The sequence below is a fragment of the Lemur catta genome, chromosome 18 (genome assembly GCF_020740605.2).
Source record: "Lemur catta isolate mLemCat1 chromosome 18, mLemCat1.pri, whole genome shotgun sequence".
Taxonomy (NCBI): Eukaryota; Metazoa; Chordata; class Mammalia; order Primates; family Lemuridae; genus Lemur; species Lemur catta.
The window spans coordinates 4,691,500-4,744,418 of NC_059145.1; the positions used below are offsets into that span (position 1 = coordinate 4,691,500).

General features: G+C 43.8%; 1 protein-coding gene and 1 pseudogene across 7 annotated transcripts; both read right to left on the bottom strand.

Annotated features, from left to right (window-relative positions):
- Positions 1–19,446: 19,446 nt before the first annotated feature.
- On the bottom strand, positions 19,447–20,307 carry LOC123623615 (annotated as a pseudogene).
- Positions 20,308–28,655: 8,348 nt separating this feature from the next.
- MGAT1 (alpha-1,3-mannosyl-glycoprotein 2-beta-N-acetylglucosaminyltransferase) lies at positions 28,656–47,674 on the bottom strand. Of its 7 annotated transcripts, none has more exons than XM_045529878.1 (3): positions 47,273–47,674; positions 45,940–46,370; positions 28,656–31,212 (listed from the first exon to the last, which is right to left on the bottom strand). In XM_045529878.1, the coding sequence occupies exon 3, from the start codon at positions 31,087–31,089 to the stop codon at positions 29,746–29,748; it is 1,344 nt and encodes a 447-aa protein (XP_045385834.1). In that variant the 5' UTR covers positions 31,090–31,212; positions 45,940–46,370; positions 47,273–47,674; the 3' UTR covers positions 28,656–29,745. The 7 variants fall into 7 exon arrangements, with proteins under 7 accessions (XP_045385834.1, XP_045385836.1, XP_045385835.1 ...); XM_045529880.1 differs by lacking the exon at positions 47,273–47,674 and adding an exon at positions 46,864–47,258; XM_045529879.1 differs by lacking the exon at positions 47,273–47,674 and adding an exon at positions 46,550–47,258.
- Positions 47,675–52,919: the final 5,245 nt, after the last annotated feature.

Sequence of the window (52,919 nt, forward strand, 5' to 3'; positions counted from 1 at the left end):
CTTGGATTCGATTTGCTAGGATTTTATTGAGAATTTTTTCATCTATATTCATGAGGGATATTGGTCTGTAGTTTTCTTTTTTTGTTTCATCCTTTCCTGGTTTTGGTATCAATGTTATATTGGCTTGGTAAAGTGTGTTGGGGAGAATTCCATCCTTCTCGATATTGGAGAATAGTATATGTAGGATGGGCACCAGTTCTTCTTTGTAGGTGTGGTAAAATTCAGGTGTGAACCCATCTGGACCAGAGCTTTTCTTTTTGGGAAGATTTTTTATTGTTTTGATTTCAGTTCTTGATATTGGTCTATTCAGGATTTCTCTTTCTTCCTGGCTGAGCCTGGGAAGGCTGTGTATTTCTAAAAATTTGTCCATTTCCTCCACATTTTCCAGTTTGTGTGCATAAAGATTTTTGTAGAATTCATAAATGATATCATGTATCTCTGTGGCATCGGTTGTGATTTCTCCTTTCATGTTCCTGATGGAGGTTATTAGAGATTTTTCTTTTCTGCTCTTGGTTAGTCTAGCCAGAGGTGTGTCTATTTTGTTTATCTTTTCAAAGAAGCAACTTTTTGTTTCATTAATCTCTCTTATGGTTTTTTTTTTGTTGTCCTTTTCATTTAGTTATGATTTGATCTTAATAATTTCTCGCCTTCTGCTGGGTTTGGGGTCGGTCTGTTCTTCTTTCTCCAGCTCTTTGAGTCTATTCATTAGGTGAGACCTGGTACTTTTAATCAGAAATCTGGTATGCAAGGAGAGAGTCCCAACACTCTGTACCCTTGAGGTCAAAGTTTTTCTGTCTTTGTTCCATCATACTAACTTTCTTCTGCCTAACCAAGCCCTGACCCCTGCCAGCTCATTTGCATGTCCCTTCTTTGCAGGATATGTCCTGCTTCCTGATCCTCATGTCCCCAGGCCCTGCTGAGAATGGGCTGATCTCTAGAACCATGACACCCATGTCCACCTGAAGTGTTGCATCAAACCTCTAACAAGACTGAGGCCACTGATCCCCTGTGTTCAACTCAGCTTACCACATTCTCCCTGCATTGGCCATGTGTCTGAGCTCAGGAACTTATTGCATTTTATCAACCCCTCTTAGAGCTTCTTTCCACTTTTCCCCTGAGCTCAGTTTTGGGGTCTGCTTCATGCTGAAATCTGGTAATAATGGAAAGAAAAGTTCTTCTTACCCACAAACTCCCTGGGGGCCTTTTCATTTTTCAATAGCAGTTACAAGTTACTTCTCACAGGAACCCAATTCTGGTAGATCCCACACATATTCCTAGTCCTACATCTCAGAACCCCAGAGAATTTCACCAGAAGGAAAGCCCTGCCCTTGTCAAACTGCCTCAGGAGTTGGGTGCACTGATCCTTCCTGTGAGGGTCCCAGTGCATATAGCAAAGAAGGGTGAGGAAGGTCTCTTTTGGGGGACACTCAATGAACACAAACTTCATTCCAACTGGCAGTACTCCAAATATTGAAGGAAACAATCATGATACACAATTTTTACTGGATTCCATAGTCCTCAAGTGAAAGTGATAGCTTCAAAATGTCCATATCCTTTCATGTTTCCCAAATCTATCTTTCCAAGAAAGGAATAAATAATGTTAGGCTGATGTTAGGCTGATGTATGTGGCTCCAAATGACTTGTTTTCATCTCAGCCATCTCTAGATGTTCAACAATGGTCCCTCCACCACTTCATATTTAAATAAAAGTGCAGTACCCACACTCTGCACTGGTCAGAGAGAATTTTGATGGTTTTGTATGTTTTTGGCATTAGACTTGGATAAAACCTTGAAAAATATATAGAATCAAAGAACAATAAAACTAATAAGGCATCTGAAAACATCCTGAATGAGAAATAGGTGTTTATATTGTATTTTTAATTGACACAAAACAAGCGTGATATTTATGAGTTACAGAGAGATATTTCAATGTGCACAATGTGTAATGTTTAATTTAGGGTAACTAGCATTTGTATGACTTTGAGTGTTTTTAATTCTCAAGAATTTTAAATTAAAATTATTTAAGTGTTGTTTCCAACCACAATGATATGAAACCTGAAATTAGTAAGAGGAGGAACTTCAAAAACTGTACAAATACATGGAAAGTAAACAACATGCTGCTGAACAACTAATGGGTCAATAAAGAAATTAAAATGGAAATTTTAAAATTCTAGAGACAAATGAAATGAAAACATAACATGCCAAAACCTATGGGATATAGCAAAACCAGTACTCAGAGGGACATTTATAGCAATAAATACCTATATCAAAAATGAAGAAAGATATCAAATAAACAAACAGCCCAACATGCACTAGAAAAACAAGAACTAGAAAAACAAGAACTAGATGCAAAATTAATAGAAAGAAAGAAATAATAGGTATCAGAGCATAAATAAATGAAATAGAAACTTAAAATATTATAACAGATTAACAAAATGAAAGTTTTTTTGTTTTGTTTTGTTTTTTGAGGCAGAACCTCACTCTGTCACCTGGGCTAGAGTGCCATGGCATCATCCTAGCTCACAGCAACCTCAAACTTCTGGGCTCAAGAGATCCTCCTGCCTCAGCCTCATGAGTAGCTGGGACTACAGGCATGTGCCACCATGCCTGGCTCATTTCTTCTCTTTAGTAGAGACGGGGTCACACTCTTGCTCAGGCTGTTCTCAAACTCCTGAGCTCAAGTGATCCTCCCACTTTGGCCTCCCAGAGTTCTGGGATTACAGGCATGAGTAAAAGTTGGTTTTTAGAAAAGGTAAAAAAAAAAAATCAAACCTTTTAGCAAGACTTAAATAAATAAAATCAGAGATGAAAAAGGAGAAAATACAACAGATACCACAGAAATGCAAAAGAATAAAAGACTATTATGAACAGCTATGTGCCAACAAGTTAAGAAACCTAGAAGAAATTGATAAATTCTCAGACAGATATAACATACCAAAATTGAATCATAAAGAAATAGAATATCTTAATAAATCAATAGTCACAAGATTGAATAACTAATAAAAAATATCTCATCAAAAAAAAGTCCAGGAACTGATGACTTTAATGCTGGATTCTATCAAACATTTAAACAAGAATTAATACAAATTTTTACCAAAAAATTAAAGACAAGGGAATTCCTTGAAACTCGTTCTGTGAGGCCAGCATCACCCTGATACCAAAACCAGACAAGAACACACACACACACACTACAGGCCAATATTCTTGATGAACATAGATGCAAAAAATGTCAACTAATACAGGCAAACTGAAATCAACAGCATGTTAAAAAGAACATTCACCATATTCAAGTGGATTTCATCCTAGGGAGGCTTTCTGCTTTTGATCTCCTTTGTTAACTCTCTTTGAGATAAAGTATTTTCCATATAACTTTTTTCCATGTGCTGATTTAGAACCCATAGATTTTTAAAAATTACCATGGTAAAATACACATAATATAAAATGCACATTTTTAACTGTACAGTTCTGTGGTGTTAAGCACATTCACATTGTTGGGCAACCATCACCACCGTCCATTGCCAAAACTTTTTCATCTTCCCAAACTAAAGGTCTGTACTTATTAAACAATAACTCCCTATTCTCCCCTCTACCACCCCCTGAAAAGCAACATTCTACTTTCTGTCCATATGAATTTCACTATTATAGGTACCTCATACAAGTGAAATTATACAGTATTTGTCTTTTTGTATCTAGTTTGTTTCACTTAGCATAATGTTTTCAAGGTAGAACTCACAGATTTTATTTTTATTATGTTAATAGTGGTCTTGAGTTTATTTTTTTAAGATTATTATACCATAAAATTGCCTTTTTATGGTGTGCAGGTCCAGGAATTTTAATACGTATAGAAATTTATGTAACAATCACCACAATCAAGACAAATAATAGTTCCATACTACCACCCCCAAGTCCCTCATGCCTTCTCTTTATTGTGATACCTATCCCTGTAGGAGCAGGAGCTGGCTGTCTCCTTGATGCTGAGTGGGTGTGGAGGAAGGAAAGCCGAGTCCAACCTGGCAGAAAGCCATCTGGTCAGCAGCCCGAGAAGTTGAAGTAACCAGCCACGTCTCCAGTGACTGCAGTCACGTAGGAGGTCTGGGAATGTACTTTGAACAGCGCATTCTCAAAATATAGAGATTGGGGAGTAAACGGCCATTTGTTTCCTGCCCTTGAGTTCCCTCATTCCCTCTTGAGTTGTACAAATGAAAGCAATGTGCTGCTCACCAAGGACGGGGCTCTTTGCTCTTAGAGCATCGAGTCCCCCATGCCCATTTGTCCTGATAATTGGCTACTTTGTCTTCATTTCTGCGGAGCTGCTTGGTTTTGGGTTACCTGTGCTGAGCTGAACTCAGCGTATCCCCACTCCAACCTGTGGTAACCATTGATTTTTTTTTATCACTGTAATTTTATCTTTTCAAGGATATCATATAAATCAGAAATCCATTTAAGATTGATTTCTTTGACTCTAGATAATGTCATTGAGATTCAGTCAAATTTTTGCATGTATCAATAGTTTTATCCTTTTTATTGATAAGTGTTGGGAAAATAGGCTAAGAGACATGAACGGTTGCAGGAGTTTTGCAGGGCTTTGCCTTGAAGGAATCTGTGGACATCTTAGTTCACAGAATAGAAGCTGCTTCCAGCACAGGAGGCATTGTCAGAGGACATTTGCAAAGCAACATTTCTTCTTTGCTGCTGGCCATCACCTTAAGCTTTTTTGCAAGGCAGAAGCACAGTTTGGGTCTTTGGTGGAAAAGCTGATTAAAATGCCTGCCCAGCAGATAATGTGCAGCTGGAACTATCCTAGGCTTCAAGGCTATTCTTGCTTCACTCCTGACTACATGTCTCTGTGCTTAGAAGAAATAGATTAGAGTACTACATAGACTCAGTGTTCTCCTTTTATACATTTTATCTTTAATTTGTATGCTCAGCTAGGTCGGTTTCTAACTTAGGACTTAACATGCTTATCTTAGAAAAATTTCATAACCATCTATTCTTGTAGACAGAATTAGGTAAGGTTCCCCTGGAAACCAAAATATGATCTGTAGACATAATTCTTTAACAAAAGACAACAATTTTCTGTAACAATAAATACTGATGTGGGATTTCAGTCGGGGCATCACAGCTAACGGGAATGCTGGAGTATCCCTAACTCCCCCATCATTTAAACTGCACTTTGTCTCCGTCTCAATCACTTCTCCATCTATATTATTTCTTTATTTTGTATTATTTCCAAATCCCTTGCAATGATCCTGCCTTGGGGCCCATTTTGCTGGGAGAGTAGCTAACTCCCAGCAGATAAGTAGTATTTCATTGTGCGGGTGTGCCAAACTTGTTTATCCATTCACCACTGAAGGATATTTGGATTGTTTCCAATTTAGGGTGGCTATGAATGAAGCCACGATTGAGCAATTGTGTACAGGTTTTTGTGTCAAAATAACTTTTCACTTCTCTGCACAAATACCCAGGGATGTTATTTCTGGGTCATACAGTAAGCATATATTGAACTTTATAAAAAACTGCTAAAGTGTTTTCTGGGGTAGCCATACTATTTTACATTTCCATAAGCAATGTATGAGAGTTCCAGTTGATTTATAACCTGGCCAGCCTTGGTATTGTCAGTATTTTTTTTACTTTACCCATTATAATAGGTGTATAGTGGTAACTCATAATTTTATTTTGAATTTTATTAATGGGCTAAAGATGTTGAACATCTTTTCATGTGGTTTTTTTGCCATTGTTTGATTCATTCTAGTGAAGTGCCTATTTAAGGTTTTTCCCCATTTTTAATGAGATTATTTGTTTTCTAATTATTGAGTTATGAGAGCTATTTAAATACTCTGAACATAGGTCAGATATGGGACTTGCAAATATTTTCTACTAACATGTAGCTTACCTTTTCACCCTTTTAATAGGGCCTCTCACCAAGCAAAAGTTTTTTATTTTGATGAAGTCCAATATATTAATTTTTCTTTTTATGGATAGTTTATTTGGTGCCTTGTCAAATAATAATTTGGTACTCAAGGTCACAAAAATTTTTCCTTTGTTTTCTTCTCTAAGTTTTATAGTTTTACATTTTATATTTAGATCTATGAACCATTTTGAGATTATTGTCACATAAGGGATAAGGTATCGGACAGGATGCATATTTTTGCTTATCATGACTAATTGTTTCAATACTACTTGTTAAAAAGATCATCTTTTCTCCATTGAATTATCTTTCAACCTTGTCAGAAGTCAAATGTCCAAATTTGTATGTGTTTATTTCTGGAATCTATTTTATTCCATCGATCTGTGAATCTATGCCTTTGCCAATACCACATAATTGGTTACTTTGGCTGATAGCAAATCTTCAAATTAGTGAGTCCCCTCCACTTTCTTATTCTTTTTGAGAAACATTTTAATATTCTAGTTTCTTTGTCTGTTCATACAAATTTTAGTCAGCTTGTACATATCTATAGGAAATCTTTTTGGGATTTTGATTAGAATTGCATTAAACCTAGAGATCAATTTATGAAGAATTGACATCTTCACTGTGTTGAGTCTTCCAATCCTTGAACACCGTGCATCCCTTCATTTATTTAGGTCTTCTCTGATTTCTCCCGAGAACATTTTTTTTTTTTTTTTGTAGTTTCAGCACACACAGATCCTGGACATGTTTTCTTAGATTTATACCTAAATATTTCTTTTTTCTGAGCTATTGTAAGTAGCACTGTTCCTTAAATTTCTACTTTCCATTGTACATTGCAAATATATAGAAATATGACTAGTTTTATGTGTTGACCTCATATTCTGTGGCACTCATTACTAGACTCATTTACTAGGTTTTTTTTTTCAGGATATTATGGGGGTACAAACATTCTGGTTACAAGTAATGACCTTTTTTAGTATAGATTCTTTTAGATTTTCTATGGAGAAAATCATGTCCTCCATGGATAGGGACAGTTTTATTTCTTTATTTCCAATCTATATGCCTTTTATTTCTTTTTCATGATATGATGTCGTCTATAGTTTTGTGCAGAAACTTTTATGAGATTGAGGATGTTCCCTTCTATTATCAGCATGTTGAGAGTGTTTTTATCATGGATAGACTTTGAATTATGTCATGCTTTTTCTACATCAATTTCCATGATCATGTGGTTTTTCTTCTTTGCACTCTCAATACAGCAAACTTCATCGGTTGATTTTTTTTGTTTTGTTTTGAGACGGAGTCTCGCTCTGTTGCCTGGGCTAGAGTGAGTGCCGTGGCATCAGCCTAGCTCACAGCAACCTCAAACTCCTGGGCTTAAGTGATCCTACTGCCTCAGCCTCCCGAGTAGCTGGGACTACAGGCATGTGCCACCATGCCTGGCTAATTTTTTCTATATATATTTTTAGTTGGCCTGATAATTTCTTTCTATTTTTAGTAGAGACGGGGTCTCACTCTTGCTCAGGCTGGTCTTGAACTCCTGACCTCAAGCAATCTATCTGCCTCGGCCTCCCAGAGTGCTAGGATTACAGGAGTGAGCCACCGCGCCCGGCCCATTGGTTGATTTTTGAATATTTAACCAGCCTTGTATTCCTGGGATGAATCCACCTTAGTTGTGATGTATTCTTATTTTTATAATTTCTGAATTCAGTTTACTAATATTTTGTTGAGGTTTTTCTGTGCTCATAAGACATAATAATTAATTTTCTTGGGCTCTCTAGTTTTGGTATCAGTATAAACTGGCCTCATAAAATGAGTTGAGAAGTGTTCCCAACTCTTCTATTTTTGGGCAATGATTATGAAATTTGAAGCTCTTCATTAGGTACACACACATTTGAGATTATTATGCTTTGGTGAATTAACCCTTTTATGATTATGTTATATCCCTGCTTGTCCTGGGTAATTTCTTTTCTCTAAATTCTATTTTGTCTAATATTAAAATAGCCATTTCAGATTTTCTTGGCATATAATTTTTCATATTTTATTTTAACCTATTTATATGATTATATTTGAAATTAGTTTATTTGAATAAACTAATTTGAGTATACTTGGATCATGTTTTTTATTGGTTCTGACAATACCAATCTTTTAATTCATGGGTTTAGGTCATTTACATTTACTGTAATTATTCACATGTTTGGATTTGTAGCTACCATTTTATTATTGTTTTTTGTTTGTTCCATCTGTTTTGCATTCTCTGTTTCCCTTCTCTTGCCTTCTTTCAGGTTATTTGAACAATTTTAGTATGTCACTTTAAATTTATTGTGATTTTAACTATATCTCTTTGTATAGTTTTTTTGTGCGGTTATTCTATGGATTACAATATACATGCTTAAGTTTTCACAGTTTGTTTAGATCAATATTTTACCATTTCAAGTAGAATGTAGACGCTTTACCACCATAGAGCCAGTTGAACAGGATTTGAACCCCTACTCTGAAATCTGTCCATGGAGCAGCCTCAGGCAAGTCACTTAACATTCCTGAACATTTCCCTTTTTTGTAATATAAAGAAAATGAAATCTACCAATATAAGTTGTTTTTAAAATTTAAGATTATAATCTATGAGACATACATACACACATATATAATGTTGCGTGTGTGTATATATATTATATTATATATATAATATTGTCTTAGAGCAGTGGTTCAGTAGTCACTAATTTAGTGTTCACAGTGACTTAATAGAACATGACTATTGAGAATAATGAGAATCAATTGTACATTGAAAACTTCATCAAATAGTGTTATAATTTTTCTTTCAACTTTACATTTTAGGGAGCTCAAAAAGAGAGGATAATCTATTATATTTACCCAGATATTTACTATTTCTATTGCTCTTCCTTCATTCTTGAGGTTCCAAGTTTCCTTCTAGTATTATTTCCCTGCTTGGAAAACTTCCTTTAACAGTTCTTCTATAGCAGGCCTATTATAATAGCTATAAACTCTCTTAATTTTCCTTCAACTGAGTATTGTTTTATTTATCTTTTTTTTTTATTTCAGCTCATCATGAGGGTACAAAAGCTCAGGTTATATACATTGTCCATGTCTCGTCCATCCCCCTGAGTCAGAGCCTCAAGCGTGTCCATTCTCCAGACAGTGCACCTGGCACTCACCATGTAGTCATACCTCCATCCCCTCCCCCCACCCTCCACCTACCCGAGTCAGCACCTTCAAGCATGACCATTCCCCAGATGGTGCGCAACGCACTCATCATGTAGGCATACACCCATCCCCTCCCCCCACCCCCTGTCTCAGTCTGATATCCAATTGGTATCCTTCCCCAATGTGCATTTAGGTGATGATCAGGGAAACCAATTTTCTGGTGAGTATATGTGATGCTTGTTTTTCCATTCTTTGGTTACTTCACTTAATATAATGGGTTCCAACTCTCTTCAGGAGAACCAAAGAGATGTCGTATCACCATTATTTTTTAGCTGAGTAATACTCCATGGTATACATATACCACAGTTTACTAATCCATTCGTGGATTGATGGGCATTTGGGTTGTTTCCACATCTTTGCAATTGTGAATTGTGCTGCTATAAACATTCGGGTGCAGGTGTCTTTGTTATAGAATGACTTTTGTTCTTCTGGGTATATGCCCAATAATGGGATTGCTGGATCGAATGGTAGGTCTACTTGAATCTGTTTAAGGTATCTCCATAATGCTTTCCACAGGGCTTGCACTAGTTTGTAGTCCCACTAGCAGTGTATGAGTGTTCCTGTCTCTCCACATTCACGCCAACATGTATTGTTTTGGGACTTTTTGATAAAGGCCATTCTCACTGGAGTTAAGTGATATCTCATTGTGGTTTTGATTTGCATTTCCCTGATGATTAGGGATGTTGAGCATTTTTTCATATGTTTATTAGCCATTCTTATATCTTCTTTTGAAAAATTTGTATTCATGTCCTTTGCCCACTTTTTGATAAGGTTGTTTGATTTTTTCTTACTGATTTTCCTGAGTTCTAAATAGATTCTCGTTATCAGTCCTTTATCTGATGTGTAGTATGTGAAATTTTTTCCCATTCTGTAGGCTGTCTGTTTATTTTCGTGACTGTTTCTTTGGCTGTGCAGAAGCTTTTTAATTTAATCAGGTCCCATTCGTTTATTTTTGTTGTTGCTGTGATTGCCTGAGGGGTTTTCTTCATAAATTCTTTGCCTAGACCAATGTCTGTAAGAGTCTTTCCTACATTTTCTTCTAGAATTCTAATCGTTTCACACCTAAGGTTTAAGTCTGTTATCCACCGTGATTTGATTTTTGTGAGAGGTGAAAGCTGTGGGTCCTGTTATAGTCTTCTACATGTGGCTATCCAGTTTTCCCAGCACCATTTATTAAATAAGGAATATTTTCCCCAGAGTATGTTTTTGTCTGCTTTGTCAAAGATTAGATGGCTATATGAGGATGGTTTTATATTCAGATTTTCTGTTCTGTTCCATTGGTCTGTGTCCCTGCACTTGTGCCAATACCAAGAAGTTTTAATAATCACAGCTTTGTAGTATAGTTTGAAGTCTGGCAAATTAATACCTCCCATTTTGTTTTTCTTGCTTAAAATTCCTTTTGCTAAACGAGGTCTTCTCTGGTTCCACACAAAGTGTAAAATTATTCTTTCTATATCTGTGAAAAATGATGTTGGTAATTTAATAGGGATTGCATTGAATCTGTAGATAACTTTGGGCAGTATAGACATTTTAACAATGTTGATTCTTCCGATCCACGAGCATGGTATGGTTTTCCACCTATTTATATGTTCTGCGATTTCCTTCCTCAGTGTTTCATAGTTCTCCCTATAGAGGTCCTTTACCTCCTTAGTTAAATATATTCCTAGGTATTTTATTTTCTTTGTTGCTATTTTGAAGGCTACTGAGTCCTTAATTTCGTGCTCCGTTTGACTGTTATTGGCATATATTAATGCCTCTGATTTATGTGTATTGATTTTGTATCCTGAGACTTTACTGAATTCATTGATCAATTCCAGGAGTCTCTTGGTTGAATCCTTGGGGTTTTCTAGATATAACATCATATCATCAGCAAAGAGTGAGAGTTTTATCTCTTCTTTCCCTATTTGGACTCCCTTGATTCTGCTCTCTTGCCTGATAGCCTTCGCAAGGACTTCCAATACTATGTTGAAAAGTAAGGGGGACAGTGGGCAGCCTTGTCTGGTTCCAGTTCGAAGTGGGAATGCTTTCAATTTTCCCCATTCAGTATGATGGTTGCTGTGGGTTTGTCATATATGGCTTGTATCATTTTTAGATAGGCCCCATCTATGCCTATTTTGTTAAGTGTTCTTATCATAAAAGGGTGTTGAATTTTGTCAAATGCTTTTTCTGCATCTATTTAAAGGATCATATGATCTTTATTTTTGCTTCTATTTATGTGGTGAATTACATTTATAGATTTGCATATGTTAAACCATTCCTACATCTCTGGGATGAAGCCCACTTGGTCGTGATGGATTATTTTTTTGATAAGCACTTGGATTCAATTTGCTTGGATTTTATTGAGAATTTTTGCATCTATATTCATAAGAGATATTGGTCTGTAGTTTTCTTTTTTTGTTGCATCTTTGCCTGGTTTTGGTACTAAAATTATGTTGGCTTGGTAAAATGTGTTGGGGAGAATTCCACCCTTCTCGATATTGGAGAATAGTTTATGTAGGATGGGCACCAGTTCTTCTTTGTAGGTATGGTAAAATTCAGGTGTGAACCCATCTGGTCCAGGGCTTTTCTTTTTGGGAAGGTTTTTTATTGCTGTTTTGATTTCAGATCTAGATATTGGTCTATTCAGGAATTCTATTTCTTCCTGGTTGAGCTTGGGAAGGCTGTGTGTTTGTAAAAATTTGTCCATTTCCTCCTCATTTTCCAATTTGTGTGCATAAAGATTTTTGTAAAATTCATAGATGATGTCATGTATCTCTGTGGCATCGGTCGTGATTTCTCCTTTCATATTCCTGATGGAGGTTATTAGAGTTTTTTCTTTTCTGCTCTTGGTTAGCCTAGCCAGAGGTGTGTCAATCTTTTTTATGTTTTCAAAGAACCAACTTTTTGTTTTCTTAATCTCCTTTATGGTTTGTTTGTTGGCCTTTTCATTAAGTTCTGATTTGATCTTAGTAATTTCTCTCCTTCTGGTGGGTTGGGGGTCAGTCTATTCTTCCTTCTCTAGCTCTTTGAGTCTATTCATTAGATTGTCTATTTGTAAGTTTTCTGTCTTTTTGATATAGGCATTTATGGAAATAAATTTTCCTCTCAGGACTGCTTTAGCTGTGTCCCACAGATTTTGATAAATTGTGTCTCCATTGTCGTATAATTCAAAGAATCTTTTGATTTCCATCTTGATTTCTTCATTTATAAAATAATTGTTCAGGAGAAGGTTGTTTAGCTTCCATGACTTTGAGTAGGAATGAGAATTTCTGTTAGGGTTCATTATTACTTTTATTCCACTGTGATCTGAGAAGATGCATGGTATAATTTCTATTTTTTTTTTTAATTTTTTAAGACATGCTTTATATCCTAGGATATGGTCAATCTTGGAGAATGTTCCATGGGCTGATGAGAAGAAAGTATATTCAGTGGATTTTGGGTAGAATGTCCTGTAAATGTCAGTCAGGCCCATTTGTTCTAGCATTCTATTTAAGTCCATTATTTATTTGTTTATTTTTTCTTTGAAGGATATGTCCTGTACTGTCAGTGGCGTGTTAAAGTCTCCAACTATTAACATGCTGTTATCTATCATTTTGTTCAAATCAAGTAGGGTTTGCTTTATGAATCTGGGTGCACCTAAGTTGGGTGCATATATATTAAGTATAGTTATGTCTTCTTGTTGAATTGTACCCTTCACCAATATATAGTAACCATCTTTGTCTTTCATTACTTTTATTGATTTAAAAACTAAGTTATCGGAGATTAAAACTGCCATGCCAGCTTTCTTTTGGCTTCCATTTGCTTGAAATATCGACTTCCACCCTTTTATTTTCAGTCTAAATGCATCCTTGCAGGTTAGATGAGTTTCCTGAAGACAGCAGATACTTGGCTTGTATTTTTTTAACCATGGGGCCAGTCTATGTCTCTTGAGTGGGGAATTCAATCCATTCACATTTAATGAGAGAATTGATAAGTGAGACTGATTTCTGTTCCTCATGTTGGGTTGAATTTCATTATTCTGTTTTCTCACTTGAGCCATTGTGATAACTGAGTTTTTATCTTCTCTTGAGTAGTTTTATATTCATGGGTGTTTCTTGTGCTGGTCCGTGTGTAGCCCTGTTTTGAGTACTTCTTGGAGAGCTGGTCTTGTCTTGGTGAATTCTCTGAGTTTTTGTTTATCTGAGAATGTCTTAGTTTCACCTTCATATATAAAGCTGAGCTTAGCTGGGTATAAGATCCTAGGCTGGGCATTATTCTATTTCAGAAGAGTGAGAATGGGGCCCCAGTCTCTTCTTGCTTGTAAGGTTTCAGTTGAGAAATCTGGCATAATTCAGATGGATTTTCCTTTGTATGTAACTTGCTTCTTTCTCCTAACAGCTCGAAGGAGGGCCTCTTTAGTGGAAATTTTTGTCAGTATGATAACTGCATGAGGTGGTGTCTCCCTATTTTGTATGAATCTCCCAGGGGTTCTTTGAGCTTTTTGAACCTGTATATCTAGAGTTTTGGCAAGGCCTGGGAAATTTTCCTCAATTATGTCTTCAAATAGCTTATCCAACCCTTGCTTATTGTCTTCTTCACCCTCAGGAATGCCAATAACTCTCATGTTAGGCTTCTTCACATAATCCCACATTTCTTGTAGACTCTTATCTTTTTTCGTATTTCCTTGGTCTATCTCTGTGACTGACTTATTTAATTGGAAAGAGTTATCTTCAATCTCTGAGATTCTTTCTTCTGTTTGATCTACCCTGCTCTTGAGACTTTCCACTGTGTTTTGTAGGTCCCTGAATAAATTCTTCATTTCTAGGAGTTCAGTTTGATATTTCTTCAATATTTCGATTTCTTTAGTGAATTTTTCTTCCAAGTCCTGGATCTTTTTTGTGGTATCTTTGTGTTGGTTATCCATTTTTTCTTGCATAATATTCAGCTTATTTGTGATCCATGTTTGAAATTCTTCCTGTGACATATTGCTATTTCGAGTTTGGTTTGTGTCAATTGGTGGAGAACTAGTAATGCTCTTTGAAGGCAAGGTTTCATCTTGATTCTTTATACTCCCAGTGTTCTTTTGCTGAGGCCTTCCTATCTGGATTAATCCTTAGGTCCCTTCTTTCAGCTAGCTTTAGGCTGGACAGAGGCACACAGTGCGTGCTGATCTTGGGCTGTGCAGCAGCCCAGGTAAGCTGCCTCCTCTGTCACTAGGGGGAGCCCTTCACGTGTTGTTCAGGATTTTGCTACCTCAGCTGGGGGGCTGCTCCTGTTGGGTTCAGCCCCAGAGAATTAATTTGGCCTGAAACGGGTTTGAGAGTCCCGTCACTGGGCTGATTTAATTGCAGACGGAAAGCGACTTTTTCCTTGCCTCTTCCTGTCCCAAGGTGGTTTCTGCCTCTCTCTCCGTGAAAGACAGCGGCTAAGGGGGGGGGGGTGTCATTGTTCGCCCAGCACCCCAGCTGCGGCAGCTCCCAGGGGCGACGGTCCGCCCGCCCCAATGTCCGCAAGGTCCACGCTCTGCTCCCTCGCGACTGGGGAAGCGCTCAGTGTTCATGCAAAGGCGGAGCTCCTAGTGGGGGTCCACGGACTAGGGGATGGAGCCGCCTGGTTCCCAATCACTCTGCACCGGCTAGGCTGTGGACCCCAACAATGGCGGCTGCCCTCCTGCAGGTCGCTGGCGCTGAGGGCGAATGTTCAGGGTCCGGCAGGGGCCAGAGGAGCCGGGGATGCGGGAGCGCAGCTGCCCACGTAAAGGAGACAGTTCGGCGACCCCCAGGTGTCTTCGCTGCAGCCCAACACAAACCCTCTCCCGCCAGTTGCAGTCCACCCACAGGGCTCTGGGGTCCAAAATGCCCCCCGCTATTGTCTCCTCTCCACAGAGCCCCATGTCTCCCGTGGTGATTCTGCACCAGCTTCAGGCAGATCCCTAATTGAGTGGGACTGGAGGTCAGTGGGGGAACAGGCCACTTTCCTGTGGGGCTGAACCCCCCCTCACTCGCTGGTGAGGCAGGTACGGCCGTCCCACGCTCGCCTCTCTATTGTCCGTCCTGCACTCTCCAGATTTTGATGATCTGATTTCCCGTTCTCCTCAGTGTTTTCTTGCTCTCTGTGTCCCATGCTGATTCTCCGTGGGTTCACACCGCTGTTCTTGTAGGGGAGCGATCCTCTAGAGTTGTGGCAGACTGAGATCCATGCCTTCCTCTCCGGGAGCACGAATCCAGGAGGTCACCACCACTCCGCCATCTTTTCGAGGTTTTATTTATCTTAATTCCTGAGGCATATTTTTATTGGATATAGTATTCTGGGTCAATAGTTTCAAAGTTTGATTATTATATGTTCAGGGCATAGATTTGGGGGAGTTTACCCTGTATGGGGATCAAAAAGCCTCTTGAATCTGTAGGTTTATATCATTTGCCAAACTTAGGAAATTGTCAGCCATTATTTCCTCATGTTTTTTTTTTCAACATTATACTCTTTCTCTTCTTCTTCTGTGTTTCTGACATCATAAACAATAGATCTCTTATTATTATTCCACAGATCCTTCTGGCTTTATTTTAAAAATCTATTTTTTTCCTCTGTTGTTCAGATTAGATACTTTCTATTGATCTATTTTCAGTTCTTTTTCCTCTGTTATCTCCATGCTGCCATTGGGCCCATCCAGTGAGGTATTTTTGTTGTTGCTATAATTTTCAGTTCTAAAATTTCCATTTGGCTCACTATATCTTCTATATTTTTTCTGAGACATATTTTTCCACTTGTTTCAAAAGTGCTCATAATTACTTATTGGAGTATTTGTATAGAAGCTGCTTTAAACCCTTTGTCACATAATTCCAAATCTTGTCATTGGAATCTGTTGATTATCTTTCCCCATGTGAGTTGAGATGTTTCTGGTTCCTTGTATCTGAAGTAACTTTGAATTGTGTCTTGAATAATTTTAATATTATGTTGAGATTGTGGGTCTCATGAAGAATGTTAACAGTTTTGCCTTAGTAAGTAATTGATCTTGTTAGTTTCAAGCCACAAATTCCAACGTGTCTTCTGTGGTTTATGGTTCCAATGTCAATTTTCAAAGATTTTGTGTTACTGTTCTGGTCTGCTCCACTTGGATACCATCAAAGTGGTTAGCCTATGAATTAAGCAGTACTATCAGTTGAGTACTCAAGGTAGTTGCCGTGCTAGTTATGATCAAATCTATGAGTGTTCAGCTCAAGGTGAGTTCAGGAGTTCATGAAAAATTTATGGGGTCACCTCCCAGAATGTCTCTTTCTTTCTTTCTCTCTCTGTCTCCCTCCCTCTCCCTCTCCCTCCCTCTCCGTCTCCCTCTCCCTCCCTCCCTCCCTCCCTCTCTCTCTCTCTCTCTCTCTCTCTCTCTCTCTCTCTCTCCTCTCTCTGTCTCTCTCATTTCCCCAGTACTTTCTAGCTCCCTGGGGCTCCCCATTTTTGTCCTCCAGCTAGAAATGTAGTGCTTTGGTTTTCATACTCTACCATGCACTTCTGTAACTACACCCACGTCTGGGTCCAAGAGATGGGAAGACAGAGAAAGAGAGGGGAAAAAGCGAAAAACAAAGAAGCTTTGTGGATTGGAGAGGAAGGTTTCCCTCAGGGTATTGACTTTTGTCGCTCTCATTGTGGGTTTCCACTGAACCTCTACTTTCACATGTTTTAACGATGAAAGGATCCACCCTTCAAGGATATAATCTATTAGATAATATTAATAATATGATTTTTGCCTCTGTTCTATTAATGTAATATAGCATGTTTATTGATTTGTGTATGTTGAACTACCCTTGCATTCCTGAGATGAATCCCATTTGAGCATGGGCTCCTTCTTTGGAGTAAGGCAGCTTTGTGAACTCCAGGCAGCTCCCTAGACTGGGCTCAGGGCCTGTGAGGACTGCAGAGTTCTCCAACAATAAAGACTGTAGGTATTCACAGATTTAATGGGGCTACAGTCTGCCTTCTGCTTACCTTTTCCTCACAGGGAGAGTCCCTCCTGGTTTTGATCTGATCCCAACTGGGGAAATGGGGTGTCAAAGGCAGGGTTTTTAATTCCCTTTTTTATGCAGCCATCTGAGTCCCAGTGCTCCACAGCAGCAGTCCCCAACCTAATTGGCACCAGGGACTGTTTTCATGGAAGACAATGTTTCCATGCACCAGCAGTAGGTGGAGGGTGGTTTCAGGATGATTCAAGTGCATTACATTTATTGTGCACTTTATTTCTATTGTCATTACATTATAATATATAATGAAAAAATAACCATACAACTCACCATAGGTTGGGTACCCCTGCTCCACAGGGTCTCTGTCATTCCCCTGTTGTACTCTAGCACTCTCTTTCAGATACTCTGGTAGAAATGTGGTACTTGTTGTTTGGGTCCTTTTTTGAGGGTGGGTGGGAGGGACAACTGTTAGGCACCTCTAGCCAGCCATCTTCTTATTTATTCTTGTTAGCTTCACTCATTATTTAAACACAAAAAAATAATGATTTTTACATACATTAGTCAATTAAATTTACTCAATTTATTAATAACTGTGCTCACCATTTTTTATCCCATGCCTTCTCTCTGTAAGAAGGTATTTACCTTATGTCTTCTTGCTGAAGCACAACCTGCAATAATTCTTTTATTGAGAATATGTGGATGATAAACTCTCTTACATTTTATACAGCTGAAAATGTCTTTATTTTATCTTCGCTTACAAATGAAAATTTGGCTGAATATAAAATTTATTAATAGCTAATTCTCCCATCCAAGTACTAACCAGGCCCGACCCTGCTTAGCTTCCGAGATCAGATGAGATCAGGCGCATTCAGGGTGGGTGGTGATATAGAGTCTCTCATGTTCTCCTGGATAGAGTTGGAACCCATTCTACTAAGTGAAGTATCCCAAGAATGGAAAAATAAGCACCACATGTACTCACCATCAGATTGGTTTCCCTGATCATCACCTAAGTGCACATTTGGGAATAACACCAATTGGGTGTCGGGCAGATGTGGGGGGGGGGAATAAGTGTATACATACATAATGAGTGTACATACATAATGAGTGCGATGCACACTGTCTGGGGGATGGACACAGTTGAAGCTCTGACTCGGGTGGCGGGGCGGGGGGGGGGCATGGGCAATATACATAACCTAAACTTTTGTACCCCCATAATATGCTGAAATAAAAAAAAATAGCTAATTCTCCAAACTCCTTTTGTATTTTTTAAATCATGTTTTAGAGATAATTTCAAGTGGGTTACGAAGAAAACTTATTCATTGAGTTTGATGAGTTTTCAAAAAACTTTAATGAAGGTATGTTCACGAATAAATAATAAAACGTCAGCAGAGCTATCATATACTGGGCAGAGTCAGGCTGATACCAAAAGCAATATACAACATAAAAAGATACAGCATAAAGCAAAACAATGTGGTGAGTATTTAAAACTATCTCAATATGAACTCTTTGCAACCAGCACAGAACTAATTAACTATAAAAGCCAAGCCACACCAAGGTAAGTTTGACTGATGGAAGCCAGGAATCAATAATGCAGAGAAAAATAACTTCCTCAGGGCAAGAGAGTTGAATGGTGTTTTGGAGCATTCCCTGGTTGGTACAAGCAGTATTAGAAAATCTTTTTGTCAAGGAAGAGAAATGAACACATATGGAATGCTTCATTTTTTAAATCAGCAGACTGCCCCAGAAATGATAAATGTGTTAGTAAAGTAGCAAGGGGATAACTCTAAAACATTATTTGTTGTGGGCTCAAAGAAATTCAAAACAAAGTTATTTAAAGGTGTCAAATAGCTATGTCCAGGCATTTAGGCTTAAGGGAAGTAAAATTAAAAGAGGACACTTTTTTCTTGAGGAGAATTTCTTTAAAACCAAACATACTGTTGGCCAGGTATGGTGACTCACACCTATAATCCCAGCACTTAGGGAGGCCAAGGTGGGAGGATCGCTTGAAGCCAAGAGTTCAAGACCAGCCTGGGCAACATAACGAGACCCCCATCTCTACAAAAAATAAAAAGCATTAGCTGGGTGCAGTGGTCTCAGGAGGCTGGAGGCAGGAGGATCCCTTGAACCCGGGAGTTCTGGATTACAGTGAGCTGTGATCACACCACTGTACTCCAGCCTGGGTGAGAGAGTGAGAATGAGTCTCTAAAAAATAAACAAAGAAAAATCAAGCATATTGCTAAATAGCAACATTATACTTGGTAAGCAATAATGGGCAACAAAATAAGTTTAACTGCTATAATATTCTGCCCAAACCAGTTCCAGATACTGTTTAATAACCAAGACGCAAACTAATTTTGTCATAATAAGCCTGTACCAATTCTGTCAAACACATCCTTGGTTAGATATCTAGTTTCATTTAATATTTTGAAAGCTCATTTGACGACAAGTCGTGTCCCTCATACAGACCACTTCCTTGTGTAACACAAGTAAGTGGCTCGAACTTACCATGTTCTGTTACAAAGAAACCGAAAACCTTATTTACCTGTCATTTCATTGATGGCCACAGCATTCAGCAAATTCTGTCTGCGTGCAAAAACGCAGCAGCACTGCATCTCACAACTCATCTTCCTGAAGCATTTTCTGCAGCTCTTCTGCACCTTCCTGCAGTCTTGAATGATCATTGCCATCTACCACAGAAATAAGACTCTGAGTGTTCTGGAAGTAACGCCTCCAGAGAGGCCTAATTTTATCTTGACCACCAAAATCCCATACTGTGAAATAAATTTTCTTTCTTTTAAAAAATAATCAATTTTTAACTTAATTTTTTAAGTTTACAAATAGGAATTGTACATATTCGTAGGGTACAGAGTGATGTTTTGATATATATAACGTATGGTACACAGGGTAATCAGCACACCCATTATGTCAAACATTTGTCACTCCTTCGTACTGAGAATGAACGTTCAATATCCTCCTCCTAGGTATTTGAAACTATATATTATTGTTAACTTTAGTCATCCTACAGTGGTATCACTGGAACTTACACCTCCTATCTAGCTATAATTTTATATCCTTTAGCAAATCTCTCCCTGTTCCCCGCCCAGCCCTGCTCCCCTTCCCAGCCTCTAGTATCCTCTGACGAATGTTCTTATATTCCACTGTGTGCATGCTAGAAACCAAAGGCAGCAATGGTGGCGACTGTCTCCCCTAACTTCAGGTAGTACAGAATGGTCGTCTTGCCAGCAGCATCCAATCCAACCCTCCAAATGAGCATCTGTTTCTTGGCCAAGAGGCCAGAGAGAGGCAGCAAGGCCGGGGTGGGTGGGGAACAGGCATTTGCCACGGGCGGGAGCAGCGGGGTTTGGGCATCCCCGGCGTGTCGGCTCAGACTCTGGCGAACTGAGCAAGAGGGAGGAGAAAGGGCTGAGGAAGAAAGGGCGCGGCTGGGACAGCTCTCTGGCCGGGGCTTCCGGGGAAGGCGGGACGGGAGTCCCCGGCAGCACCTGCTCAGAGGCCACGCGGCTCAGCTCCCACGTGCGGGCTCCGGCTGTGTCGCCTGAGCACAGAATCGCCCTTCCAGGATTTTGAAGTTGTCAGGCCACTGTCTTCTGGAACCTGTGTCATTGATGCGAAGTCTACTATTAGTCGAACTGTCACATTTGTTTTTCTATAATTTGGGATATTTGCAAGGATTTTCTTTCTAAATTATTGCCTTTACTATTCCTTCAATTCCCTTCTTCTGGAGTGCCTGTTAGATGGCTGCTAGGCCCTCTCATCTAATCTGCATCTTATCTGCTGTTTTCCTTCCCAGGATTCCTTAATCTCTCTGTTCTGTGTTCTGGGAGCTCTCCTTATTAATCAACACAGCAGTTAATGTACTCTTAGAACTATCCCATCAGTGTTGTTTTTTTTCTTGTGTTGCATTTTTGTTTCAAAAAGAATATACCTTATTTCCAAGATTTTATATAGGTTCTTTTTAGCTAACTTATTCTTGTTTCATTTCTACTTGTTTAATAACTTCTTGTTCTATTTTGGCTTTATGGAAAAGAAGGCACTGTGGCTTCTTTTGTCTTTTTTTTTTTTTTTAATTGCGGTAAAATACACCTAACATAAAATTTACCATCCTAACCATTTAAGTGTACAGTTAAATAGTGTTAAGTATATTCACATGGTTGGGATCCCTTATCTTTCAAAAATATCTTTAATACACTTTTTAAAGTCTTTTTCTCTGGTTCAATAGTGAGCTCATGTTTTTATTTTTTTATTTGATTTGTTATCAATCTTAGCATTAGATATCTGTGTTTTGGAATATTGTTTGGCACACTCATTTTCATTTGGAACTTTCGGTTTTCTGTTTTCTTTCTCATACCTCTTTCCTCTTTCCTCTCTCTCTCCCTGCCTCCTCCCAGTTTATTCTTGGGCTCGCACCACTTTTCTATTAGGTCTTTTACTGCCTCCCCTCAGCCATCTAGGCTGGCAATCCAGAATCAGCATTTATGATGGATGTTACAAATTAATTATCTGAAGTAATGCTGGATATTTGGGACCTCTAATTATAGCATTTAGGACTATTTTACCATTCAGAAACTAATTTTATAATGACCAGTCCATACATGGGGAAAATAGGTGCCAGACAAATCAGCCATGGTCTCATTCACTATTTTTCTCTTCTTTTTCTGTTCCAGATATATTTATCTATATTTAATTAAAGATGTTTCTTTACATTTGTTTTATATTTAATATTTTGTTATCATGTGTTTGAAGGAGACAATACTTTCAGAGCATTATTCCACTTGCCATTTTGATCTAGAAGTGAGAATATTAATAATACTAATATAACTAAATATGGCAGATAAGAATCCAGCCCCATCTTACTGATAAAACTGCTCATATACCTCCACTAAACTTCCTATCATCTCAACACTATCCCATCATCATCCTAATGAAGTCCACTGAGCTCCACTACTGCATTTCAGTGTGAACTGGTCCTATTACTAATGTCACATCATGGTTCTCTGAATGTACCGAATGAAAAGAGGGTTTGAGGCTGTTTAACATTCCATGGCATGAGGTTCTGGAAGCTCTTTGAGAAGGAGCTGTCTGAGGTAAGAAAAAATGAGGCAAGGAGACAAAACTGTTGGCCAAAAAAGCTGAGAGCTACACAATTCCATCTCTTCATTGGACTTCAGCCCGCTCTAGATCGATGCTTCCACTTTTTGAAATGTGTTCAAACACCTCACTCCTCCTTCACGCTGGCTCCCCACATGCTTGCCTCAAAGCCAAACCATTTCCTCTTCCTTTCTCCTGACAGAAGGGGTGTAACAGTAAACCTTGAAGTTTTTAGACTACAATTACTCACTTAAGTGCAAAATCACTTCAGTTCCTGTCTGCCACCAAGTGGAGGCACCAAATTAACTCAGCATGAGCTCCATGTGTTCGCTCTCCAGCCCTCCTGAAGCAGCAGCCAGAATACAACGGGAGTGTCACTGCCCACCTCGAGTCCCGCCAAGTCACGGCCTCGGAGAGACACAAATGGGATCTTCCTCATCGCCCCTAATTTTGTGAGGCAAAGAAACAGAAAGAAATTACATCCTTTTTATATAAATTATAGAGGCTTCGTTTTACACATGTGCATACTTGGAAATGCTAATTTGTAATGAGGCATAAGTTGATAGCTTGCAAAAAGAGCCGGAGTGAAGTGAATTATGCCAGAGGCCCTAGGAGGTGGAAGGTACAAACAAGACAAGATGTGATTGGAGAAAAGGGAGAAGAAGGATGAACTGAAGGAAGAAAAAAACCTAGGAAAAATTAGGGACATCAATTCAGTTGGGGAAGAGACGTGTTGGAACCTCATGTGTGTGCCACCTACCTAGGGCACACACCTAACTGCTACAGATGGAGCTGAAGCCAGGAGTGCGTCACTGCTGGCTCCAGTTCAGGGAAGCAATATGCCAAGGACAGGGAAGTCAGACTAGCTGTTTCAGGTGAGGCCTCACCCAAGTCTTTGATAAAGAAACCTCAGGTGTGAGGCCCTCAGGCTCTATTCTGCAGTTACAAAACTCAGCCTTCTTGATTCATCCATCTGTAAGGAGTATGAGGAATCAATCCAGCCCAAATCCACAAGAGACGGTCAATGAAAAGCCCAGCACCTGACAATTCACACAGCAGTCAGTAGGGGACACCCCAGCCTAAGGAAGACTAAATCCAGATCTGAAACTTGCTCGGCAAGCGGAGAACCAGAGTTAGTTAATGGGGGCAGTGGAGTTAGGTATAAATTTTATTTTCTTTTCATTTTTCTATATTTTTAGGTAATTATACAATGATCACATATTATCTATATGAGTAAGAAAAAATTATTTTAAAATAAGATTAATTCTGCAACTTTCTATCAAATGGTACATACCATACACTATGCAGTTGCCATATGGCAAAATATTTTATCATGTCAGTGGAAGGAATATAGGTCTTCTTGCTACTAGTCTTTCAATTTCCCTGTGGGTTTGGAAATTTTCATAATAAAAATGAGGAGAATATTTAGAATATAAAATTGAAAAAAGTTTTGGGAAGTAAAAAGATATTGACATTCTTTAATTCAAGGACAAATTCTACCTAAATAATAGAACCAGCCTCCTAGATAACACTATCCTCACCCGAGGGGTACCGATGAGTAAATGTTTAAAAATTCTTATTCTCACAATGTTTGTTTAAACATTCCTTTCTGGTTACATAAAATCCTCCAACATTTCAATGACAAAACAGTATCCAAGAGTTTGGGTTACTATTGTTGGTTATCAAATTACCTCAGAACTTAATAGCTTAAAATAACCATTTCATTTTGGCCATCATTTGTGGGTCTGAGATTCAAGAAGGGCTTGGCTGGGCAATAGTTACTTGGATGTCCCACACAGTTGCCATCAGATGTTGGCTGGGTCTGCGGACACCCAAAGACTTCACAGGACTGGACATCCAAGGCAGCTCCTCACAGGGCCACAGAACATGCTGGCCTCCCCAGCAAGGCAGTCTTAGGACAGTTAGACTTTTCCATGGCAGCTCCGTGTAGCTCAAGGCCCCAGGTGGGAGTGCTTCAGCAGACGCGACAGAAGCTGTATCCCATTATGAACTTGCTTGGAGTTCACACACCTCCCTTCCGTTCATTCAGGGGCAAGGCAGCTGTTCCTACTGTGGGTGCTCTTGTTGCCTTCCTCAGGGAAGTCATCAGGGACCCTTGGTGAGGCCTGATCACCGCTCACCTATTCCTAGTCCTGATGGGATTTCCCTTTTTCTTAATAGAAACTTTGAAAAGTAAGCAAACATTATTTCTAAGGGAGCCTTCTGACAGATTTTGCCACACTACCCGTGCCCAGAGACAGCTTTATCTCACCAACCATCCTCCTCTTCTCATGGGTGCGCTGAGAGAAGTTTTAGCTGAACACATGGCTGCCAAATGAGGCTCCACTTCCCAATTCCCTCCTGAGCACGGGAACCAGACTGAGTCCTCGCGAGTGCAACGTGAGGGAAGACGATTTCTGTGTACACTGGTTTCATCCTCTAAATAAAGAGGCTTGCCTTCCCTTCCCTTTCCCCCTTCCTGGAGGCTGGAACCAGGGCACCATTTTGGCTAGGAGCTGGGAGCCCTGTGTTGAAGACGGTGGAAGACAAAAGAGACAAAAGAGGAGACTTAGTTCCTGGTCCATCTGTCCTTGTCAATCAGCATTTCTGGGGCTGTGGCCTTTAAGAACTTCTGTTGTCATGTGTGATCCTGCGAAAGCCTAGCCCCCTGGAGCACAGTACGATGGATTTCTCACACAACCCACTAGGGTTAGGGGCCCACCGGAAGTTTGATTCTTCCCCTCTCCAGGTCACGGTTCCTAATGTACTACCTGAAATTTTCCCATCATCCTGCCCTCTCCAAATCCTGCTTGCCATTGTCACATGCTTGGTCTTCCAGGCCCAATGTGTGGCAGAGCTTCCTGTAGTTGCCCACACAATCACTTCCTTCTTCTATTCTGTTGCTGAGGCAACAGAAATCCTAATTTAATTCAGCTGAAAAATGTCTTTCTCCCGGTTCTTTTGCTGACACTTGGGCCTGTCTGATCAGTCCTGGCCAGGGATCTGTGATTAGGAGCCTCTGTGGGCTTCCAGGAGAGGAGAAGACAGCTGGCATCTACCTTTTTCACTTCTTCCTTCTTCTTTCTTCCTGCCTAAAATGTGAGTGTGATGGCTGGAGCTCCTGCAGCCCAGAAGTGACACCTGCCATGAAATCCTCTCAAAAAGGAGGGTGAGGCGAGACATAAGAAGGTGTCAGGGGCCTGAGGGCATCGGGAACCACCATGCCAACCCTACACTATCTACTCTCATTCCTGCCAGGCCCTAGGATGCAGGTAGGCCCTAGGATCAAGGTAGCCAAGGGAGGCAGTAGGGGAAGTGTAACAGCCTCAAAACTGCCAGGTCTCCTCTCTAGCCACCTCCATGACCACCCCCCTATCCTTGGACATTTGTGCAGGGTGCATAAGTGTGGGGGAACCCAGGTGAACACTAGGGAAAGGAAAGCAATGGAGGTAAGGATCCCCATAGGATTTTGTTAATGTTGCTTCCACACATATTATTAGTAGTTAATCTTCACAACCAGCCCAGGAGGAGGTTCTGTTAGCCCCACCTCACAGGAAGGGGCTCTGGCAGGACGACTGAGTAGTCCTGAATCAGCCACACGGGTGGTGGCCCCAAAGCAGGAGCCAGCCCTCACACGGACTTCAACCTTCAGGACTGGTTTCCCTGCCTCGGGACAGATGTGGCCCCTGACCTTGGCCCCAAGTATAAACTCTCTGCGACTTGACCAGGCCTAGAAGGTGGGTGGGTGGGAGAACAGATGGAAGTTCAAGGACCCCTCTGGTGGCAAACCGGTGACCTCTATCTACAGAGATCCCATCAGGAAGTCTGAAATCCCACTCTTGTTAAAGATATTTAAAAAAGAGGGCAAGCTTATATATTATATAAATTTATATAAGTCCTATAAACTTGTGAGCAAAACAAGTATTTACATGTCTTTATGGGTTTTACTAATAAATATTTTATCTATTTATGCATATATATGAGGAAGAAGTCTGGCAGATACACAACCAAGGTGTAACACACAAGGGAGAGTGTGGAGTATGGATGTTATTGTGTTTTGGTTTCCTAAAATGAACATGTAATAAGAAAAACCAATACATTTTAAAAGGGGTGCTTTGTGTCTAACACTCCAAATGCCCTCCAATCCCACTTCCTGTCCTGCCCTGAGCTCTGCCTCAGTTCCCTCCACAACCCAAAACTCGTAGGGCCAGGGACTTCATCCAAGACATTTGTCTACATTGGGGGCAACTCATCCACAAATGAGATCCCACCAGAGTGACCCAGGTAAGAAAGGACTCAAAGGCCAAGGGACTGCGGAGGGAAGGCTGGAGGGAAGGCAGGATGGCTGTCCTGAGCTCTCGGGGCCATGAAGAGAGCAGGAACAAGAGCAAGAACGAGCAAGGACAGCAGGAGGTAGGGGAGGAAGGGGCGGGGGCACAAGTGGAGGCAGAAGCAGGGTGCAGCAGCAGAAGCATCAGGGTGGAAGGCCACCTTTTTGGAGTTATGTCTAAATCTCCAAACTCTGTTAGCCGACTTCTAGTGTTTAACGACATGGTGCTTTTCCCTTGGGCATTTCCATCGCTTTGTTATCCCCAGAAGCAACAGGTTTCCTGCGGTGGCAACCATGCACACATGGCCACCACCTGAGGATGCCTTGACAAAGCAAATACCAAGGGACCCCTGAAATGTTCCTCACTTCAGGAGGAACCTAAGAAACCAGGCTGTCTTGTGTCCTTCTGGCCCCCACAGCCTCAAGCCTTGCTCCTCCCCTTCTTCCTCCTCCCTCTCTCCTGGACCTCCCCCTCTCCTGGACCTCCCCCCACCCGCCCACCACACCCACCACACCCACCACCCCTGGCAGGAGACCGCCCACTGCCCTTGGGCCTGAGAATCCAAGAGAGGCCGGGGAGGGGACTCGGAGGAAGGCAGTAAAGGCTAGAATGAAACAGTCCAGTGTCACACGGTGGTAACAGCATAGTTCCATTCCGATCCTGGTGCTGCCCCCACCATCTGTGTGGCTTTGGGCAAGTTAACCTCTATGTTTACTGCCGTTTCCTCACCAGTAAAATAGCAGTAAGACAGTACTGACCACCCAGGATTGGTCTGAGGATTAAATAAATTAGTATTAACCATGGAGCACTCAGAACAATACACTTGGTTAGCAAATGTTAAATAAATCAAGTGCTAAGAACACAGAGTCTGGCAGCCAAACTCTTGGCTTGTCAGGCATCATGGGGCTACAAATGGATTATTTAACTTTATTTAACAAAAAAAATAAGGTTAAATAATCCATTTAAGAACAACAGGGGAAGGCAAAAGTAACTCCACCCAAATTTTCTGACAAACAAATTATCTGACACTGATTAAAATAAAACAAATATCTGACACTGGTTCACTTATTACAACTTGCAACCCTGAGCCCCTGAGAAGGGGGCTGGAGCCACACCCTCAGCGACCAGGCAGCCACCACCCTCAACACAGCTTACGGAGACACCTCTGCTACCATCTGGTTTGCTGCTCCCAAGTGGTTTCTGTCAACAAAGTCACGTAGCCCACGGTTTTCAAACCCACTGATGAAATCAAGTTGGTGGGTCACATTGTTTCTTTTTTGTTTTGTTTTTTTTCTGAGACAGAGTCTCGCTCTGTCACCTTGGCTAGAATGAGTGCTGTGGCGTCAGCCTAGCTCACAGCAACGTCAAACTCCTGGGCTCAAGCGATCCTCCTGCCTCAGCCTCCCGAGTAGCTGGGACTACAGGTATGTGCCACCATGCCCAGCTTATTTTTCTATTTTTAGTAAAAACGGGGTCTCACTCTTGCTCAGGCTGGTCGCGAACTCCTGAGCTCAAACAATCCTCCCGCCTCGGCCTCCCAGAGTGCTAGGATGACAGGCGTGAGCCACTGCATCCAGTCACAGTGCTATTTTTAAACAAAAAAATGCATTAGTAGAACATAGAAACTCTTAGGATGTGATATGGGCAAATGACATTTCAGGCAACATTTGGGGAATGTGTGTTCTGGGTGTTAGCGTGAAAGGCACTCTCACTGGGGTCACAGTCAGGAGTCTAAGTGCCACTGCAGAACCTGCCTTGTATCAGGGGCACCCCCTGGGGATCGCTGACTGGTTGTGAAGCTGCCCAGTAAATGCTGCCTGTGCCAGCAGAGGGCGCTGGCACAAAGCACCCACTCAGGGATGCCCTGGTTCTCCCCCAGAGCAGGTGGGCTCAGCTAGGGAGACAGGAACCGGAAGCGGGGTCACCAACCATCCTGCTGAGGGCCACAGCCTGGCTCCAGAGAAGAGTAGCAGAAGGAGTGCAGCCTCGGACGCCTGGCCTCCCTCAGCTGTCCCTGGGTTTCTCTTCTGCTCTTCTCTTCCTGTCATCTGTTTTCCTTCCTCAGCTTCTCCCCTTCCTCTCACTCAACAGCCCCCTCCCTTAGTCCTTGTTCTCCCTGCTTTTCCCGTCTTCCCCCACCCTTCACCAGGACCCATGCAGTCCAGGACACACGCACTCACACAAATACTTTTGAGACAATTCAGCCTTTATTTTTCAAAATAATTCTGTAGCTTCCACATTTTTCCATGAAACTGAGGTCAGGCAACAAACAAAAACACACAAATTCCCCTCCAACCTGCCATGTGTAACCTGGCCTGTGAAGACACGAAGATGCCCGAGGGCAGGCGGCAGCCAGGGCCAAGCCTTCCAGGTCTTGGCTGCTCCCCCTCACTATGAGAGGCCATCAGAGCCACAGCCCTCAGAGAGTAGCCTGTGCACTAAACCCCAGGGGAAAAAAAGGGGCACACGGAGCTAAATTCCATCTTCCACCAAGCCGGCACGGCACGGAACCCTCCTAAAGCAACAGGGAGGGGACCAATTTTCAGAAAGAAGGGGCTCAAGGGACAGTGTCTCTCTAAGCAAGATGAGGCAGGAGCTGTCCCAGCCTGAGGCCTTCCTTCCACCACCTCTCCCCCAACAGCTGAACATGAACTGAGGAGAGGTCTTGCTTTTCCCCTTCAACTTTCCATCTCAGAACCACAAATTGCTAGGCTGCAGGGAAAGAACGGCTAGGCAGAGGTCAAGGATAAGAAGACAACGCCACCCTCGCCCTGACAAGAAAGCCCTTTTGGTTAGTCTCATTTTGGCCACAAATATGCCCCTTTCTCCCATAACCCAGGGCCCCAACTGGGAGAAGGGGAGAAAGGGCACAGGTAGAGGAGAAGGGCTCATGCCCTGGCTCCAAGAGCCAGTCAGGGAGAGGGGCCTGGTCAAGAGAGCTGAAGTTGCCAATCTCTCTGCAGATGCCTCCAGAGAAAGCTCAGGACATGGACATTTCTGGCCCCAACAAGCTCAAGTGTCCCCTACCACACAGTGGTTTCTTGCTTAACACCCTCCAGTAGACTCCAAAATGGTTCCCCTGGTCTGACTCCCTTGAGAACGAGAGAATAACCCTCACATTATCATCTGTGCACTCAAATGCCACTCAAAAAAAAAAAAAAGATAAATGGGCCCAAGAGGGAAACACAGACAGGACAATGCAGCCCGAGGACTGTGGTCCCATCTCAGCTCATGATATGGCAAAGAACAGTCCCAGGAGGAGCAGTCAGGTGCTGCTAATTCCAGCTGGGATCGTAGCCATCCCAGGTCTGCGGAGGAGCCAAGTGGACACGGCGGCCCCGGAACTGGAAGGTGACGATGCCCCGGTAGCCAGCCCTGGGCACCCCTGACTTGAGGTCATCCATGACACCCAGGGCCTTGGCAAAGGCCTTGAAGCTGTCCCTGCCCGTGTACTGCACCCGCACCTCCCCCAGCTCCTTGCGATCATTGGTCTTCACTTTCTCCACCTGCAGCTGGGGAGCACCATAGACACGGGCCAGGAAATCCCGGTCGTAGGCCTCCCGCCGCAGGTACGACAGGTCCAGCTGGGAGAAGTGCACGAACTGCTGGTTCAGCTTGATGAACTTGAGGTGCTGGTCAAAGAACTGCCCGTGGCTCACACCCTTGCGGCCAAAGGTCATCGTTCTTGAGATTTCAGGGCGTATACAGGCCCGCCCCTTCCGCTGCTCGGGCCGGCGCATCCAGTCATCCCAGAAGGCCTTGGGCCACTTGGGCTCCAGCTCAGCCCAGAGCTCAGCCAACAGCAGCCAGCCCAGACCTGGGAAAAAGTCCGTGCGGTAGAGCAGCTCAGGCTTGCTCGAGTCCACCATCTGCTCCTTGCCATTGTCATTCCAGGCAGATACACACCAGAGGGAGGGATCAGCCCTCAGCAGTGGATAGGTGGCCTGGAAATACTCGAAGAAGTCCGGAGCCACCTCTAGATCATCCTCCACCACCACAGCTGCTGGGAACTTGAACTCACGGAAGACCTGGCCCAGCGCCCAGCGGTAGTGCCGGGCGATCTTGTAGTAGCCCTGGAACTTGCGGTGGTCAGGCGGCACCGCAATGCCGCTCAGGTCGGGCTGGCGGATGTGCGTGACTGCGCTGCCATAGGAAGCGATCACCTGCGCTGTCTCCTCGTGCCCGCAGTCCTGGCTGACGATGATGGGGAAGTGCTCAGCCGAGGGCCGATAGTGCAGCAGCTTGTCTAGGCAGCGCCGGACGGTGCTGCGGTCACAGGCGATGACCAGGATAGGGATCACTGCTGGCGGTGGGGTCACAGGCACACGCGGCTGGGCGGGAGGGGCCGCAGTGGGTACCCTCCAGCGCTGACTCCATAGAGCATGGTGCTCCCTGATCTGCTGCAACAGCCCCCGCTGGCGCTCCAACTCCACCTCAGCGTCTTGGGCCAGGCGAATTACTTCTCGCGTGAGGCTGGCAGGGTCGTCATCGAGAGCACTGTCCGAGGGCGGCCTGTCAGGCGCTGGGCGTGTCCAGAAGAAAAGGAGCAGCAGGGCATTCCAGGCCACGAACAGGACAGCGCCCCACAGCACAAGCCCTGCAGACTGCTTCTTCAGCATCCTGGCCCCCACAGGGGAGCGCAGGCAAGGGGAGGGCTCAGGCTGACCTTGGCTTGCCTAGCTCACTCACCCAGTCCTAGGGATGCTTCTTCTGGGCTACGGGATTAGGAAGCAGCCATGCACCTAAAGGGAGGAGAGAGAAAACCAAACATTACCACAAAGGCATATGGCTCCACACCCCCAGAGGGCTGAGGAACCTGGTGGAGGATATAGAAACAGGTTAAAAAAAAAAAAAAGGAAAAAAGAAAAAAAGAGGGAGAAGGAAGGCCAGGAGGTTGACTCCAGAGCACTCTTAAAAAGAGCTGTCTTTCCCCTAATCTAGCCAGTCAACCTGCATGGCAGAATAGGATTAGGACACCATGCTCCACCACTCCAAAATGAGCTGATGAGTCCCCAGAAAAGCACATGTGTTTGAGGGGGAGGTAGAGAGTGATATTGGTGGAAGGGAGAGAGCAAAATAACCCCAACTTCCCCTTCCCTGACAGATTTCATTTCTCATCTTCCATCCAGAGCTTAAGGGGAAGAGCAAGGGGCATGACCACATGCCTCCCATTCCTCAAATCAAACTGTCCCAAGATCACTGATTTTAAAAATCAAATATTATATATCAGCACTAAAGCTAGCAACTTACCTATTAAGGAAGCACCAGAGGCATTCCTACAATGTCAAAAGCAAAGCCAAGCTACCCATGATCTCCAGGGGTATTTAAAATTCTGTTGGCTATATCAGCCAATGCAAATGAACCACAAAAAACAATTAAAAACAGAAACGGAAAAGAAGCAAAAGTATCTCTATTTCCTGATGCTGTGAGAACATCCCTGGAAAACAAATCAATGATAAAAACTAAACCAAACAAAGAACTGAGCAAGGTTAGCAGGATATAAAAATCAACATACAAAAATCAGTAGCCTTCATATTCACAAATAGTAACTCATTATAAGGAATAATGGATGAGAAAACCCTATTTACAAAAGCCACGAAATGACAAAATATTTGGAAATAAACTTAACAAGAAACATTCAAAACCTGTATGAACAAAACTGTAATTCCTGGAAGACACAAAAAAATACTTGAACATCACTTATTCTTGGTTAGGACATCTCAACATCATCAAAAATCCCAATAAAATACTTTTTTTATAGAACTAGACAAACTGACACTAAAGTTTACATGAAAAACTAAACAACACAAGAATATCTAGAAAAATGAAAATGAGCTGTGAAGGGGGACTAGCCCTCTACAAGATACTAAAATACTCACGTACTACAAAGCCTCTGTAATTAAAACTGCATGGTACTGGTAGACAAACAAACAGGCCATCCAATGGAACGGAATTTAGACTCCAGAAATAAACTCACTACACACAGAAATCTCATGTATGATAAAGGTGATAATTAAAATTACTGGGGCAAAGATGGTCTTACAGGTCGTTACAATAACTATATAGCTATGCCATGGTTTGAATATGGTTTGTTCCTCGAAACTCATGTTGAAATTTGATCCCCAATGTGGCAGTGTTGGGAGGTAGGGCCTAGTGAGAGGTGTCTGGGCCATGGAGTGGATCCATCATAAATAGATTAACGCCCTCTCACAGGGGTCAGTGAGTTCCCAAGAGACAGCAGACTGTTACACGCAAGCCCAGTGTCTCCAGCATGACTCTTTAAATGTACCCATTGCCCTTTCCACTTTTTGCCTTGAGTTGAAGCAATACGAGACCCTCACCAGATGGGCTGCCTGATCTTGAACTTTCCAGCTACCAGAATCACTGGCCAAATAAACCTCTTTTCTTTATAAATTACTCAGTCTCAGGTATTGTTATACCAACACTAAATAGACTAAGAAAAGCTATTTGGAAAAAAATAAAATTAGATCCATACACAAGAATAACTTCCAACTGGATCAGAGATTTAAATATAAAAAATAAAACTACAAAAACGCTAGAGAAAAATATGGGTAAATTCCTCTAGAACCTGGGTGTAGGGAAAGGCATTCTAAGTATGAATCAAAATCCAGATGCAATGAAAGGGAAGACTAATATATTTCACAACTTGAAATACTTTTACATGGATAAAAACACCATAAACAAGTAAAAGACAAATGACAAACCATGAGAGAATTTTTGCTCATCACAAATAAAAAACCAATATCCTAAGAGACAACGACCTTTCAAAACCAGAGGGGAAAAAAAGGACAAAAATTCCACAGAAAATGGGACAAAGAAAAAGGTAACTCACACAAATGGTCCTTATAGGAAAAAATGTTCAACTTCACTCATAGTAAGAAAAATGCAAATTAAAACTATCCTGAGATGATATTTTTCACTCATTAGACTGGCAAAAGTTCAGAAACTTGTCCTTCTACTCTCTTACTGTCAACTGAAGAAGTTCTTAATTTTGCTAATGTCCAATTATCAGGGATTTTTTTTCTTTTATGGATCATATTTAGGTTTATGATTCATTTCAAGTTGATTTTTGTATATGATGTGAGGCATGGAACTAATATCTTTTTATAGTAGTTTGTCAAAATGCTAAACATAGAGTTGCCATATGACCCAACAAATGTACTCCTAGGTACACATCCAAGAGAAATGAAAACATTACGTCCACACAAAAAACCTACACAGGAATGTTTACAGCAGCTTCATTCATAATCACCCAAAACTAGAAATAACCCAAAGGCCCATCAGCAGGAGAATATGGATAAACAAATTATTCTATTTTATGCTATTATATAAGAAAAAGTGATTTCAGATTTTGTCAGATGTTAATACTATGGAGATAATTAAGGTTCCATAACACTGCTGTCACTTCCCTTTTCCTATATTCTCGTCACTGTTCTGTGTCTTGTTCCTGATGGTCTATGAGTTCTTTTCAGGCAAAGACTTTATTTCATCTATATATCATTGGTACTCATAGCAAGGTACTCATAGCAAAATAGAATAATATTCAGCAATAAAGTCAAATAAACTGATATACACAACACATGGATGAATCTCCAAGTAATTACAGAACATGTTAAAGACCAAAAAAGAACACATACACTATGATTCCACTTATATAAAACTTCGGAAAACAAAAACTGATCTATATTGATGGAAAGCAGATCACTGGTTGCCTGAGGATGGGGGAGAGGGCCAGTAGAGAAGGTATCAGGAAGGACATTAGGCAGCTTTTAGGAGGGTGTGTGTTTATTATCCTGACCATGGTGATACTTTTTTTACAGGTATATACAAATGTCAAAACTTATCAAATTGTACGTTTTAAATATGTGCACCTTACTGTATGCCAATTACACCTCAATAAAACTTTTTTTTAAAAAAAATACATCATTGGGTAGAATGACAAAATTGGAATACAGAGACTAGGTTAACTGATTAATAATAGCTATGGGTATGTAAGAGAATATCGCAATTCTTAGGTAATACATCCTGAAGTATTTAGAGGTAGAGGGACAACTTCTCAAATGGTTCAGAACAAAAATATAACGTAAATATATCTGGAAAGAGAGCAAATGGAGCAAAACGTTAACATATGAATCTGAGTCAAGGGAATATATATAGAGTATCTTTACACCATTTTTATTTTTTCAACTTCTTTGCAATTTGAAACTATTTCCAAACAAAGTTTCTTAAAAATCAAATATGTGGACACAGCACACAGCTCTAAATAGCTTTGTCCATCAATATGGCTCCACCTGGGCACATCAGTAAGGCGAACTGAGACCACCTGTTTACCCTGAATGCCTCGGTCACCGGACAACATGTATCACACACCTGCTGTCTGCCAGGCTCTGGAAAGGGACCAGGACACGCAGTCAACAAGAAAAAGGCAGGGCCTCATGCTCCGCCAGAGCCCATTACTGGAAAGGATCTGAAACACCATCCAGTTCCCAGACAGCTGCCATTCCAGACCACATGTCTCCCGGGCCCTCCTGCCTCTGGTCTCAACCCTGTGTACCCAAGGCTTCCGGCATATACCCTCTTACGCCAACTGCTGTACAGTTACCCTCTGCCTCACAGCCCACTTCTCTAATCCTAGCTAAAACCCTGGGTCCCAGATCTAATCTCTGGGGCCCTGGGCTCTCAAGCCAGCAAATCTGGTATGAAAGGGCTGATCCTAAAGGGTTTCTAAAGGGACCGGGATTCTGGAGAGACTTCTCCAGCCCCTGCCAGCATCCAGTACCACTTGTCTTCCTCCAAGAAACCAATTACCCCCACAACTCCAGAACCATCAGTCTTCTCAGAAACCTCAAGTACATTTCCATTTTAACTGTGTAATTAAATTCCTATTTTATCAGCGCTCATATACCTACCAATTAGAGTTTCCTGGAAGGAGAGTGTGATGCACAGAAGATTTCCAGTTTCTTTACTCTCCCCCAGGATGTGGTCAATGTTGGAACTTTCCCTCCAATTTCATGGCCAGGATTCCCTATCTCTCAGCTTCCTGCCTCCTAAGTGACTGGGCAGGAAAAAGTCTTTAGGTAAAAGGATGGGGGAAAGTGAAGAGACACTGAACTCCACTAGCTTAAGTGCTGTCCTCAAGGCCAGATGAAACAGCCTGTCCCTGATTTATCAATGAGCCACCTCAGACCTGCAAGCTCTGATGATGAAACCCCAAGGGACCACATCCTCTCTACCCTTCAGATGACTTCTGTACCCTTCAGGTAACTTTTTACTTTTCTCTAGACATTGGAATTAGGTGGCCCACTCACACTAAGGGAGGTTTAGGAGACCTCCTGTCCCACCCCCTCAAAGCCATGCAGATCTAAGCAATCTTCTGAGCACCAAGCTGCTGTGCTAGGACCCCTCAACATTCAGATTTGCCTGAGGCTGGGGCCGGTGGCTCACACCTGTAATCCTAGCACTCTGGGAGGGCAAGGCAGGAGGATAGCTTGAGGTCAGGAGACCAGCCTGAGCAAGAGTGAGACCCCATCTCTACTAGAAACAGAAAAAATTAGCGGGGTGTGGTGGCGCATGCCTGTAGTCCCAGCTACTTGGGAGGCTGAGGCAGGAGGATTGCTGGAACCCAGGAGTTGGAGGTTGCTGTGAACTAGGCTGATGATGCAGCACTCTATTCTGGGCAATAGAGTGAGACATTGTCTCAAAAAAAAAAGAGTTGCCTGGGACTAAAAACTGGCTTCTGTGTGGATACTATACCCACAAGCCCTCAACTACAACGCCCAAATCGAAAAAGCAATGAAAAGCATAAGTTTTCTAAACTTATTTGGCAGTAAAACCTCACTCAACCTCATTTGGTGAAATCTGATCTGATCTAACGTGAGGCTACCTCGCCTAGTGTGACTATTCATACATCTTGCTACAGAAATAAACATGGTGGCTTATGGTGTGCTGCTCCAGACCTTACACTACAGAGTAAATGCACCAGTTCATCTTTTCAAAATCCAAAACATTGTAAATTATGACACACATCTAGCCCCAAGAACTTCAAAGTTATGAAAATGGAAGAGACAAGGTTATTTATTTACTGCCGAAGTCCCATTTCAAACTCTCCAACCCTTTAACCTGAACACTTTCCTTATTATAATATTAAATATTGTTTAAACCTGAACTCTGGATGTATTAATAGTTTCCCAGCTGGTTTACCTGTCACTAATCTTGCTTCCCCCTAACAAACCTTCAATAGCAACAGAGCATCCTTCCTAAAGTGCATGCCCAGACACACATTAACCTGCCTTAAAAACTAGCAGAGGCTTCTGTTGCCCACAGAATAAAATTCAAGCTCGTTATTATGACACACAAGGGCCTTCCCAACAAAATGCCTCAGACATCCTTTTTCAACCTCTCCTCCAACCTGACCTCAGCAGGCTATTATTTCCCCAATAAGTGTGCCTGTACAGAGCTGTGTCTTTGCTCCAGCTGGTCCCTCATCCTGCAATGTTACCCACAGCCCCACCTGCAAGTCACCCACACATCCTTTAAGGCCCAGTTCAGGCGGCTCCTTCCATAACATACCAGACTGCCCTGTGACTACATACCCACAGCACTCTCTCCATACTGTAAAACAGAATCTGTGGCTGTCCCTTACCTGGCTCTTGCCTTTACTCCTTAGGGAAAAGGGCTCTATGATCTCTGTGCGCATCACAGTGCTTGGCACATGTACGAGGTTCAAGTGGCCACATGGAAGACTGTTTGCATTATTAACTAAATCGGGGAGAAAGGCCAAACCAGCAGCAACAGAGTGAAAGGTGACATTTTCCAAAGATGACCATCACATATCTCATCCCATAAGCTCTTCTAACAAAGTGACAATGACACTCCTCTCTCCAGAGGTGAGGGACCATGTTTCTTCCCTTTGATTCTGGGAAGAAATGATGCTATGTGACTTGTGACACTAGTTCATAAAAGGCAACAGTTTCCACCTGGTGCTTTTAAGATGCTTGCTCCTGCAACCCTGCTACATGGATAGGACACCTACAGGTATTCCAGCTGACAACCCCTCCTAAGGTCCCAGATGACAGCCAGCCTCAACCACTAGACATGGGAGGAAGCCTTCCACATGATCCCAGCTCCAGTCACATCTGACTGCAACCTACATGAAAGACAAGCAAGAATCACATAGCTGAGATATTAATCATTCTGTGGTTATAAGCCACTAAATTTTGGGATGATTCATTACATAGCAATAAGTACCTGAAACAATGAGTAAAACAGAATCTCCATAACTTTGACAAACAGGGTAAGTGTCCCTCCCTGCCCCAAATGGTGCATGGGCCCCAAATCTAAATGCTGAGGCCCTGTCTCTACTCAAGTCCCCTTTCTTATTAGGTATCTAATGCTGAATAATAAATTACTCCAAAACTTAGTTAAGACAATAGCAATTATTTATTCCCTCTTAGACAGTGGGGTATAGAGGGGATAACCTGTCTCAGCTCTACCATGTCTGGGACTTTGGCTGGATGATTCAAAAGCTGAGGGCCAGACTCCCCTAGAGTCTCATTCTCACATGTTTGTAGGCTGATTCTGGCCTCAGCTGAGACATTAGTTGGAGTGCTGGCTACAATACCTCCACATGGCACTTCCACATGGCACCTCCATATGGACATGGCCTAGGCTTCCTCTCAACATGATGGCTACGTTCCAAAGGTGAGTGTCTCAAGAAAGAGAGCAAACTAGATGAAGCTGGATTCTTTTCCTGATCCAGTCTTGGACTACTTCTGTCTTACTCACTCACTGGTCAAGGAAATCACAAATCCCTACCCACATTCAAGGGGAGAGAAGGGCAAACCCACCAATGGGTGGGAGGAGGACAATGTCAAGTTATATAACATGTAGAATGGAGTATTTATGGGTGAGGCCATTTGGGGTAAGTCCAATATGCCACACCTTCCTTTTTAAAATAGGACTTTCCTTAATCCTGACCTGAGTCCCTAAAGATATTATTTGTGAGATTTGCCTGCAAGGCACAAACTCAAAACTGGCTTTCATTTTCTAGAATTTTCACAACTCCTTTAGAGAAGTAATGCAGCCAGTCCACACCAAGTACCAAGACATCTGTACCGTGGTGGGAGATGAGTGAGTCTTTTCAGTATACAAAACCATCAGCCAAAACCCAGGTGGCTCTGGGGAGGTCCTACCAATTCCTGTGGGGCTTACTCAGTTTCTTCATTTCAAGTACTGTGTATGAGCTGTGAGAACCTTTCTAACACTCTGATTCCACGGTATTCTCCAGCCTATCGCCTCGCTCTGGCAAAAAATGTTTCTTAAACAGCAAGTCAACACCAGATAGTCAACTTCCAATTATGAGCAATAACAATGCAGTCACACTTAGCTTTAAAATTAAGTATAGGGGTGGAAAGAATATTGACAGACTTTCCCTTATATCTCTGCCTTGCTTAATATGTCCAGAAAGCACAAGACACATCACAGATAATGGAGATCTAACTGAATTACTTTTTTGTTCATTCTTAGACTCCTATATCATATACCAGGCTCCATAATTTCAGGAAGGAAGAACTGAAAGGGAATCAGAGAAGATACACTAATTCAAGGGCTTAGAGAAAAACACCTAGGAGGGAAAAGAAAAGGCTAAGAGGAAATGCAATACTGGTGCAGCAAAAAGCATGAAGGCCTGGGATTCAGGCAATCCAGCACCAGCAAGGCAGGTAACCTTGGACAAGTCACTTGACCCACTTGTGCCTCAGTTCTCCTATCCGTAAAGTGACAGATTGATTTGGATCACCTCCAAGGTCCCTGGTGTGTAGATGATGAGAATAGTGACAATTTCCCCAATACCACTGAGGTTAGACATACTGCAGTGCTTTCTAATCGTGAGAGTAAGACACCGAAGCAGGGATCCAGGTGAGCTCAGTGATCTCCACTAATGGGAAGGATCAGAAAGCAGTGATTCCCGGTGGAAGGCAGACTCTGCATGATGTGTGCATCTAAGAGCAAGGGCTACGTGGTCTAAAAATATTATAAACAACAGAAAATAAAGCTGGATAACATCGCAGTGAGTGATGTTCTAAAAGGAAGACTGAACATACTGCAGCAGCAAGGGTTAACCAAAGCGAGGCTTCACTTTTCGGTTCACTCTTCGGTGGAGACAGGCCCGGCCAGCCACAGTCCCTCTGCTCCAGAGTTTATCAGGTGGGGGCCCCTACACGTCTTAGGAGCCTCCTACTCCACACACGTTAGCAAACAGGTAGGAAAGAAAGTTTCCTAGCCAATTTACATATTTCAACATTGCGTCAATATTTCCTTGCGACTGAGCAGAAAGAATTCCCAGAAACTGGTGGTAAGGATACTGGCGTTAAGTTTGCAAGAAAGATCACTTCCCATTCCCGCTCCCCAAATCCTCTGCGGAGATCCCACCTCCTCCCAGCCCCGCACCCACGGACGCCCTGCGGCCGAGTTTCACAACATCCTCCCCTCCCCGCGAGCCCGCCCTCCCTCCAACAGCTGGAGGCCCGGGATTCCGCAGCACGACGCGGAGTTCCAACTTCCCACCTCGGGAGGGGCTGACGCGCAGCTGGGACTTGGGTCTGGCCGGGCCGCTCCCGAGGCAAGACCCTCTCGCTGGGACTCAACTGACACCGGAGCTTTCGGGCGACAGAAGGACTCGGAGCCGGCGCCCCTGGAGCGCCCTCTAGGTGCCCGCGGGGCCGCCCTCAGGCGGACTTCCGTCCCCGGACCCCTACTCACCGGGTCCTCCCAGCTTCCCCGCCCCGAACTTGGCCCGCCCCCGCTCGCGGGGACCGAGCCTGGTGCCCGGGCGCTCGAGCGGCTGCCGTCGCCTCTCGCGTCGCGGGTCCTTCCTGCTGTGCGCCCGGGGCCCGGCGGCCGGGCGGGCAACGTGGCCCTTCCCCGGGAAGGCGGGGCGGGCTGAGGGGCGGTACCGGCCGCCCTCCTCGCCCGGCGCCCGGCGCCCGCTCCCCCGGCCGGCCCCTCCTCCCGGGCCTGCCTCGTTTCCCCGCCTCTTCTCGGTCACCGCCGTGGACTCAACACCCCAAGTTATTCCGGGCCCACGACTTCGAGGGGCGGCTGTACCCGCGGGCCCTTCCCTGCTCCGGGTCGCGACTCCAAGGACTGATACGGGCTCCACCCACGCCCTCAGCCCCCTCCAGTCCGGGCCTAGCCCGCCTGGAGCCCCCGCGCCTCGTGGAGGGGCTGCGGGGTGGGGTGAAGAGCCCTTCCCGACGTAGGCGTGGAAGCCGTGAGGGGCGGTCACCAACCCAAGACCAAGGATCTGGAAGCCAGTGCCCCCAACCCCCAACCCGAGCCGGGGCAACAGAGGGGCGCGTGGGGCAGGGGTGTAAGAAGGGGAACCAGGGTGCCAAAAGGGAACTCAGGGAGGAAACACCTGCTGCCAAAAGAGGCCAGGGCCAGCAGTTTCTTTTTCTTCTGTTTTTTCCTTTGGGGGTGGGGAATGAGAGCTGTTAGTTCTGATTAAAAAAAAGCAGAGAGACAGACCTGTCAGCAGGGTTAGGACCACCAGGCCCAAGAAGGGAAGGAATCGATCACAGGCTTTTGTGGCAGCCTGTGAAAGGGGATGGGGGAGCACCCTGGAAAAGCCTAGATGTCTGCATCCATTTAGTGTTTTAAAGGGAACGAGGGTAATAAACCTGAAGAAGAGGTGGAGGAGAAATTCAGGACCCTGGCCTAGCAAGGGAGGCAAAACTCCATAAAGATACCTGTGGCTGATCCTTGAGCAAAGTCCAAGTGAAGACGAGGAGAGGCGCAGAAGACCAGGGACTTCAGGGCCTGACTCTGGGGTGGGTACCAACCCCAGAACAGAGGGCAAGTTTCCCCAGCCTCCCAGGCCTGAGGCCTGAGCCCTGGATTCCAGACAGGCCTCCATGCCAGGGGAGGAGCCATTTCTCCAGCGTCTCCCCTGGCTGACCCTCTGCCGAAGCCTCAGCTCCCCACCACCCCACCCCTCACACCATCTGACCCTGGAAAGTGAGGGTGGGGGGCTGAGAACTACTGGCTGCTCAGGAGGTGACTTTCCTGAGAAGGGCTGCTGCCACGTGACACAGGCTACTGACATCAATCCCTCCCTCATGCTCCAGAGCACAGAGCAGTCCGGAACACTGCAGTGTGTGGTTTCTGACCAACTGACTTTGCTCACTAACTTGTTTCTACATGAAACCAGGAATTGTGCAGGGTCCTAGAGAAACAAAAGGCAGGGCATGCCCTACAGGCTCCTGCACTGTGGTGAGGAGCTAAACCAAAATTGCTAAGGGGTCACCAGGCATGGAGACAGGCCTCCACATGTCAGACCCCTCCCTCCCTAGCCTCTCTAGCAACTCTGCAGAGTGTGAATCATCCCCACTCTACAGATGAGGAGTTTGAGGCTCAGGGTCAGTGCCAACTTGCTGGAGGTCACAAGACCTAGTGGGGGGCATGGCTAGGTTTTAAACATGGCATTCTTGCCTCCAAGCCCAGCACTCCTTCCCTCACCCCCCCTACCCCCCACCCCCCGCATCCTCAAGTGCCAGTGCTTTCTTTGAGGGCTATGTGCCCAATACAAAAGGGGCACAGTGGGGCAGCAGGGAATTCTTGGTCGAAGCAGCTGGAGTGCCACCCTGAAGGAGTAGAGTGAGAGAAAAGCTGACACACCAGTGAAACTGGACTGTGTGTTAGGGGATGAGGGTATATGCCCAATGAGTCTGGTTTAGCTGACTTTGTGGACTGTGGCAGGAGAATTGAGCTCATGCTTATGTGCCAGTCAGAGGCAATTGTCTCTCACTGCTGCCTTCTCTCTACATTTTCCTAATGAAGGGAGTTGGGGAACCCAGGGCCTTGCAAACTCAAACTCAAGTGTCAAGGCATGAAGGAAAATGAGGTTTCCTAAAAGTGTAAAAAGTCGGGAAACACTGGTTTGTAGATACAACACATAGAGAACTAAAATCACCTTCCAGGAGAAAGGGCAGACATAATGGGGTGCTGAAAGGTAGGGGAAGATGGACCAGCCCATGACATGTCAGATTCCCATGTCTAAGCAAGATACTTCTCCTTGTAAGTCCATTTAATGGAAAACAGGATGGGGGACTGTTTGTGCAGCATAACTCACATCCCATCTCCACAGTCTTTTGTTTAAATTCCAAGGTTCACAGGAAGGTCTATGAATAGAAATTCCCTGACTGCAAGTGGAGTATCCCAAGAAGAAAGAGCCTGGTTAGAGAATTGGGATGTCCTGAATTCTTAGATGGAAGCAAGAAAAAACATTTAGCCCAAGAGACAAGAAATCAGGGTAATGAGTGCCAAACTGATCTGGGAAAAGAGGCCCTGGGCTTTGGATAGAGGTTACATGGGGAGGGGTGATTGGGGAAGGGCAGAAACAAGGGGCCAAGTGTATGGATTCTGGGAATGAGCCTGGGATTAGAATATGTGCAAACAGAAGAAAGAAGAGGATCCAGTCACAGGATAAAACAGAATTAGAAGGGGTAACACTCTTTCCTCCCCACCTCACCACCACCAAGAGAAATGAAGAGAGGAACAGGAAATGAAAACTGTTCCAGGAAATTTCTCCCCCATTAACTATGCCCAAGATACCCCGAAAAATTTTATGATTTGGAAAGAATTCATGCTTAGAAAGACAGATCTTGTCTTGAAACCATCAGTAAAACCAAAATTTTAAATCAGTGTTTTGTTTCCAGATCTGCCCCTCCCAACATCTCTTGCCCTCGCCTCCCATGGAGATCCAGAAACTTACCTCATACAAGACAAAGAAAGGAGAAAAGATTACCACAATAATCACTGAGCAATGTCTACGAAATGTAATTTCTGGTTAGCCACCTACAATTCCCTGTGGAATAAACAAGAGTAAAAATAAATTCAGTCATAATACACTCACACCGCTTGGTTAACTCTATCACAGGTCCTAGCTAAGTGTCCTGACACCTGGCAAGTGCCATGCCCTAGCATCCTGGTGCCCCTGTGAGAAAGCCAATGGCTGTCTTGCGAGGACAGTCTTGTGGAAGGGTCAGGCAGAAGGCAGAACCAATGATAGGGGTGAGGAATTCTGGCTCACTCCTAGAAGGAAGAGAGGCTGTCTGACAGGGCCCAGAGTTTCCCTCCCTGGAGGTTTACAGCAGAACCGAGATGGCCCTTGTCACATCAGATGGTGTAGAAACAGCCCAGCCTTGGGCAGGCAATATCAGTGTCTACCACTTCACACTTAGGCAAGCCCTCGCCACTCAGGGCTTCTGTAGCTTCCCCTCAAATTGAGGAAATAATCCCTATTCTATCTTCGTCACAACAAAGTGGTAACGGAAAACTGATACAACAGACAGAATGCATCTCATGATATAAATACTATACAACTACAACACAACCCTTGGCAGTTTCAGTGCTTGGAAGCACTCATAGGCACTCACAGGATAGGACAGCCTCCCAGCTAGGATGAGGAAAAGCCTTGTGACACAGTGTAGGATTCCAGAGATGGCTGAAGATGAATCCTGGGATCACACATTCCTGAGGGATCACTGTGATTTTTGTGCCTAAGCAAAGACTGGCACCAGGAATTTGCTAGGCAATGCTGTGCAAGGTGACTCACCCATCCTGGGAGAAAAAAAGAACAACTCAGGGCCACCAACTCCACCCAGGCCTGCCTGCCCAGCCCTCTGGCCCTCAGGCCACAGATGAAGGGGTGGGGAGCAGTGTGGAGAAAGAAATTCAGGAGAGAAAGATAGGAGAGAAAGAAATTCAACAAAGAAAGTAAGGCATAAATATAGGATTTTCAGTTTGCAAGTGACCTTAGTTATTGTTGCCAGTCCCCAGTGAATATGAAAGGCCCAGATGTTACTCAACTATCCAGAGGTAGAGATGCTAGAAGCCAAGTTTCCTGCTCCTCACCCAGCCCACCTTATCCTACTGTCTCTCAAAATTCCCAACACCATGCTCCACCTCTCCTTTCTGCTGTTTATTGTCACTAGGAAGAGCAGGCATCCAGGCACCGGTAAACCAGAGTTCAAAGAAGCAGGTAGGAGGTGAGAAGGTAACTATAAACAGGTCTATTTGAGTGGGAACACTGCCTGCCAAAATACAAAGGGTGAAGAGATGTCAGTGTGAAAAAAACCTTTATCTTAAAGAACAAGAAAGAAGACTAGGATATGACACAGGAAGGAAAATGCAGTTCCAACTCCTAACCAGACACCTGGCCCTTGAGACTTAAACTTTCCTCCACCCCTCCTTAACCTGCTGCCTCAAAGGTGCATGCTGAAATGGGACTGGAGAGCCAGGAGGGCCAAGGTCACATCTGGCAGAATCCCTCAATCTAATTTCTCCTTGGAGCCATTCACCTTTTCTACAACTTGATGATCTCAGGTATTGTTAAACAGCCACAGGATGAGATAAATTGAGGGCAGGCTTTTACTTAAGGATATCTAAAGCTTTTGCCAGCACACTAATCCAATAAAAGAACAGCACTCCTAATTCAGAGCTTTTCTGTGACAATTAAAACAGGCATATCAAAAATGTTACTGTTATATATACATAGCCCTGGATCCTTTCCAAAATCCATCATTATTTCATTTGCTTATGACTACTTGCCAGGGACCTGGAAAGTTAGTCATCCCCATTTTGTAAGTGAAAATGACAGAGGTTAATCAATATATGCAGGGTTGCACATTGACTAAGAAAGTCAGAACTAGAACCTGAGTCCTGCTGATTCCCAAAACTGTGTTCTGTTCCTCTGCTCTTTTCATGAGGTTTCACAGCCTAAGCTCCATTATAGGGGAGGCAAAAATAGAGACAATTTAGGAGGTTATCTAGACCGGCGGTGCCCAACCTTTTTGGTACTCAGAACCGGTTTCACAGAAGACAATTTTTCCACGGACCGGTGGGGTGGGGTGTCGTGGGGTTGCGGGGGGCATGGTGCAAAGCTCAGGCAGTTCCCTGACAGGCTATGGACCGGTACCAGGCCGCAGCCCCAGGGGCTGGGGACCACAGATCTAGACCATTCCCCTCCCCTCCCCCTCAACAGTCCTATTCAGTTAGCTCCCCAAAACAGAGCAGCCCGCCTTTGAGAGTTATTAGCCTAAACTGATTTGGAATCCTTTTATCTCAGTGTTGGAAAGACTCTTAAAGGTAATCTAATCCAACCTCCCTTCAGAAGCCTGAATTTTTTTCATGTTCTCCTTGGCCTAACCTCACCAGCCTAACCTCACAATTGTCATTGCTCACAAGCCCTTACGAGGTACTCCTCAAGCCTGGGCAAGGAGAGATTGGAAACAAGTCTACCCCCAAAGAGAGTGAAGGAGAGGTGAAGCTTCCTGTGTACTTATCAGAGTAAGACTTCCAGAATGGTAGTGTCTCCAGACTTGATCTACTCAACACTTCCTGCACAGGCACTGCAAGACACTAAGTGGGAAATGAGACAGGAACCTTACCTTTCTCCTCTTTCAGCTGCTCCCCTGGAGATATCAAACCTCCATGCAGCACTCCACATTGCCACAACTAAGAATTCCAAATCAGATCCAACAAACAAAGTGCAGCTTCTCTCCTCTTATCCAGGTCCAAAGTCCATGGCTGAGTGGACCCTGAAGGGGAGGAGTCTGGGGGGGAAGGGGTGTGTCCAGGCCCCTCCCCCCCCACTGGAGGCTTCAGTGTCCCTCTCTGGAGTCTATTACATCCCTTCATTCAGCTGCCTTATTAAGCTCGCAGTCTGATGATGGACAGATCCCAGATACTATCCCATCTTTTGTTCAGGCAGAGGATATCATCCATTGTGAGGACTGGCCCATCTCTCTTCTGTGGAGACTCATGAGAAGAAACAGGTCTTAGAAACGACATGGTCCAGGAGGCTGATTTCTGTGTTAACCTGCGGAACATTTAAACATTATGTTTAATGTTCTAGTATATACTCTCTAATCAAGTATATACCCAAATGGGTTCTAAGACTTTCTAGTTCCCACTTCCTACCTAAATTAGAGAGCTTTACTATGCTCTAGCTCAAAAACCCTTCGCTAAACATTCCACAAGGTTATATAAAGTACCTACCTCACTCACATATTGTACCCTAAAACAGTCACCTCATCAAGAGTGTGTGATATATATGATTCAGGATAAAAGAAGGCTCGTATCTACTCTCCCTACAGAAAAGTAACCAGAAGACTGTCCTCCAAGAAATACAGAAAAGAATGTTCTCCTCCTGCCCTCCTCTTGTCTAAAGCACCACATACTAATCGAATCTCCCAAGCTTCTTAGGGTGCTCAATGTTTTAATCCTACAGCTCTCTTAGACTGAACTAAATCCTTTCCAGGCAGAGATGCTGGCATCTTCCACACGCATTCTTTCTCTCCTTCAACCCTCACCTCCCTCTCTGTTTCTAAAACTGTGCCAGGGATGTAATTCCCAATCTTCGTCAAACTCCTTCCCGGGGCCACTCCCGAGAGCTCTCAGAATGTTTGAGGCCCAATTCCTGCTTGCAGTAGCCCCATAGCGCTGCAATTTCTCGGTCCGGGAGCCCTCGCCTGTAGCCCCCTCCAAGAATTATTCCTAAACACAGACACACACACCCATTCCTTCCTTCCTGTAGGGGCGTGGTGTCCACATGACCTCCCCCTTCCCCTTCAATAATTTAACTCCTCCCACCCGTCTCCTCCGAACCCCATGCTCGGTGTTCACAGGGGAAAGGGGGTGACACGGCGACCCTCCTTACACTCCGACCTCTACCACTCTGCCACGCGGACGACCCTCGCCCTAACCAAGCTGGGTCGTTACCTGGTTCCCGCCCGCCCCGTTTCGGCTGGGAGCCACTGCCCGCCCCAGGTCGTAATCCAGGCCTCAGGCCCGCTCCCAATCGCCGGCCCAGGCCCCACCCCCTCGACCCCCGGCGGCCCGGCCCTCCCCTCGCACTCCTTTCCCCCTCCCACCATCCACCTCAGCCACTTCCGCCCGGCCTCCGGAAATGGGCCCACGGCAACCGCCGCCTCCCCGCATCCCGCCTATATTTCTACCCCACACCCCCCGCCCATCACCACCGCCACCACGGGAGCAAGGGAGGGGGGTCTGCAGCGCTTGAGGCTGTTCTACAGTCTGTTCACGGGACTGAAGACCAGGTGTGGGCAGAATCAGATCTGGGTGAGAACGGAGCTGGGGTGCAGCGACCAGACAGGAAGGGGCGGGGCAGAGACTGTGGCCAACAGCAGGAGTGCGCGTCACGTCCAGCCGCGCGGGAAGAAGCACGCATGCGCCGCGGGGCCTTAGCCTGTCGCGAGCGTGAACGTGAGTTGAGCCCGATTAGGCGGGACTTGGGCGGGAGGGGCGGGGCGAGGAGCACGGAGGTAGGGGCGGAGCCTGCGCGGGTCGCCTAGCAACGGCCTGCTTGTCAAGGCTTGTGAAAAGGCCAGTGCAGCTCCCGTTCCGGATGCCGGTCCTCCAGGCGAGAAATGATTCAGAAAGCACCGAAGTCTGTGTTTACCTGTTCTTCTTCAGAGAGTTCTGTGTAGCAATACCAGAAGAAAGCTGTTTTATGTTGTTCATCGCTTACTTTTTCTCGCTGCCCCTCTTAAAGAGGCAGGACCTTCGTCGGGTCTAAAAAAGGAAAGAAGAGGGTGGGGGTGCCGCTTCACCCCGTAGCCCTCGCCCTCGGCTGTACATTCACTGTGCTGAGGTCTTTACAAGTATTAACGCGACACCAGCGGGTTGGGACCACGGTCACTGTCGGCGGAGCGACAGAGAGCTTTGCCCCAGGTTACGGACTGGAGAGCTGGAGAGGCTGGCCGCGACCCTTCCAGTCGGGTCCACGCCTGTGACACCTCACGGTTCATCGCGTGCCGTGGCCACTTCAAAAGGAACGTTCCGCCCCTTCAAACACTGGACCTCCAAGTTCCAAAACTGCCCTGTTGCTTTTTTTCTTGACTTCACGTGCCATCTCTCTAACGGCATGTTCTAGAATCTGGCCAGGATTGTGGATGGATTTGTAGCGTTTGTTTTTACCCACTTTTTGAAACTGGAACCTAGTCTTTGGTCTTTTAGCATATCTTCTATCCATGTAATTTCTCCGTATCACGAATAGTGACTAACTTGAAAATTTTCAGTACTGGGAATATAATAGTTGCTGGATCATGAGTCTTGATTATTTTATTTGGAAAGTTGTCATAACATTGGAAACTTTCTTTAAAAAATTATATTGTTACTCCACTCAAATATAACAGCAGGTCCTTCCCGCAGCCCTAAACCTACTTTGCCCAGCTGTCTTTCCCACCAGAATTACTGGCAATTCCATCTACTCAGACCAAAACTGGGAAGAGCCATCTTCGTGCTCTCCCTCACACTCTCTACCCAATCTAACTGAAAATCCTGTTAACTCTTCCTTCAAACTATGTCTAGAATCCATCCAACACCTCAGCATCTCCACAGCCAGCCTCATCCCTCTCACCTAAACCAGAGTCTCTGCCCTTGTTCCACACAGCAGCCAGAGGGATCCTTGCATTTCTCTGCTCAAAACTGCACAGCAGCTCCCAGTTCAATTGAAATAAAAAGCCAAAGTCCCTGCAATAGCCAACAGAGCCCAACACCAACTGGCCTGCTTAGCCAGTTATATACTATAATTCTCTCCCCTGGCTTTTTACATTTGGATTGTTTCCAGCTTTTCACTTTTGCAGAGTTACTTGTCACTAAATCTCTCTACACATCCTTAATTATTTTTTCAGGATAAACTTCTGGAACTGGTGTCAAAAGTTGTGCTCATTGTTGAAGGCTTTCAATGCATGTTGTCAAAAGACCTACAGCAATGTGGCTCTGCACTGACACCAGCTTTTATCCACACCCTGCCAAGCACTGTCTTATCATTTTTTGTCATCTTTGCTAATCTGTTAGAACAATGTTTTTGCATTGTTTTGAGTTATTTTTTTTAATTACTAGTAAAGTCAAACCTGTTCTTATGCATCACTTTTGCAAATTGCCTATTCATGTCTTTTGCCCATTTGGATTCATCTTTGCCTTACTCATTTGTAAGAACTCTATATAGACTATCAGCCCTTTGTTACCTATGTTACAGCCATTTTCCCAGCTTAAAGCAGGCTTTTAAGTCCATTTATGTGCTCTTTTGACATTGCAGGAGTGCTAGCTGGGCCACAAGTCTGGTCTCCTGTGCACATTCTGCCTTTAGAATAAATACTTAGGAGTAAGCTAGAGATTTTTGGTTCAGTTACTCCATCTGGAGGACCAGCAGGCAGAGTGTCCGCAGGCAGTCTCCTGGACTGGGATCAGGGTAGCCTAGAGGGACTGAACACCTGGAGAATATGGCCACAGAGCTGTTAATACCAGGTGGGTTCCTTACCATGGAAGTGTCAAGTCTCCATCAGAAGCACCAGGCAAGTGCCTTCACCTCTCTTCTGCCTTCCAAATTACCTCAAGGGCACCTAATTAGCTGAACCTAATTATGAGGGAGTTAGATTTTCAACATATTCTATTCAACTAGACAGAAGGTAGCCAGAGACCGAGGAGCTGATCCCCAATCCCCAGCAAGCTCACGTGTACCGGGGCTTACCATCCTGGTTTGTTGAGTTATCTGTTCTGGTACTTGTTACAGTCAGTGCAGCTGATAGTAAGATTTAATAAATGGCGGTCAGAGTCTACCCACATTAACCTTGGTTTTCAATGTTTTCTTGGGCATTAATCCATTCACAAGCACAGAGCCCTTATGACCTATCACTTCTTAAAGGCCCCCCCCTCAATGCTGCCACACTGAGGATTAAGTTTTAACATGGGTTTTGAAGGGGACATTCAAACCATAGCAATGCCCAAATACACATCCTCAAGCCCCTTCTCTGTCCTCCAGGCCCACATATCTAACTTCCTGCCTGGCTTTTCATCTTGGTCCCCTCACAGATACCTCTAATTCAAGTGTCCAGAACTTACCTCACCGTGTTCCTCCCAGCACTCTCATTCTCAGGAAATGGCTCTATCATTTGCTCTGTCAGAAACCCAGAAGTCTTCCTCAAAGTTCCCACATCCAGTCAATCCACAAACCCTGCAGAGTTCAACTGTGAATTATTCCGTGACTCTTCTTGCTCGCCCTCTCCTTTGGCCTGGGTTAGTTTTCTTTCCTGAACCCCTTTTCTTTTACATTTCTTTTCATGTGTGATTCATTAATCATTGCACCATTTTTCTAAAATCCACCCCCAGGAGGTGAGGGTGGACTTTTCTGGAACACTGAAGACAAATTTCCCCCATCCCCTTTTTCATGTTCCTGTGACTTTTTAAGATTTCAGAAAATTTTTTTTGTTTTGATCCAGAACTGCACTGCAAATATAACACTGAAGGGGACATGACAATCCCAGACAACGCCACAGCAAAGGTGTAAAGCTAAAGATTTTTTTTTTATATATACACCATAAGGAATCCAACCAAAACCCAGAATATTAAACAGGGACTTGAAATGAAGGAGGCAGCAGAGGACACTTGGGAATTTCAGTTCATGTCAATAATGGGATTTAAATACACTTGAAAATCGCAGCACTGTCTTGCCTCATTAGACAATGAAGGATGTACTTACTGCCTTATGTCTGGTCTTGCCTTATTTAATCCTTGTACTGTTATTTTAATTATTTTTATTTTGAACATTTCTCCCCAACTAGATTATGAGCTTCTTAAGGGCAGATATCCTGTTTACCTTAAAACACTCAGATATTTCTTTTTTTAATTTTTTAAACAACAGAAATTTTCTCACATTTCTGGAGGCTAGAGGTCAAAGATCAAGGTTTCAACAGCATTGGTTTCCTCTGAGGCCTTTTTCCTTGGTTTGCAGGTGGCCATCTCCTCCCTGTGCCTTCACATAGTTTTTCCCTCTGTCTTCATATGGTCTTTCTTCTGTGTGTCTGTGTCCTAATTGTTAGGTCTGGAGCCAAGAGGGAGACACAGGAAGACTCATGTGTAGCAAAGTGCTGTTTGAGCATCTGGGTGCCGATAGGTGGAGGCTGAAAAGAGCATCCACGCTGAGGGAGGGGGAGCCTTGGGTTTTACGGAGGGTTTTTCTGGGGACAGTAACTGGGCCAGAACAGCTGATATAATAAACTCTTTGCAAACAACCGGGAGGGATAAGGAAAGTAAGTTCCCTCTTGCATTCCATTTCTTTATCTCCTTAGGGGTCTGGCAAAGGCTATGTGCCTAATACACCCCTAGGAAGGGGAGAGGGTTGGATTTTATAGGAGGTTTGGACCGAAGTTTGGGGAGGGTGAATTCTTTAAGCCTAACACTAATCTCCTCTTCCTATGAGGACACCAATCAGATTGGATAATGGCCCATTCTAATGGTCTGATTTAACTTAAAGGCCCTAACTAACTCCAAATACAGTAACATTCTGACTTGTTATTAATACATATGAATTTTGAGGGAGGACACAATTTAGTCCTTAAGACACATATGTAAAATTAGGAGAATTTCTGTATTTGTTCAATCAATCAGTATTTACTTGTGGGCCCAGATCCCTGCTCCTCTGGTTTCTATGTATTCCAGAGATTCAATTTCCTCGTCATAAAGTGAAGATAATGAAACCTGTCCTTCACCCCTGGCCAGGTATTCATGAGGATCAGGTGAAACTATGGGTGTGAGGACCCTTTTAAAACTGGAAAGAGCTCTGTAAATATGTGTGGCATTTAGAAATGCACAGATAGCAATCAGAAAGTGCCAGGGTGTTGATATATACTGAGCTTCCAGGGGATGCACTCTCAGGGGCAAGCCCTGTACATCCCCTCCCTAAGGAAGCTGTTCCTGTTTCTCACCTGGCCTCTCCTCTTTTCAGGGCTCCTAAAGAGTGATTATCATAGAGAAAGTCTACGTTGTAACAATATTATAAGTTCTGGCCATCACCAGGTTTGGGTCTTTTTTTTTTTTAAGTCTGAATTTACGTCTAAATAGGGAGTATTTGTCCAGGTTAGTACTTTCTTAGACCAGGTACATCAGCTGGGGCATGTCCAGTTACTCAGGGAGTATTTGAAACCTTGAATCCTGATGGCCGGAGTCTGAGGGTTCCTGTACCAGACCTCCACTTGTGTGTAGTGGGGGAGTCAGGGAGGGGGTGGGGTGCAGAGGGAGAAGGGTCTAGGGAGCACCATCAGAACCTCTAGGGGATTTCTGGTCTCATGGAGAAAGGAAACTCATTCCCAAGAAATAACAAAGAAACAGTTAAAAAACAAGTCAGTTCACAAGTGCTGACGTAAACAAGTGTTTAGAGGGACATCAGGTTAATCAGAATACCTCCTGGAAGTAGGTGGGTCACCAGCAAGGTATTAAAGGCAACCAGGGGAGAAAGGCACTGCTGGTGTGGGGCTCATAAATCCTTCAATACAACCAAGCTCAGGTAGGAATATGTATGCTCCTGATAGTCAAAGCTGGTTCTCGTGTTGGGAGCTTGGATTCTGAT

What these genes read in the sequence shown, in the direction of transcription:
- MGAT1 (XM_045529878.1), bottom strand. Translation starts at nt 31,089, where the DNA reads ATGCTGAAGAAGCAGTCTGCAGGGCTTGTGCTGTGGGGCGCTGTCCTG.